Here is a 72,089-nt window from a genome sequence, read left to right on the forward strand (position 1 = left end):
AGAACCACGAGCCTCCTAGGTTTTGTATTGAAGTCAATGTACCCAGAAGAGGATAGAAACTAGCCGTCCTCCGGCTACACCATGGTGCTACCCTACAAAGTACTCTGAGGAGCCTCCAAATATCATCAGTATTCCTGCTTAGTCTTGTCAATTCTGCCTTGTTTAATCCCTGGAGGAATAGTGAGAGGGAATACAATGAGACAGCAAGGTTTACTATTCCAAAGTATAATGAAATAAATTGCATTCTATCAGCGCCTCCTCATTTCTGTATTTTGGGTCATGGGTGAGAATATGAGAAGTAATCTCTAGAGTCACTGAGTATACTAAACATTAAGAACACCTGCACTTAACATAGACTAAACCGGTGAATCCTGGTGAAAACTATGACCCCTTATTGATGTCACTTGTTAAGTCCACTTCAGTCAGTGTAGATGAAAGGGAGGAGACGGGTTACAGACAGATTTTTAAGCCTTTAGACAATTGAATGGGCACCGGGGTATGATAGTAGGTGCGAGGCTCACCGGTTTGAGCTTACGACAACTTGTGGAGTCCATGCCCCAACGAATTGAGGCTGTTCTGCAAGTGTTTGGCATACTCAGTGTACATTTGGTCAGTTAATAGTACATAACATAACATAACATACTTAACTGAAAATACACTTAACTTAATACCCAATAATACTTAATATACACAACTTGTTGCTGCTTATGACTCGTTCAGGGAAGTGGACTGGAGATAGGTGGCTGCTGTCACATTTCTCATCCATTTACTCCTGAACTTGAATGAACTTTCGCTCTGCCAGTGGTAACTGTTGCTGTCCTTCTGACTACATTTACAACTTGCCAGACAAGGCAGAGTTAGAGATGTGCAACATCTACATTGTCTGCAGGTAAGTGTGTATATAGTTAAAATAACTACTCGTGGAGGATTGTAATTTTTTGTCTTGTACTTTTTTGATTTTCATGTATGTTCTGTGTTTTGTTTACTTTCTTGCTGACATCTGTAATGGTGTGTTGTCTTTTCAAACTTCAATAGTAAGAATCTAGTTAGAGTTCTCAGGTTTTTATTGAATTGGCTAGCTTTAGTTTGGCTAGCTTTAGCTTCACATTCCAGCTCAAGCTTCATCCATGATATGCAGGAATCAATATATCTCCATATGCATCAGAGTCACGTCTTTTGTGGGCATTTTAAAGGTTGTTTCTAGCAAAAGGCATCACGGATTTAACATTGTTATAGAATGCGTTATATTATCTGGATATTTTTATTTATTTATTTCAAAATATAAAGTTAACAATAGGTATAATTTTTGCCATTTTCTTTAACAAAGGGTATGGCATACCCCCACTCAATTTGAGCCCTGTTTTTAACCGAACACACCAAGCCCTTCCCAGGCATGGAGGTATTTAAGGAGTGACAGTATTGGAGTATTTGGCTATACCGACAAAATCTATGGATAGCATAATTGCGTCTGTCAAACAGGTAGACCTACCTTTTATTTTTTTTATAGGAAGAAATAGGCTTCAACAAAGCCCTCTTGTTGTTAGTTAAGTCGAATTAAAATGAAGTTATTGTTGAAATTAATTAATTTCAGAACCATTTGCTGTCAACCTCCATTGGATTATGCCGCAGCCGCTCCAAAACTGGTGTCTGCCCGCTTGCCTTTTTAGTTGACTTTCTCCCGCACTCTCTCTCTCTCTCCTCATTATTAAGTTAATGATTGAAAATGTGTCTGTCTCATAACATTGTAATACATTTGGTCTCCAGTCTATGGGCTACAGAAAAAACACAAAGGCTACTACTCTTTCTGCATTAGGCTATATCATTTATGTTAAATTAATTTGATGGAGCGTTAGTGGATCGCCGCAGCGCTGCGTCTTTCCAACAGCACCCTGGATATGCGCGCTGGGCATGGACAAGCTAAATATTTTGTGCCCCTGCCTTTGGCAAAGTATGCCCTGGTTTTCATGGGGTGGCATCAGCTCTCACCTAAATAGCACTCATGCCACTGGTTGAGAGAAGTTTTCATTGTTTTTAGGGAGAATAATTAGTTATTATGTGTTGTTGGAGGTGCGTCTTTGTGAGTTTAGCTCTATGCGGCTGCCTCTTTATTGTGGCATGAACACAACCAGTCATGATGTTTTAATCTGATTGTCAAACAATCACTTGAAAGGGCTCCTTTACTGGCTACCCGCCTAACACCTGCATTCAAGTCCATTGCTCATTTTTCATGCCTCTGACATAAATTTTTTACATTTTACATTTTAGTCATTTAGCAGACGCTCGTATCCAGAGCGATTTACAGTAGTGAATGCATACATTTCATTTCACACATTATTTAAAAATATATATTTTGTACTGACCCCCCATGGGAATTGAACCCAGAACCCTGACGTTGCACACACCATGCTGGCTTTGCAAATACCATGCTCTACCAACTGAGCCACAGGGAAGCAATACCAAACACTACCGCTTTACTTTTCACTGCTTCTTATTTTACAACCTTAACACCTTTAAGACAAGCTAGTAACCACACACATCTTTAGGAAATGTACTTTCCCAGTTAATGGGACTTCCTTCACCAGTTTTGTACAACTTATTTCTCACTTTTTATAGTTAATTTTTGGAATGCTAATGTAGTTTATAAGGAAGGTTCAATAAGTAAGGCTGGTCTGAATGGGTGGCTCACTTTTAACTTCATTCAGTAAGGCTGGTCTGACTGGGTAGCTCACTTTTAAATTCATTCAGTAAGCACAATAAAAACAACACATTGCTTTCTCTTCTGTAGGCATAATTTGAATGTTGATTCAGAGGGGTTGGGTTAAATGCGGAAGACACATTTCAGTTGAATGCATTCAGTTGTACAACTGACTAGGTATCCCCCTTTCCGTATACAGTGCTTTTGGAAAGTATTCAGACCCCTTGACTTTTTCCACATTTTGTTACATTACAGCCTTATTCTAAAATTGATTAAATAGTCCCCCCCATCAATCTACACACAATGCCCCATAATGACAAAGCGAAAACAGGTTTTTAGAAATGTTTGCAAATCTATTACAAATAAAAAACAGAAATACCTTATTTACATAAGTATTCAGACCCTTTGTTATGAGACTCGAAATTGAGTTCAGGTGCATCCTGTTTCCATTTTACCTTTATTTAACTAGACAAGTCAGTTAAGAACAAATTCTTATTTTCAATGACAGCCTAGGAACAGTGGGTTAACTGCCTTGTTCAGGGGCAGAATGACAGATTTTTACCTTGTCAGCTCGGAGATTCAATCTTGCAACTTTTCGGTTAAGTCCAACGCTCTAACCACTAGGCTACCTGCTGCCCCATTGACATTCCTAGAGATGTTTCTACAACTTGATTGGAGTCTACTTGTGGGAAATTCAATAGATTGGATATGATTTGGAAAGGCACACACCTGTGTATGTAAGGTCCCACAGTTGACAGTGCATGTCAGAGCAAAAACCAAGCCATGAGGTTGAAGGAATTGTCTGTAGAGCTCAGAGACAGGATTGTGTCGAGACACAGATCTGGGGAAGGGTACAAAACATTTCAGCAGCATTGAAGGTCCCCAAGAACACAGTGGCCTCCATCATTCTTAAATGGAAGAAGTTTGGAACCACCTAGACTCTTTCTAGAGCTGGCCGCTCAGCCAAACTGAGCAATCGGGGTAGAATTTTTTTATTTTATCTTTATTTAACTAGGCAAGTCAGTTAAGAACAAATTCTTATTCTCAATGACAGCCTAGGAACAGTGGGTTAACTGCCTTGTTCAGGGGCAGAACGACAGATTTTTACCTTGTCAGCTCGGGGATTCAATCTAGCAACCTATTGGTTACTGGCCCACCACTCTAACCACTAGGCTACCTGCCGTCCCAAAGGGCCTTGGTGAGAAGGGCCTTGGTGAGAAGGGCCTTGGTGAGAAGGGCCTTGGTGAGAAGGGCCTTGGTCAGGGAGGTGACCAAGAACCCGATGGTCACTCTGACAGAGCTCCAGAGTTCCTCTGTGGAGATGGGAGAACTTTCCAGAAAGACAACCATCTCTTTGACACAAATTGTATTGCTTTGCCACATTTTTTGGAGGCATTGGAAGACCTCCCTGGTCTTTGAGCTTGGATCTGTGTTTGAAATTTACTGCTCGACTGAGGGACCTTACAGATAATTGTTTATGTGGTGTACAGAGATGAGGTAATGCTTCAAAAATCATGTTAAACACTATTATTTCACACAGATTGAGTCCATGCAACTTATGTAACTTGTTAAGCAAATTTGTACTCCTGAACACATTTCGGCTTGCCATAACAAAGGGGTTGAATACTTATTGACTCAAGACATTTGAGCTTTGCATTTTTAATTCATTAGTAAACATTTCAAAAAACATAATTCCACTTTGACATTATGGGCTATATTGTGTAGGCCAGTGACAAAAAATATAATACATTTTTAATTTTAGGCTTTAACACAACAAAACATGGAAAAAGTCAAAGGGTGTGAATACTTTCTGAAGGCACTCTATTTCATTTTATATATATTTCAATGACAGACCAGAGGGTATTTGATGGTCATGAAATCACTTTTTTTGTTGACTAAACCAGAACAAAGGCTAGCTTACCCCTTAATGTGTGAACATGTGAACTAAAGCATTCATTAGGCTATTATGTACATTATATACATTTTCAGGTAAAACATTTGGAAAAACAAAACATAATGTAGACTGACTATGATGTTAATTTGCCTATCATCCTTCGGCTGTTTGATTAAGACCTATAGGCTACATGTATTCTATATAAAATGTTATTATCGGTTTATTATTGATCTCTTTACAGGTGGTGAGGATTCTGTGACACCCAACAGATTCCCTGCTATTGGCAAAATGATTATCTTCAGGATTAGAAAAGTCAGTCGTGTCATCGTTCTACTCTGCATCACAACTATCGTTGTGTTTTATACTGGACAGCTATCCTCCAATTCGCTTGTGGATTTTGTTAAAAATGCCCTTCGGCCTCTGGACAGGATCCTCTCTCCAAGATATTGCGCATGTCTCAAATGTATGACACAGCCAGACGATGACCTCTGGTTTCAGAAGCGCTTCAACACATCTCTTAAACCATTTCTGACCAGAAAGTACAAGACACTCTCCAACGATACAAGAATGTGGTGGCAGGTAATAAAAACATTTTTATCAACTGTTTTTTGTTACATCTTATCTTAAAGCAATAAAAGCCATGTCTGCACACACCCAACACATATTCACATATTTAGTCATACATTATACATAGTATATATCCACACCTAACAAGAAAAAATAGATAGAATGCTAATTAAATTAACCATTAAAATAAAATAAAACAAATTAGAAAAATACAACACTATCCACCATCCCATTCGAGTGACCTTTGCATTGATTATTCTAAACTTTATAACAGTAATTGATTATTATCTGTAAAGAACAACTGATTAGCCTATTAACGTTCCCATTGGTCAAGGAGAGTCCCAAACACTCAGTGTCACTACACATTGAAATATCAAAACCTGTTTATTGTTTTCTAAAGTTAATGGAATAGTGTGACATTTTGACAATCAAGCCCTTTTTTTAATTTACTAAAGTCAGCTAGCGTTAGCGCACTGACGAAGTCTATGGGATCAGCTAGGTGATTGCACTAATGCTAGCTGATCCAGTAGACTTCCAGTCATTGCGCTAATGCTAGCTGACTTAGTGTGAACTTGAGTCACATGACTTGAACTCAAGTCTGACTCTAGTCACAAATTTGATGACTTGAGACTAGACTCGATATAAAATAAAATAAAACTTGAGACTCGACATGGAGCCTCAAGATGCGGGACTCTATTTTGACTTGAGACTGATGACTTGAAATTATCTGGACAGGTTTTGTAACATTTTGTCACTCATTTTGTGGCACAGATTCTCTGTGGATTATTTTCCATGCACTTGTAAAAAAGCAGATTAGCTAGTGAAACACCCTCTGATCAGCCCTCAACCAACAAAGGTCAGGTTAGCTAGAACAGTGAGAAGATTTTGGGGGGGTTGCAAGTGTTTTATTTGACCCTTTTTTAGGCATCTTAGTTAAGAACAAATTCTTAATTACAATGACAGCCTAGGAACAGTGGGTTAAGTGCCTTGTTCAGGGGCAGAACAACATATTTTTTACCCCGTCAGCTCTGGGATTTGATCTAGCAACCTCTCAGTTACTGGCCCAGCGCTTTAACCACTAACCTACCTGCCACCCTGAGTGTGAAGCTGAACGAATGAGAGGTTGTAAGGCTTTTTAAATGATGACCTCATGAAAGCAGCAGAGAACTGGAGTATATATATTTTAATAAACTACATATTTAATAAGCTACAAATCATTTACCATTTGTATTTATACCTTTGCTTATTTGATCTGGTCAATAACATAGGCCTACAAAATTGCACCAAATTCTTGTTTCAAAAACATCTAATCTTTGCTTCAGAACCAAAAAGTTGTGTGTCTTGACTGTTGACCAATGACCAGTCATCAGCATTGGCATGCAAAAGTGGGTGCACATATCCAGAATAGTGACCAGAAAGAGCATGTTTATTTTTCTCCGGATTTCTTGGCAAAAACAGAGTAGCCTACCTACATCCTTAAAACCTTTGACTACAGTGAAATCAGGGTCACACAGAGTATTTATTGGTAGTCTTAAACAATTTTACTTTACTTAAAACACTAAAAAACTTTCCACTGGAAATGCGGAAGGCCGACATAGGCGGAAGCGGTGGATTGAGACACAGCCCATATCTCTAGTTTAAACTGATGGATTCTGATGGGGATTTTTTATTATGTTACTTAGATTGATACATGGGTGCGTCAATAGACTCATACCCCCCCTTCCTGCAGTTCAATTACCAAATCGTCCCTCTAGTGGCTGCATGGGTGGAATGTTATTAATAATTTTCATAATTTCACAATTAATAAACATATATTTTTTAACCGCTGAAAATTCGGTCTTGGCTTTTTCTTTGCAACTCTGCCTAGAAGGCCAGCATCCCGGAGTCGCCTCATCACTGTTGACGTTGAGACTGGTGTTTTGCGGGTACTATTTAATGAAGCTGCCAGTTGAGGACTTGTAAGGGGTCTGTTTCTCAAACTAATGCACTTGTCCTCTTGCTCAGTTGTGCACCGGGGCCTCCCACTCCTCTTTCTATTCTGGTTAGAGCCAGTTTGCGATGTTCTGTGAAGGGAGTAGTACACAGTGTTGAATGAGATCTTCAGTTTCTTGACAATTTCTCGCATGCAATAGCCTTCATTTCTCAGAACAAGAATAAACTGACGAATTTCAGAAGAAAGAACTTTGTTTGTGGCCATTTTGAGCCTGTCATTTTTCCAATGATCAATTAGCCTTTTAAAGTGATAAACTTGGATTAGCTAACACCACGTGCCATTGGAACACAGGAGTGATGGTTGCTGATAATGGGCCTCTGTATGCCTATGTAGATATTCCATGAAGAAATCTGCCGTTTCCAGCTACAGTAGTAATTTAAAACATTAACAATGTCTACACTGTATTTCTGATCAATTTGATGTTATTTTAATGGACAACAAATGTGCTTTTCTGTCAAAAACAAGTACATTTCTAAGTGACCCCAAACCTTTGAACGGTAGTGTACATGTTCAGTAGGTAGAGTTATTAAAGTGACTATGCATAGATGATAACAACAGAAAGTAGCAGAGGTGTAAAAAAGGCGGGCAATGCAAATAGTCTGGGTAGCTATTTGATTAGACGTTCGGGAGTCTTATGGCTTGGGGGTAGAAGCTGTTTAGAAGCCTCTTGGACCTAGACTTGGCGCTCCGGTACCGCTTGCCGTGCTGTAGCAGAGAAAACAGTCTATGACTAGGGCCTTCCTCTGACACCGCCTGGTATCGAGGTCCTGGATGGCAGGAAGCTTGGCCCCAGTGATGTACTGGGCCGTACGCACTACCCTCTGTAGCGCCTTGCGGTCGGAGGCCGAACAGTTGCCATACCAGGCAGTGATGCAACCAGTCAGGATGCTCTTTATGGTGCAGCTGTAGAACCTTTTAAGGATCTGAGGACCCATGCCAAATATTTTCAGTCTCCTGATGGGGAATAGGTTTTGTCGTGCACTCTTCGACTGTCTTGGTGTGCTTGGACCATGTTAGTTTGTTGGTGATGTGGACAACAAGGAACTTGAAGCTCTCAACCTGCTCCACTACAGCCCCGTCGATGAGAATGGGGGCGTGCATGGTCTTATTTTTCCTGTAGTCCACAATCATAACCTTTGTCTTGATCACGTTGAGGGAGAGGTTGTTGTCCTGGCACCACACAGCCAAGTCTCCTCCCTACAGGCTGTCTCGTTGTTGTCGGTGATCAGGCCTACCACTGTTGTGTCATCGGCAAACTTAATGATGGTGTTGGAGTCGTGCCTGGCTGTGCAGTCATGAGTGAAGGAGGGGACTGAGCATGCACCCCTGAGGGGCCCCTGTGTTGAGGATCAGCATGGCACCTGGGGGCGGCCCATCAGGAAGTCCAGGATCCAGTTGCAGAGGGAGGTGTTTAGTCCCATGGTCCTTAGCTTATTGATGAGCTTTGAGGGCACTATGGTGTTGAACGCTGAGCTGTAGTCAATTAATATCATTCTCACATAGGTGTTCCATTTGTCCAGGTGAGAAATGGCAGTGTGGAGTGCAATAGAGATTGCATCATCTGTGGATCTGTTAGGGCGGTATGCAAATTGGAGTGGGTCTTGGGTTTCTGGGATAATGGTGTTAATGTGAGCCATGACCAGCCTTTCAAAGCACTTCATGGCTACAGACGTGCTATGGTGCTATGGGTCAGTAGTCATTTAGAAAAGTTACCTTAGTGTTCTTGGGCACAGGGACTATGGTTATCTGCTTAAAACATGTTGGTATTACAGACCCGGACAGGGAGAGGTTGAAAATGTTAGTGAAGACACTTGCTAGTTGGTCAGCGTATGCTCGCAGTACAAGTCCTGGTAATCCGTCTGGTCCTGCGGCCTTGTGAAAGTTGACCTGTTTAAAGGTCTTACATCGGCTAAGGAGAGTGTGATCACACAGTCTTCTGGAACAGCTGGTGCTCGCATTCATTTTTCAGTGTTATTTGCCTCGAAGCGAGCATAGAAGTAGTTTAGCTCATCTGATAGGCTTGTGTTACTGGGTAGCTCTCGGCTGTGCTTCCCATTGTAGTCTGTAATGGTTTGCAAGCCTTGCCATATCCGACGAGTGTCAGAGCCGGTGTAGTATGATTTGATCTTAGTCCAGCATTGACACTTTGCCTGTTTGATGGTTCATCGGAGGGCATAGCGGTATTTCTTATAAGCTTCCGGGTTAGAGTCCCGCTCCTTGAAAGTAGAAGCTCTAGCCTTTAACTCAGTGCGGATGTTGCCTGTAATCCATGGCTTCTGGTTGGGGTATGTACGTACGGTCAATGTGGGGACAACGTCAACGATGCACTTATTGATGAAGCTAATGACTGATGTGGTGTACTCCTCAATGCCATCGGAGGAATCCCGGAACATATTCCAGTCTGTGCTAGCAAAACAGTCCTGTAGCTTAGCATCTGCTTCATCTGACCACTTTTTTATTGATTGAGTCACTGTTGCTTCCTGCTTTAATTTTAACATGCTGATAGAAATTTGGTTAGACAAATTTAAGTTTCCCTGCATTAAAGTCCCTTGCCGCTAGGAGCACCGCCTCTGGGTGAGCATTTTCCTGTTTGCTTATGGCGGAATACAGTGTGGTCTTAGTGCCAGCTTCAGTCTGTGGTGGTATGTAGACAGCTACGAAAAATACAGATGAAAACTCTCTAGGTAGATAGTGTGGTCTACAGCTTATCATGAAATACTCTACCTCAGGCGAGCAAAACCTTGAGACTTCCTTAGATATCGTGCACCAGCTGTTATTTACAAAAATACATAGTCCGCCGCCCCTTGTCTTAGCAGAAGCCTCTGTTCTGTCCTGCCGATACAGCGTATAACCAGCCAGCTGTATGTCGTCGCTCTGCCACGACTCCGTGAAGCATAAGATATTACAGTTTTGAATGTCCCGTTGGTAGTTTAATCTTCAGCGTAGGTCATCGATTTTATTTTCCAAAGATTGCACGTTTGCTAGCAGAATGGAAGGCAGTGGGGGTTTATTCGATTGCCTACAAATTCTCAGAAGACATCCCTTCCTCTGGCCCATTTTTCTCCGCCTTCTCTTCACACAAATGACGGGGATCTGGGTCTGTTCCCGAGAAAGCAGTATGTCATTCACGTCGGGCTCGTCGGACTCGTTAAAGGAAAAAAGGATTCTGCCAGTTCGTGGTGAGTAATCACAGTTCTGTTGTCCAGAAGCTCTTTTCGGTCATAAGAGACGGTAGCAGCAACATTATGTACAAAATAAGTAAAAAACTAAGTTACAAACAAGGCAAAGAAAAGAACAAAAACACAATCGGTTCGGGACATGTAAAACATCAGCCTTCTTCTCCGGCACCACCTTAGACATCTTAGTACGAAGGTAGTGATGTGTCCAAAAAAACTAAAACATTTCCTGAGCTTTCTTATATCTGCTAGATATAGGACAGGCACGTCAACATTTTATTCCGTCTGATTTATTTTTTGACTGTCTTTTTTGCCATTTATGAATGCGTTATTCAATGTGCTTCTATTGTAAAGGCCAAATTCAATATTTTAGCAAAGTAGAAAAATCTGCTGTTCTGCCCTTGAGCAACTCAGTAAATCCTCCAAAACAACTGCTCCATGGGCTCAATGTGACATTATATCTCAAGTTGATATTGACTGTTAACAGAAATTACGTTCAGTTCAAAATGTAGGTGTAAATTGCATTTATTTTTGTATCTTGCGCTTTGAAAATGCATCACCGTTTATGGCTGTAATGACACTGGTTGAATCAACGTTGTTGAACCAATGTGGAATAGACGTTGAATTTACATTTGTGCCCAGTGCGTAGCGATTGTGCACGTGTGCATGCGCGGGGGTCACACACTTTTTAACGATTGTGGGTCAAATGTTTGAAAACCACTGGGTTAGCGAACAGATTTCTGATTTGATGTTCAGCTATACGATCGGGTGCAGCGTAAATGTCAAATTGTATGGAGAGAGGATTGACATCAATAAAAATGCAGTTCCAAAACATTTTTGTGATCAAGAATATGAAATGTTTACTTTGCAAGTTTATTAGCAATGGGGCAATAAGCAACAATGACTAGCATAGGCTCTACTGGTCATTTGGTAGATTTTTATTACTTGTCTTGAGACCTTTGACTCAACTTGTCCTTAGAATGCACATCTTGGACATGACTCGAGACTCGACCCGTTCTACTTGGGACTCAACTTGAGATTTGGACCTTGTTAGTTGAGACTTACTCGTGACTTGAATAATATTGACTTGGTCCCACCTCTGGCAATCGAGAAACAACCATAAACTTCCATCAAACTGCACACAGAGACATAAAACGACTTGTTCATCTGACTCTGGGGAAGTTTGCCAAAATCTCACACTATCCCCTTTAAGAATCTCCAATAGTTTACTGTAGTTACATTTTTGTATATGAGGGAGTTTTATTCAGAAGGAACTCTTTTATTTGATGTTTAGGCTGCAATATAAGCATGGTCACTGACAACTGATTAACGGTTTGCTATAGTAGTCGTCAATAACCTCAGTGTAAAGAGCAGGTGGCTCTGGAGTCTTACCTTTAGTGTGTGGGGTTTCCTCAGATGTTATGGTGTGTCATTTGCAGAAGGCTGCTTTTAGTGTCAGCCTGTCCATTGTTGTGTATTTATTGTGTATTCATTGTTGTTTTATGTATTGGCTGGTGCAATTAAATAACCAGAAATTGCAGAAAGACCGTAACAAAGCCATCTTTAGCGAGGTGGTGGAGAAGTTGTTCCAGGTCATCCCTGATGCTGACCTTTACATGGACGCGGGCCCTGAGCGCTGTAGGACCTGTGCTGTGGTGGGGAACTCTGGGAACCTCAAGGGCTCCCACTACGGAGCCCTCATCGACTCCAGTGATGTCATCATAAGGTAAGCCAACTGAGAGGGTGTGGATGATCGAGGGCACACTTGTCACAAAGCCTGTTTTAGCATGGGCAGCGCAACACAGTCTGTTTCAGCATGGGCAGCGCAACACAGTCTGTTTCAGCATGGGCAGCGCAACACAGTCTGTTTCAGCATGGGCAGCGCAACACAGTCTGTTTTAGCATGGGCAGCGCAACACAGCCTGTTTCAGCATGGGCAGCGCAACACAGTCTGTTTTAGCATGGGCAGCGAAACACAGTCTGTTTCAGCATGGGCAGCGCAACACAGCCTGTTTCAGCATGGGCAGAGCAACACAGTCTATTTCAGCATGGGCAGCGCAACATAGCCTGTTTCAGCATGGGCAGCGCAACACAGCCTGTTTTAGCATGGGCAGTGCAACACAGCCTGTTTCAGCATGGGCAGCGCAACATAGCCTGTTTCAGCATGGGCAGCGCAACACAGCCTGTTTCAGCATGGGCAGCGCAACACAGCCTGTTTCAGCATGGGCAGCGCAACACAGCCTGTTTCAGCATGGGCAGCGCAACACAGTGTTTCAGCATGGGCAGCGCAACACAGTCTTTTTCAGCATGGGTAGCGCAACACAGTCTGTTTTAGCATGGGCAGCGCAACACAGTCTGTTTCAGCATGGGCAGCGCAACACAGCCTGTTTCAGCATGGGCAGCGCAACACAGTCTGTTTTAGCATGGGCAGCGAAACACAGTCTGTTTCAGCATGGGCAGCGCAACACAGCCTGTTTCAGCATGGGCAGAGCAACACAGTCTGTTTCAGCATGGGCAGCGCAACACAGTCTGTTTCAGCATGGGCAGCGTAACACAGTCTGTTTTAGCATGGGCAGCGCAACACAGCCTGTTTCAGCATGGGCAGGTCAACACAGTCTGTTTCAGCATGGGCAGCGCAACACAGCCTGTTTCAGCATGGGCAGTGCAACACAGCCTGTTTCAGCGTGGGCAGCGCAACACAGCCTGTTTCAGCATGGGCAGCGCAACACAGTCTGTTTCAGCATGGGCAGTGCAATTGAGGATTTTCACCATTTTGAAGTAGTCTGGGTGGGACTTCCTATAGGTTAAGGAAGGATCAAAGAATTCCAAGGAATTAAGGGCTATGTCCCATTTGTCCCTCCTACCTCAAAGTGTGCACTTGTTCACTTGCACATGGTTGTTCAATGCTTTTAGATTTGTGGGAAGTAGTGAACGAGTGCACACTCCAGGAAGAAAGTAGCAAAAATGTGGCATAGCTGCATGTGGCAGTTAATCACTAACCTTGGCTTTATACCTGTATCCAGACAACACTCCAGGTGGTATTATATGCACCCTTTCAGTTTGTTTACCAAGTAGAATAAGAAGAAATCAATGATTTGAACATATATATATATATATATATATAGCCCTGCCCATGGTGTCACAGAAGACAGTATGGCAAAGATGTGCCTTTATCCAACTTAATGATTTAATGTCCTATATGTATGCCTGGTTTGGTTTGGTGTGTTCATTTTTTATCTTGGCGGTATGAATGACTATGTGTTTTGAATTAAAGTGTTTTGGAATATGGCAGTCATGATATGGATCCCAGCTATTTACTGTGTTATCCAGAATGAACAAGGCTCGTACCTCTGGCTATGAGCGGGATGTTGGCAGCCGGACCACACATCACATCATATACCCAGAGAGTGCCATAGACCTGGACAACACCACTAGTCTGGTGTTTTTCCCTTTCAAGACTCTGGACCTTCAGTGGCTACCCGGTGCCATTACCACTGGATCTCACATCACTTTGTGAGTAACCATTCTCCTTTGATTAGTCCATCAGTCTGTTACACCATGCATTTTTCAAAGATTACATAGCAACTCTGGATGAAATGTAGGTCTTATTTTACTCAACAGCTCATATTTACGTCTTAGACCGAAGATAAAGGCCAACAAAGATTTGGTGAGTCCCATTGTTGATCATGATAATTTATTATGGTTGTAATACATCTACAGTCAATGATAAATGCATGATATTTTTATATCTTGGATAGTAGGTAATTGAGGATGTTTGTTAGTTAGGTATGGGCTAATCTCGGTTAACCCTAAAATCGTGCGTAATTTGGTCAGATGCTCGATAACACATTTACGAAGTCTCGTAAACGGAAACTCTCAGCCCTTTCTGATATTTTCACTTGTGTTTATCATCCGTGTTGGCGCACGCAAAGCAGTGAAAGAGTGTCACCATGGAATTGTGCAGAGTATGTTTACATGCACACAATACTACCATTATTGTGAAAACTGAGATGAAATATGCGTTATAAAGGTTTTGTATAATTTCATCCAGTAGTTTTGAAAGTAGCACTCAAGAGCTAAAACGGCTCTCTGAAAATTGTACACAACTTCCTATGATACACTGTATGTTAATTTTTTTACAATATGTACAATATGTTACCAATTTGTAAGTACTTAAGATCCCGTTCAATCTCTTTAATATAATAGTTCAATTAAAAAGTTGACCTGCTTTACCAGAAGAACATTGTCTCTTACGATCCAGTTTACATGGAGATGTCTGATAATTAGGCTAGGCCTACTTGATGAGACTTAGATAAATTGTAGCGATCCTCGCTATATGGGCCATTTTACAATTCCAACCAAGTGGGTTATTGGCGCAATGCGTAAGGTGTTTGCCTTTCATGGAAGCAACCTGGGTTTGCTTCCCTGCCTCACTGTTTGCTACATTGGTGTCAGAAGGGGAATAGTGAGGCCATTGGGAACACATGGTCTGAATGAAGTGGCTGAGTCATCGAAGCACAGGGACATTCCTTCCTGTTCGGAGGGGGCAGTGTAGCAATACTATATGATCCATGCTACAATTCCCACCAAGTGGGTTAACCCTATTGGGGCGATGCCTAAGGGTTTTATGTCTAGGGTGGTTTGCTTTTCATGCCAGCGCTCGGGGCCTATTCATTTTCAGTATGGACATCTTGAAACTGTTTTTAAGATGCATAGTTTCAGATTTTCCAAACTCACTTTACTCACTTGTGCAGGAGCTTGCAGGAATGTGTAGTCTTGCGTGATGTCTACTTTGATGCTAATTAGCATTTTTGAATCTGAGAGTAAATAGAGCCGAATATATTGATAAAAGTCACCTTGTCTGAGAGAGATTTACATGGTTTTCAAAATGTCACGCCAGGGTAAGCCTACACAAAACACAGCCCTTATTTTAAGTGTTTCTAAAATTCCCAATGGGAAAAATGAATGGTGGAAAAACGATTGGAACCATTTCCTTGCTTGACCACTAGGTTTTATGGGTATTATGACACCTCCACTGTGGGGCTCTATGGTGTTGGTGGTATGCCCATTACTAAAATGGAGTGAGGATTTTTGAACGTAGTCCAGTTTAATTGTACAAACTCAACACAATTCAAGCACCTGGGATGATGTCATTGACACTCCTTTTGTTTTGGGAGGGACCCTTCCTCCATGTTCGTTTTATGAAAATGCTAAAGAGGCCCATCAGTACCGATGTAGGATCTTCATTTGATTTCATTTAACTTTGATTTTATTTATTTTGATTTAACCTTTATTTTTCAGGCAAGTCAATTAAGAACAAATTATTATTTACAATGACGGCCTAGCAAGAGACAAAAGGCCTCCTGTAGGGGTACGTGCAATGCCGTCGCGTGTATACACAAATAAAAATGTGATTCACATTTATTTTCTTTAAAAAATAAAATATTCTTCACATTTTCAAATAGTCCATTTATACATTTGGGTAAGTTTTTATTCCGCCTGAGTAGCCTCGTTTCACTGCCAAAAATAAAATTAAACCATCTAGTGTTCAGCGAAATACAACACAATGTCAAATACAGGTAGCCTAGTCAAATAACTAACATCCAATCACATAAACCATTACTCTCTCGCAGAAATTCCACTAACGGTCCGTATGTAGCCAAACGTAGCTACTGCTCATGTTGGTATCTGTACTGATGGCGCAAAAGCTATGACAGGGAGACATAGTGGAGTGGTAATGTGTGTGCAAGCAGTTGTTCCCCACGCCACCTGGGTAGACTGTAGCATCCACTGAGAGGCTCTTGCTGCCAAGGAAATGCCTGACAGCTTGAAAGATGTTTTAGACACTACAGTGAAAATAGTTAACTTTGTTAAAGCAAGGCCCCTGAAATCGTGTATTTTCTGCACTATGCAATGATATGGGCAGCGACCATGTAACGCTTTTACAACATACAGAAGTGCACAGGTTATCAAGGGGCAAAGTATTGACACGTGTGTTTTAAATTGAGAGACGAGCTTAAGCTTTCTTACTGACCATCATTTTCACTTATCTGACCGCTTGCATGATGACGAGTTTCTCACATGACTGGCCTATCTGGGTGATGTTTTTTCTCGCCTGAATGATCTGAATCTAGGATTACACAGACCTTCCGCAACTATATTCAATGTGCAGGACAAATTTGAGGCTATGATTAAGAAGTTGGAGCTCTTCTCTGTCTCCATTAACAAGGACAACACACAGGTCTTTCCATCATTGTATGATTTTTTTGTGTGCAAATGAACTCATGTTTACGAACAATGTCAAATGTGATATAGCGAAGCACCTGAGTGAGCTGGGTGCGCAATAACGCAGATACTTTCCCGAAACGGGTGACTCAAACAACTGGATTCGTTATCCCTTTCATGCCCTGCCTCCAGTCCACTTACCGATATCTGAAGAAGAGAGCCTCATCGAAATTGCAACAAGCGGTTCTGTGAAAATTGAATTTAATCAGAAGCCACTGCCAGATTTCGATGAGCCTCCTGCCTTGGCAAATCGCTCTGTTAAGACACTGTTGCCCTTTGCAACCACGTGCCTATGTGACAGAACTAAATACTGGCACAGACTGTGTGGAAAATGATTTAAGACTGAGACTCTCTCCAATTCAAGAACATTGCAGAGTAATATGCATCCGTTCAAACACACCCTTCTCATTAACCTGTGGTGAGTTATTCACAATTTACAATGATCAAATACGGTTTTATATGTAAGGTGGTTAAATAAAGAGCAAAATGATTGATTATTACTATATTATTATTTGACCCCTGGTCCTATAAGAGCTCTTTGTCACTTCCCACGTTGTGACAAACTCACACTCATTCTTATGTTTAATAAATGTGTCGTATAGTGTGTGTGTGGCAGGCTTACAATGATGGCAAAAAAACAATATTTGAGAGTGCGCTGACCCTGGTGCTAGAGGGGGTATGCAGCTGGAGGTTGAATGTTTGAAGGGGTATGGGACTATAAAAACTTTGTGAACCGCTGTATTAGAGGCTAAAAAACATGTAAAACGTATCAACCCCTCCAAAAAAGTCAATTCATTATTATCCACATGATAATTCACATTTCCTGTTGCGATGTACCGGCAGGATAGAACAGCGGCATCTGGTAAGACAAGGGGCGGTGGTCTATGTATTTTTGGAAACAACAGCCGGTGCACGATATCTAAGGAAGCCTCAAGCTATTGCTCGCCTGAGGTAGAGTTTCTCATGAAAAGCTGCAGGCCACACTACCTACCGCGTGAGTTTTCATCTATATTCTTTGTAGCTGTTTACATACCATCACAGTCAGAGGCTGGCACTAAGATAGCATTGAATGAGCTGTATTCCATCATAATCAAACAAGAAAACTTTGGCGCTCCTAGTAGCCGGGGACTTTAATGCAGGGAAACTTAAATCAGTTTTACCAAATTTCTATCAGCATGTTAAATGTGCATTCAGTGGGAAAAGACCTCTGGACAACCTATACTCCACACACAGAGATGCATACAAAGCTCTCCCTCACCCTCCATTTGGCAAATCTGACCATAATTCCATCCTCCTGATTCCTGCTTACAAGCAAAAATTAAAGCAGGAAGCACCAGTGACTAGATAAATAAAAAAGTGGTCAGTTGAAGCAGATGCTAAGCTACAGGACTGTTCGGCTAGCACAGACTGGAACATGTTAGAGGATTCCTCCAATGGCATTGAGGAGTACACCACATCTGTCATTGGCTTCATCAATAAGTGCATCGATGACGTTGTCCCCACATCAACCATACGTACATACCCCAACCAGAAGCCATGGATTACAGGCAGCATCCGCACTGAGCTTAAGGCTAGAGCTGCAGCTTTCAATGAATGGGACTCTAACCTGGAAGCTTATAAGAAATGCCCTCCGACAAACCATCAAACAGGCAAAGCATCAATACAGGACTAAGATCGAGTCGTACTACACCGGCTCTGACGCTCGTTGGATGTGGCAGGGCCTGCAAACCATTACAGAATACAAAGGGAAGCACAGCCAAGAGCTGCCCAGTGACAAGAGCCTACCGGACGAGCAAAACTACTTCTATGCACACTTCAAGGCAAATAACACTGAAACATGCATGAGAGCACCAGCTGTTCCGGAAGACAGTGTGATCACGCTGTCTGCAGCCGATGTGAGTAAGACCTTTAGACAGGTCAACATTCACAAGGCCGCAGGGCCAGACGGATTACCAGGACATGCACTGCGGGCATGTGCTGACCAACTAGCAAGTGTCTTCACTGACATTTTCAACCTCTCCCTGTCCGAGTCTGTCATACCAAAATGTTTTAAGCAGACCACCATAGTGCCTGTGCCCAAGAACACTAAGGTTATCTGCCTAAATGACTACCGACCCGTTGCACTCAAGTCTGTAGCCATGAAGTGCTTTGAAAGGCTGGTCATGGCTCTCATCAACACCATTATCCCAGAAACCCAAGACCCACTCCAATTTACATACTGCCCCAACAGATCCACAGATGATGCAGTCTCTATTGCACTCCACACTGCCCTTTCCCATCTGGACAAATGGAACACCTATGTGAGAATGCTATTCATTGACTACAGCTCAGCGTTCAACACCACAGTGCCCTCAAAGCGCATCAATAAGCTAAGGACCCTGGAACTTAACACCTCCCTCTGCAACTGGATCCTGGACTTCCTGACGGGCCGCCAACAACAACACATCCGCCACGCTGATCCTCAACACAGGGGCCCTTCAGGGGTGCATGCTCAGCCCCCTCCTGTACTCCCTGTTCACTCATGACTGCACGGCCAGGCACGACTCCAACACCATCATTAAATTTGCTGATGACACAACAGTGGTCAGTCTGTTACATCTGGAGTATTCTCTTGTCTTATCCAGTGTCCTGTGTGAATGTAAATATGCTCTCTCTAATTCTCTCTTTCTTTCTCTCTTTCTCTCGGAGGACCTGAGCCCTAGGACTACCTGGCATGATGACTCCTTGCTGTCCCCAGTCCACCTGGCCATGCTGTAGTCAATGAATAGCATTCTCACATAGGTGTTCCATTTGTCCAGATGGGAAAGGGCAGTGTGGAGTGCAATAGAGACTGCATCATCTGTGGATCTGTTGGGGCAGTATGTAAATTGGAGTGGGTCTTGGGTTTCTGCTGCTGCTCCAGTTTCAACTGTTCTGCCTGCGGCTACGGAACCCTGACCTGTTCACCGGACGTGCTTGTTGCACCCTCGACAATTACTATGATTATTATTATTTGACCATGCTGGTCATTTACGAACATTTTAACATCTTGACCATGTTCTGTTATAATATCCACCCGGCACAGCCAGAAGAGGACTGGCCACCCCTCATAGCCTGGTTCCTCTCTAGGTTTCTTCCTAGGTTTTTGGCCTTTCTCAGGAGTGGGTCTTGGGTTTCTGCTGCTGCTCCAGTTTCAACTGTTCTGCCTGCGGCTACGGAACCCTGACCTGTTCACCGGACGTGCTTGTTGCACCCTCGACAATTACTATGATTATTATTATTTGACCATGCTGGTCATTTACGAACATTTTAACATCTTGACCATGTTCTGTTATAATATCCACCCGGCACAGCCAGAAGAGGACTGGCCACCCCTCATAGCCTGGTTCCTCTCTAGGTTTCTTCCTAGGTTTTTGGCCTTTCTCAGGAGTTTTTCCTAGGGAGTTTTTCCCAGCCACCGTGCTTCTTTCACATGCATTGCTTGCTGTTTGGGGTTTTAGGCTGGGTTTCTGTACAGCACTTTGAGATTTCAGCTGATGTACGAAGGGCTATATAAATAAATTTGATTTGATTTTGATTTGATTTGATTTGGTAGGCCTGATCACCGACAACAACGAGACAGCCTATAGGGAGGAGGTCAGAGACTTGGCCGTGTGGTGCCAGGACAACAACATCTCGCTCAACCTAATCAAGACAAAGGAGATGATTGTGGACTACAGGAAAAAGAGGACCGAGCACGCCCCCATTCTGATCAACGCGGCTGCAGTGGAGCAGGTTGAGACCTTCAAGTTCCTTGGTGTCTACATCACCAACAAACTAACATGGTCCAAGCACACTGTCACGTCCTGACCATAGAAAGCTTTTATTTTCTATGGTAGAGTAGGTCAGGGCGTGACAGGGGGTTTTGCCTAGTTTAAAACCTCTTACATCTAGATGTTCCGCTAGCGGAACGCCTCGCCAATATCCAATGATAGAGCGTGGCGCAAATGACAAACACCTCAAAAATCCAAAAACTTCAATTTTTCAAACATATGACTATTTTACACCATTTTAAAGACAAGACTCTCCTTTATCTAACCACATTGTCCGATTTCAAAAAGGCTTTACAACGAAAGCAAAACATTAGATTATGTCAGGAGAGTACCCAGCCAGAAATAATCACATACCCATTTTTCAAGCTTGCATATAATGTCACAAAAAACAAAACCACAGCTAAATGCAGCACTAACCTTGGATGATCTTCATCAGATGACACTCCTAGGACATTATGTTATACAATACATGCATGTTTTGTTCAATCAAGTTCATATTTATATCAAAAAACAGCTTTTTACATTAGCATGTGACGTTCAGAACTAGCATACCCACCGAAAACTTCCGGTGAATTTACTAAATTACTCACGATAAACGTTCACAAAAAACATAACAATTATTTTAAGAATTATAGATACAGAAGTCCTTTATGCAATCGCGGTGTCCGATTTTAAAATAGCTTTTCGGTGGAAGCACATTTTGCAATATTCTGAGTAGATAGCCCGGCCATCATGGCTAGCTATTTTGACACCCACCAAGTTTGGCACTCACCAAACTCAGATTTACTATAAGAAAAATTGGATTACCTTTGCTGTTCTTTGTCAGAATGCACTCCCAGGACTTCTACTTCAACACCCAATGTTGTTTTGGTTCCAAATAATCCATAGTTATATCCAAATAGCTCAGTTTTGTTCTTGCGTTCAAGACACTATCCGAAGGGTGACGCACCAGCGCATATCGTGACAAAAAAAAATAAAATCCATTACCGTACTTCGAAGCATGTCAGACGCTGTTTAAAATCAATTTTTATGCGATTTTTCTCGTAAAATAGCGATAATATTCCGACCGGGAGACCTTGTTTTCGTTCAAACACTGAAAATAGAAAATGGAGTCTTCACATGCACGCGCGCACCCGTGTCATTGTTCTCAGAACGACCACTTTCCAAAAGCCCTACTGTTTTTCGCCCAGGGACTGCAGAGTCATCGTTCCCCGTTCTGGCACCTTCTGAGAGCCTATGGGAGCCTTAGAAAATTCCAGTTTCTGGGCAGGAGTAATAACCAGATTAAATCGGGTACGTTTTTTATCCGGCCGTGAAAATACTGCCCCCTATCCTAAACAGGTAAAATGTTCTGTGTTGTGTGGGTCTAGTCTCTGTATTTCTATGTTTTTTTTGTTGGGATGATCTCCATTTAGAGGCAGCTGGTCATCGTTGTCTCTAATTGGGGATCATATTTAAGTTGTTTTTCCCACTAGGTTTTGTGGGAGATTATTTTGAGTTAGTGTATGTTGCACCTCTTCGTCAATGGTGCAGGTTCTACACCTGCACCATTGAGAGTATCCTGACTGGTTGCATCACTGCCTGGTATGGCAACTGCTCGGCCTCCGACCGCAAGGCACTACAGAGGGTAGTGCGATTGTCCCAGTACATCACTGGGGCCAAGCTTCCTGCCATCCAGGATCTCTATACCAGGCGGTGTCAGAGGAAGGCCCTAAAAATTGTCAAAGACTTCAGCCACCCCAGTCATAGACTATTCTTTTTGCTACCACACGGCAAGCGGTACCGAAGCGCCAAGTCTAGGTCCAATAGGCTTCTAAACAGCTTCTACCCCCCAAGACATAAGACTCCTGAACATCTAGTCAAATGGCTACCCAGACTATTTGCATTGCATTTTCTAATTAAATCATGCTGTTTATGTATAATATATTCCATGCAGGTTTTGGTTCTGAATCCTGTGTTCATGAAATATGTTCATGAAGTCTGGCTTGACTATTCCGGCAAATACCCCTCCACCGGATTCATGGCTTTGATATTAGCCCTACACATTTGTGACGAGGTAAGACGTTATACATATCAACACACATCAAGTTCAAGTTGTGTCATATGCGCAGGATACACATGGTGTACACAGTCCAATGAAATGCTTACTAGCAGGTTCCCTCTCAATAATGCAACAACAATAAGAAACAAGTAAAAATTAAGCTCAATGGAACAGAATAAACATTTTCATAAGTATAAATACAGGAAGACTCAATAATTTACAGTACAATATTTACACGAGTGTCGGGGAAAGAGTATTTGGAGAGCAAAGTGTTTAAATTGTGCAGTGTTTAGCAATACCAAAACATGCTCTGCTAGGAATGGTACTTTCTCAGCTCACTACAAGACAGACTGTATGCTACACCACGCAATGCATATATAACGCTAACACCCAAATCATGTAGGCCTATAGGCTGCATACACAATATATCACATTGCCATACATAAAACTTCTGTAAACACTGTTATTAAACTAATTCTCTAAACACTTAATTCCAATGCAGGTGAATGTGTATGGATTTGGGAAAGACAGAAATGGGAACTGGCACCACTACTGGGAAACACTAACCAATAAAAAGCTCAAGACTGGACCACACCCTGGAGACTATGAGTACAATGTCACTAGAAAGCTCTCGGAAATACACAAACTTGAGATATATAAGGGATGGTGATAATCATTAATCCAGACTGTTAATGGGATTTGCTTCAGAAGTCCCTTTTTTTATTATTGAACAATTTACTTCTGACTTTTTAGTCTGTCGACCACTACATTACATCTTAGAAACACCATTCACACTTTTAAAACGTGTAGATCGGTCTGGATAAACTTGCTTTTGATAATATTTATACTTTTTAAACTTTTTGACCTTCTAAAAAAACAAATCTACTTTTATGGGATTTCTTCAAAATTCCAAAGCTACCATTGTTAAAAACTCCCATGACTTCTAACATTCTAATCACAATAATGTAACACAAATCAGCTAAGTTGAGAGCTTTACCAACAAGTTAGATAAAAACTTAGGCTGCTTCTCTGCTATTCAAATCTGGAATCAGATTCGAAATATCTTCCACCAATCATACTATACAGCTCTTTTAAGCCCGGTTCAGATACAACAGCCAACATAAGGAAAGACGAGAAGAGTCGAAACGAGCCAGTTGTAGAATTTTGTGTTGTGGGTACAAAATGTTTTTGTTACAGACTAATGCTATGTAAATGCTTGAGTTGAATAGTCCTAGTCACTGGTCATTTTCCACACCTGTTCAGTAACCTCTTTACAAACCACACAGAGGAGTGATTTATTAATTGCTCATTATCTTTCGGGCACTAAAGCCTAGCCAGGTGGAAACATAGTTTCCTCTGGTTAGGCTTTAAAGATCCCATGTCTCCTCTATTTTAGACATTCAGAAATTCAGAAATTATTCAGACCCCTTGACTTTTTTCACATTTTGTTATGTTACAGTCTTATTCTAAAATTGATTAAATAGTTTTTTCCCCCTCACCAATCTAATGACAAAGCAAAAACAGGTTTTTAGAAATGTAAAAACTGAAATATCACATGTACAGAAGTATTCAGACCCTTTACTCAGTACTTTGTTGAAGCACCTTTGACGGTGATTACAGCTTCGCGTCTTCTTGGGTATGATGCTACAAGCTTGGCACACCTGTATTTGGGGAGTTTCTCCCATTCTTCTCTGCATATCCTCTCAAGCTCTGCCAGGTTGGACGGGAGCATCGCTGCACAGCTATTTTCAGGTCTCTCCAGAGATGTTAGATCGGCTTCAAGTCCGGGCTCTGGTTGGGCCACTCAAGGACATTCAGAGACTTGTCCCAAAATCACTCCTGTGTTGTCTTGGCTGTGTGCTTATGGTCATTGTCCTGTTGGAAGGTGAACCTTCACCCCAGTCTGAGGAGCAGGTTATCATCAAGGATCTGGCCACCCCTCATAGCCTGGTTCCTCTCTAGGTTTCTTCCTAGGTTTTTGGCCTTTCTAGGGAGTTTTTCCTAGGGAGTTTTTCCTAGCCACCATGCTTCTTTCACATGCATTGCTTGCTGTTTGGGGTTTTAGGCTGGGTTTCTGTACAGCACTTTGAGATATCAGCTGATGTACGAAGGGCTATATAAATACATTTGATTTGATTTGATCTCTCTGTACTTTGCTCTGTTCATCTTTCCCTCAATCCTAACTCGTCTCCAAGTCCCTGCCGCGGAAAAACATCCCCACATCTTGATGTTACCACCACCATGCTTCACTGTAGGGATAGTTCCAGGTTTCCTCCAGACGTGACGCTTGGCATTCAGGCTAAAGAGTTCAATCTTGGTCTCATCAGATCAGAGAATCTTGTTTCTCATGGTCTGAGAGTCCTTTAGGTGCCTTTTGGCAAACTCCAAGTGGGCTGTCTTGTGCCTTTTACTGAGGAGTAGCTTCCATCTGGCCTCTCTACCATAAAGGCCTGATAGGTGGAGTGCTGCAGAGATGGTTGTCCTTCTGGAAGGTTCTCCCATCTCCACAGAGGAACTCAGAGTGACCATCGGGTTCTTGGTCACCTCCCTGACCATGGCCATTCTCCCCCGATTTCTCAGTTTGGCCTGGCGGCCAGCTCTAGGTAAAGGCTTTGTGGTTCCAGTTTTCTCCATTTAAGAATGATGGAGGCCACTGTGTTCTTGGGGACCTTCAATGATGCAGACATTTTTTGTACCCTTCCCCAGATCTGTCTTGGAGCTCTACGGACAATTCCTTCGACCTTATGGTTTGTTTTTTTGCTTTGACATGCACTGTCAACTGTGGGACCTTATATAGACAGGTGTGTGCCTTTCCAAAATCATGCCCAATCAATTGAATTTACCACAGGTGGACTCCAATCAAGTTGTAGAAACATCTCAAGGATGATCAATGGAAACAGGATGCACCGGAGTTCAATTTCAAGTCTCATAGCAAAGGGTCTGAATACTTATGTAAATAAGGCAGTTCTGTTTTCAATTTGCCAAAATGTCTAAAAACCTGTTTTCCCTTTGTCATTATGGGGTATTGAGTGTAGATTGATTAGGGAAGAAATAAGGTCTGAATACTTTCAGAATGCACTGTATAGTCTGTGAGAATTGGTTAGAACCTGTTCTTATTTGTATTATTTTTCTAAGGAAATGGAGACAATTATCCCTCATTTATTTTGTAAGGTTGCCTCCCCCATGGAGGGGTAAGCAGCTCTTTGTGTAGATGAAGTATATAAAAGGACTGTGTGATTGTAAAATCTTTGAGACCCTCTCCGGTATATCCTGAAAGTTCCTTTCCGGTATATCCTGAGAGTTCCTTTCGGGGTAAATACTGAGAATTCCTTTCCGGTGTGACCACTGTTATAGTGGGTTAGTTTAGTGGGTTGGTGACCACTGTTATAGTGGGTTAGTTTAGTGGTTTGGTGACCACTGTTATAGTGGGTTAGTTTAGTGGCTTGGTGACCACTGTTATAGTGGGTTAGTTTAGTGGGTTGGTGACCACTGTTATAGTGGGTTAGTTTAGTGGCTTGGTGACCACTGTTATAGTGGGTTAGTTTAGTGGGTTGGTGACCACTGTTATAGTGGGTTAGTTTAGTGGCTTGGTGACCACTGTTGTAGTGGGTTAGTTTAGTGGCTTGGTGACCACTGTTATAGTGGGTTAGTTTAGTGGCTTGGTGACCACTGTTATAGTGGGTTAGTTTAGTGGCTTGGTGACCACTGTTATAGTGGGTTAGTTTAGTGGGTTGGTGACCACTGTTATAGTGGGTTAGTTTAGTGGGTTGGTGACCACTGTTATAGTGGGTTAGTTTAGTGGGTTGGTGTGAGCTCAGTCTAATGTGCTCCCCCAGTGCTATAATTTGATTGGTAGAAGATATTTGATTTGAGATTTGAAAAGCAGAGAAGTAGACCAAGATTTCATTCACTCTAAGTTTTTGTCCACGTTTTTGGGAAAGTGGTCAAAATGTCAGTTGTTTTTAAAAGTTTAGATAAACTGTTGTTGATGCAGTTACTAAAACAACTATCGTTTGATTGGTAGAATATATTTATTGTTCTGATTTCAGATTTGAATAGCAGAGAAGTAGACTAAAATGTTTGTCCAAGTTGTTCGAAAGGTGCTCAAAGGAGCTTTTTTTGTGTCAGAAGTTACATTGTTTACAGTGAATAGAATGTTGGAAGTCATGGGAGTTTATAACGGTGCAGCAGGTAGCCTAGTGGTTAGAGTGTTGGGACAGTAACTGAAAGGTTGCTAGATCGAATCCCTGAGCTGACAAGGTAAAAATCTGTCTTTCTGCCCCTGAACAAGGCTGTCATTCCTAGCCTGTCATTATCAATAAGGAGGTGTTCTTAACTAACTTGCCCAGTTTAATAAAGGAAAAATCAAATCACAGTGGGAGCATTAGAATTTTTAAGAAATCCCATACAAGTGGATGAGTTTTATAGTTTTAAAAGTACAAATGTTATCAAAAAAGTTGTATACAAGCAACCTATTCGAGACCAGACCAATAAATAACGGTACGTTTTATGATTACATGTCCATGCACTGGTACCAAAGATAAATTACTATCCTAGCATGAGTATTCCATCTGCTTAGCTGTACTGTTATAGATTCGGCCCTAATTTATGTGCACTTTGTCACCACCGGCCGCATGGGGAATGGCTCAAGACAATGCCCAAGGACCAGTAGGCCCTTCCCCCCTCTGAGGGGCCAAAATGCATCTCTCTCAACAGTATCCAGAGGTCTGACTACTGGAATGTGTAATATAATAATCATACAGCAGCCATGTCTGGTATCTATCTGAAACTTGTCCTCTGAGGAGAACTTTCATGCCATCTATATGGATGTATGATCTCTGTAGCAACTTGTATCTGCACAGCATGAACGCTCTCTCCTAAATTACTCGATGCAAAAGGGTTTTATTGTCTATTTACATTGGTTTCATCCCCCACACAAGCCGTTAGATGCTGTGACAACTTGTGGAGATGGGGCCTGAGTGATCAGGTTACTGTAAAGTTGGTATTGTTTTATTGGTCAATGGTGGTTGGTTTTGGTTTGAAAATGTTATTGGAAAACGGTACGTACCTTCAGATTTTATAAATGGAATGAAGGTCTGTTGTTCTCTGTCTTATCCTGTATGACATTTTCTAGGCATCTGACCTAGTAGGCATCTCTTTGTTCATGCTTTATCTTGTAAGTTAACCTTGGGATTTACAAAGTTATTAAATAACACTTGCTTTGATATTCGCTTCTCATGACCCGTTCTTGATCTCAGTCAACTAAACGCATAATATTTGATTGCACATCGTTTTACTATAATGTTAAATAGAGTCAGATATACTTTGTAATACACTTAGTTAACATATGAATTGCATTATGGGTAGCATGTGAGGTATATACAATATACACAGATAAAATCCCACTACGCAGTTCTACAGCCCTGTCAAATCCCTGGAGGAATTGTGGGAGGCAATACAGGGAGACAGCAAGGTTTACTTTACCAAAGTAAAATGCAATCAATAGCTTTCTTTCAGCGCAGAGATGGGGCCTCCTCATTTCTGTCTTTTGGGTCATGGCCATGGGTGAGAACAGGAGAAGTAAACTCTACAGTCACTGAGGGTGGAAGTATAGTATATATGTGGTCAGTTAATAATACAACATAACATACTTAACTGAAAATAAACATACAAATACTTAACATACATAACTTGTTGCTGCTTATGACTCAGTCAGGGCTGTGGACTGGCTGCTGTCTTATCCATTTACTCCTGAACCTGAATGAATTTAGGCTCTGCCAAAGTGCAACTTTGCAGGTTTAGAGAAGGGCCACGTGTACATTTTCTGCAGTTATCTTGTCTCCTGATAAGGTGTGCGTAGACAGCAGATGATAAAACACTGGGCGGTGGCCAGGTTCAGAGAATTGTAGTGAGTTTAGGAAGAGGCTGGGTGTAATTAAGTGAGTCTGTTCTTCCCCTTCTCTTTTCCTGTATTTCAGACTCATTGTTGTAAAACATGTCAAACATTCTATATACCAGGTTCACATGGGGTTTTTCAGTATATTTCTCATCAAGAGAACTTAGTGTTCAACCAAAATTCAGACAATAGACACTTCGGTAAATTAAATGTTTGTGCCCTTTAAAGTGCATCCTTTCTAACCATGAAGAACCTACTAAACCCAAATAGCAATACCCCACACAATAAATCAGGCATGGTATTAACACCATTAACAAATATTCATAAGTATAGATGAGTGGCGTGTGTGTGTATGCAGGTGACTGTGTGGTAAAACGTAGTACAATAACAAACAATAGCCAGGCCTTACATAATTTGGATGCTCCCTTAACAGCCAGATCCAGGTACCTTTATACTTTATAGTACTGCAGAGTCTCACTAACTGCTCTCCCAAGGCACCTGCCTCAGGAAGCTTTTCAAAGGGAGAGATACAGAATCATTGTTAAACTCATCAGAAAACTTGGTAGTGGACATTCCATCAGTCCTGGAAGAGAAAATAAACATGTACTTAGTTATCACTATGCTACATCTTAATCAGTCCTCACCATTCTCAATCTCAATCAGTCCTCACCATTCTCAATCTCAATCAGTCCTCACCATTCTCAATCTCAATCAGTCCTCACCATTCTCAATCTCAATCAGTCCTCACCATTCTCAATCTCAATCAGTCCTCACCATTCTCAATCTCAATCAGTCCTCACCATTCTCAATCTCAATCAGTCCTCACCATTCTCAATCTCAATCAGTCCTCACCATTCTCAATCTCAATCAGTCCTCACCATTCTCAATCTCAATCAGTCCTCACCATTCTCAATCTCAATCAGTCCTCACCATTCTCAATCTCAATCAGTCCTCACCATTCTCAATCTTAATCAGTCCTCACCATTCTCAATCTCAATCAGTCCTCACCATTCTCAATCTCAATCAGTCCTCACCATTCTCAATCTCAATCAGTCCTCACCATTCTCAATCTTAATCAATCCTAAAAATGCAACATTCAGTATTACTATGCCTATATATACCATCCTCCCTTATTGAAACAAGCTTACTGCATTTTGGGCAGGAAGCCTTGATAAAACCACGTGTATATAATCATACTGGAGACACATCAGGTGATACTGGGTCCCTTTAAGCAAAATAGGCACCTTCAAAAGTAAACAATCCCAAAGCCCCTTTCTTGTAATCATATCATCTAGACCTGTTGCATTTACGTATGCCTTGTGTTCTGTACTTTCTGACCCTGGGACATGAACTCGTCAAAATAGAAAAGCTGTTGTTGAACAAATCTGCTAGCACCTTCAAACAGTTGGCGCTGGCTTATCAGCGCTTTCTTTTTTTTCACAGCCCTGGTAAAAAAACATTTATTTGGATCTACTTCAATAGTGGATAGTGTAATGTAACAGATTATTGGTTTAGATGACGTTACCTTCTTACTTAAATCACTGGTGTTATTCACACTGTCGAATTGAGAAATAATAATTGGAAATAGTCAAAAATGTATTTTATTCAATTATTCAGACCTCTGTTCCAAAGTTTCCCACGGCGTCCCTTACAGCCTGAGTTCAGTGAGTACCACTCTTATCTGTGGGTCCACAGCTTATCTTTAACCTAAACACCAGATGGCAGCCTCTAATCAGTCCCATGGCTCAATCCCTCTGTTCGTCACGTGACCTTGTATTGAAACCTTAGTTTCTTCAAATTACTTGGATATTGCATTACTAGACTGCTATCTGAAAGCCACTAATAACATATTACCATTCACATACTGTCAACACTTGTTCAATGTGACATCAACTGACAGACCATGAGTACCATGAATCTTTCCATTTGACTTTTGTTATCACTGTCTTTGTTACTTTCACTAGTCTCCACATCTGTTTCCTTCAACTAGGACCTTTTACTTTCTTCCCAATAAGAAAACCCTCTCAACCACTACTGCTAATACACATGGGTCACTCTCAAACAATGCTCTGCTTTAACCACTACTGCTAATACACACGTATCACTCTAAAAGAAATGTTCTGCTTTTACCACTACTGCTAATACACATGGGTCACTCTCAAACAATGTTCTGCTTTAACCACTACTGCTAATACACATGGGTCACTCTCAAACAATGTTCTGCTTTAACCACTACTGCTAATACACACGTATCACTCTAAAAGAAATGTTCTGCTTTTACCACTACTGCTAATACACATGGGTCACTCTAAAAGAAATGCTCTGCTTTTACCACTACTGCTAATACACATGGGTCACTCTCAAACAATGTTCTGCTTTAACCACTATTGCTAATACACACGTATCACTCTCAAACAATGTTCTGCTTTAACCACTACTGCTAATACACATGGGTCACTCTCAAACAATGTTCTGCTTTAACCACTACTGCTAATACACACGTATCACTCTCAAACAATGTTCTGCTTTAACCACTACTGCTAATACACATGGGTCACTCTCAAACAATGTTCTGCTTTTACCACTACTGCTAATACGCATGGTTCACTCTCAAACAATGCTCTGCTTTAACCACTACTGCTAATACACATGGGTCACTCTCAAACAATGCTCTGCTTTAACCACGACTGTAAGATTTAAAAACAAACAAAACAAACATGATAATGTCTGTTCACCGGGATGCCATTGTCCACTTTAACTTTCACCTTATTTGAAAGCATTGTTTGCATTTTAGTCTACCCTAATGATGTTACTCTAAATATATATGACCAATTTCCATTGGATGTTCACTTTCTGCTTCACACTCATTAAATGTCTATTTTGAGATTAACATGTAATGCGCCAAAATTATAAAATACATTGGCCAATTCAGAAGGGGAGAGATTCACTTTGGAGGGAACTTCCCTTTAAGGTACTGTAACTCTAGAGACAGTTTCTTTCTAGGATCGACATTCATTATATCTTGGCTTGCACTGTCTATCAGCCTGCTGTCATTGGAGTGCTCTGTCCATAATGAGTCTGGCACCTGAGACAGAATAGACTGAGAGACAGAGACAGTTTCTACTCCATCTCGGGGAGTGGTTACATTTTGCCTACTACTCACGAATTGGTTCAGAATTTCATTGTTGGGGATAAAGAAAAACTCCATCAGGACTACAATAAATTGTAGCCTTAAGTTTAGTGTACAATTCTCAACCTAGCAAGTTAAATGGTTGAGTGGGTGAATACAGAAAACCATGTTCAACATTCATTGGTCCTATTGAACAAGGCATTGGTTTTGCTTCAAAATGTATTACTGGGTAGGGTATTCATTTAATTATTGAGGAAGGCTCTGATTTAACATGGCATTTCTATATTTCGTTGGGATCTGTTTTAAAACCATAGAAAATGTGCCAATCTTTGTCTGACACTCTAGTTCCCAGACCCTTTAGACAGTCATTTAACCGTATCATTATCACATGATCCGTAAGGGGACCACTGAACATTTCTCAGAAACCTTTTCACACCACTTATCATCCCTCTTTATCCAACTACGTCTCTCAGCCCACACAATTATATCTGTCCATGTTTCAATCAAATCTCTCTTTATCCAACTACGTCTCTCAGCCCACACAATTATATCTGTCCATGGGTCAATCAAATCCCTCTTTATCCAACTACGTCTCTCAGCCCACACAATTATATCTGTCCATGTTTCAATCAAATCTCTCTTTATCCAACTACGTCTCTCAGCCCACACAATTATATCTGTCCATGTTTCAATCAAATCTCTCTTTATCCAACTACGTCTCTCAGCCCACACAATTATATCTGTCCATGTTTCAATCAAATCTCTCTTTATCCAACTACGTCTCTGAGCCCACACAATTATATCTGTCCATGGGTCAATCAAATCTCTCTTTATCCAACTACGTCTCTCAGCCCACACAATTATATCAACTTCATTAACCGTACCTTCAATGCAGGCCTACCGATTCCTGCTGTAAAGCAGTCTAAACTATCTGATTCCTACTAATAAATACAGTATCACAATTACAGTCAACCTTTCCCCTATTACCAACCTAACAATTACAGTCAACCTTTCCCCTGTTACCAACCTAACAATTACAGTCAACCTTTCCCCTATTACCAACCTAACAATTACAGTCAACCTTTCCCCTGTTACCAACCTAACAATTACAGTCAACCTTTCCCCTATTACCAACCTAACAATTACAGTCAACCTTTCCCCTATTACCAACCTAACAATTACAGTCAACCTTTCCCCTATTACCAACCTAACAATTACAGTCAACCTTTCCCCTGTTACCAACCTAACAATTACAGTCAACCTTTCCCCTGTTACCAACCTAACAATTACAGTCAACCTTTCCCCTGTTACCAACCTAACAATTACAGTCAACCTTTCCCCTATTACCAACCTAACAATTACAGTCAACCTTTCCCCTATTACCAACCTAACAATTACAGTCAACCTTTCCCCTATTACCAACCTAACAATTACAGTCAACCTTTCCCCTATTACCAACCTAACAATTACAGTCAACCTTTCCCCTATTACCAACCTAACAATTACAGTCAACCTTTCCCCTATTACCAACCTAACAATTACAGTCAACCTTTCCCCTATTACCAACCTAACAATTACAGTCAACCTTTCCCCTATTACCAACCTAACAATTACAGTCAACCTTTCCCCTGTTACCAACCTAACAATTACAGTCAACCTTTCCCCTGTTACCAACCTAACAATTACAGTCAACCTTTCGCCTATTACCAACCTAACAATTACAGTCAACCTTTCCCATATTACCAACCTAACAATTACAGTCAACCTTTCCCCTATTACCAACCTAACAATTACAGTCAACCTTTCCCCTGTTACCAACCTAACAATTACAGTCAACCTTTCCCCTATTACCAACCTAACAATTACAGTCAACCTTTCCCCTATTACCAACCTAACAATTACAGTCAACCTTTCCCCTATTACGAACCTAACAATTACAGTCAACCTTTCCCCTGTTACCAACCTAACAATTACAGTCAACCTTTCCCCTGTTACCAACCTAACAATTACAGTCAACCTTTCCCCTGTTACCAACCTAACAATTACAGTCAACATTTCCCCTATTACCAACCTAACAATTACAGTCAACCTTTCCCCTATTACCAACCTAACAATTACAGTCAACCTTTCCCCTATTACCAACCTAACAATTACAGTCAACCTTTCCCCTATTACCAACCTAACAATTACAGTCAACCTTTCCCCTATTACCAACCTAACAATTACAGTCAACCTTTCCCCTATTACCAACCTAACAATTACAGTCAACCTTTCCCCTATTACCAACCTAACAATTACAGTCAACTTCCTGTAATTATCTTCAACCTTCTCACTTACTTTTACCAACTTCATTAAACAAATCTCTTCCTTAACCCTCTCATGTGTGCAAACCGATTATATATAGATAGAGATATATATATATATATAATATATATATATAATATATATATATATATATATATTAATAATAATAATAATCTAGTTGTAGACTATCCGATTCCTACTGGCAGGCTACCTGATTCCTGCTATCACATGATTGTAGGTAAACCGATTCCCATTACTGGAAACACCAGTTTGCTCCCATTGATCAATGTTAACCAGACAGATTCATTATTATAGGAAAATAGTTCTGCCAAATTGAACCCCAAAATATTGTGGATGATTAGGACAAGAGATCTTTCACTATTAAGGCTCTGCTGGAAAGCAGACAGTCGCTCACAGATATTTTTTTATTAAAGTCTCTTACCTTTTTAAGTTGTGGCCAGAGGGATGTCTGAGTCCAAGTCTAGAGAAACGGATCAAAAAGTCAGGACGCTCTCATCTGGTTCACGGCAATAAATGTTGTGGAAAATTAGATCAAAGGGGCAGAGACTATTTAATTGTATAATATAAACATATTTAATCAAGCAGCTGCAGGGGAGATCTACAGTGCAGCCTTATTCAAACATTTATTAAATAGTTTTTTCCCCCTTCAAATCTACACACAATACCCCATAAAAACATGTTCTTAGGAATTCTTGAAAATGTATAAATAATTAAAAACAGAAATATCACATTTACACAAGTATTCAGACTCTTTACTCAGTACTTTGTTGAAGCACCTTTGGCAGCGATTACAGCCTTGAGTCTCCTTGGGTATGATGCTACAAGCTTGGCATAACTGTATTTGGGGAGTTTCTCTCATTCCTCTCTGCAGATCCTCTCAAGCTCTGTCAGATTGGATTGGGAGTGTTGCTGCATAGTTATTTTTTGGTCTTTCCAGAGATGTTTGATCGGGTTCTAGTCCAGGCTCTGCCAGAGCCACTCAAGGACATTCAGAGACTTGTCCCAAAGCCACTCCTGCGTTGTCTTGGTTGTGTGCTTATGGTCATTGTCCTGTTGGAAGGTGAACCTTCGCCCCACTCTGCGGTCCTGAGCGCTCTGGAGCAGGCTTTCATCAAGGATCTCTCTGTACTTTTCTCCGTTCATCTTTGCCTCGATCCTGACTAGTCTCCCAGTCTCTGCCAGTGAAAGACATCCCCACAGCATGATGTTGCCACCACCATGCTTCACCATAGGGGTGGTGCCAGGTTTCCTCCAGACGAGACGCTTGGCATTCAGGCTAAAGAGTTCAATCTTGGTTTCATCAGATCAAAGTATCTTATTTCTCAAGGTCTGAAAGTCTTTAGGTGCCTTTTGTCAAACTCCAAATGGGCTGTCATGTACCTTTTACTGAAGAGTGGCTTCCGTCTGGCCACTACCATAAAGGACAGATTGGTGGAGTCCTGCAGAGATGGTTGTCCTTCTGGAAGGTTCACCCATCTCCACAGAGAACTCTGGAGCTTTGTCAGAGTGACCATCGGGTTCTTGGTCACCTCCCTGATCAAGGGCTTTGGCCGTGTGGCCAGCTCTAGGAAGAGTCTTAGTGGTTCCAAACTTCTTCCATTTAAGAATGATAGAGGCCACTGTGCTCTTGGGGACCTTCAATGCTCCAGAAATGTTGTGGTACCCTTCCCCAGATCTGTGCCTCCACAAGGTCCTGTCTCTGAGCTCTACGGACAATTCCTTCGACCTCTTGTCTTTACTTTATCTTGGCCAGGTCGCAGTTGTAAATGAGAACTTGTTCTCAACTGGCCTACCTGGTTAAATAATGGTGAAATAAAAAATGTATAAAAAAGGTACACAAAGGTATAAATATTTAATCTCTTCCTTTGCATATGTGGTTATTATTCTACTCACTGGATATTATTTTATTGAGCTCTGCCCCCAACCAGAGGTACGTGTAGTCTGGCTGTGAGTTATCACATCCCACAGCTGGTTAGACTGGAGGATGTTACGGTGCTGGTGGAAAGCTATGGCTGGCAACAACATCTGACTCCGTACTTCAGTCCGCTGCCACAGTTCAAGCAGTACCAGCACTTCAGGTGAATATCATTTTCATTGCATTGTATGAGGTTATTCTTCTTATTTAAACCTGGGAGGGGAATTGATGTGCAAGGTTGTAATGTCTTCATTTGTTTGAGTTATTTCCTGTTTTACAGCTTCGATGCTCTGGAGCCTTGTGTTGTTGTCACCAAGGAGCGTTCGGAATCAGTCGGGACCAGGTTTCAGCTGCTGCGCAACGCTGACATCCTTCCTCCAATAGATGGTCCGCCTGTACAAGCACCACCTGGACTGGACACAGCTAGACAAAGTTATGTTTTTGAGAAGATCCGCGAGTTTTGCGACAAAGAGGCTATGGACATCACATGCTCTGCACCAAAGTCAGGTGTAGGACAAAAGAAGGCTGCTACAATTTTTTTTTAATCCTCCTGCTCAGCAACTTTACCCTGATTGTATGTATATGAAACACTTATCTCCCTTTCTAGCTTTAAGCACCATCTGTCAGAGCAGCTCCCAGATCACTGCACCTGTACATAGCCCATCTATAATTTAGCCCAAACAACTACCGCTTCCCCTACTGTAGTTATTTATTTTGCACCCCAGTATTTCTACTTTGCACATTCATCCACTGTAAATCTACCATTCCAGTGTTTTACTTGCTATATTGTATTTACTTCGCCACCATGTTTATTTATTTTTTTTGCTCCTTTGCACCCCAGTATTTCTACTTTGCACATTCATCCACTGCAAATCTACCATTCCAGTGTTTTACTTGTTATATTGTATTTACTTCGCCACCATGGCCTATTTATTGCCTTTACCTCCCTTATCTCACCTCATTTGCTCACATTGTATATAGACGTATTTTTCTACTGTATTATTGAATGTAGGTTTGTTTTACTCCATGTGTAACTCTGTGTTGTTGTCTGTGTCGTACTGCTTGGCCAGGTCGCAGTTGTAAATGAGAACTTGTTCTCAACTGGCCTACCTGGTTAAATAAAGGTGAAAAAAATAAATATTACTACCTCGTCTGACACTGATATCGTTATTGATATTGTTCTTGTACATACTGTATATTATTTTATTTATATTGACACTATCTGTTTCTGATATTTCTACTATGCAAGTAACCATTTGGCTGTACCGTTATAAAAGTAGTAGCCTACAATAAGGAAAAGATCCAGGTAAACAGTGTTCAGATAAAAATATTTTAAACATATTAGATGATGCTTACCCAGACACAATTGATGGGTCATGTGAAAGAAATGTCATCACCCCCATCCATATATTGACAAGTGGATGTGGGTTATGGCATTTATTTCATATGACCCATCAATTGTGTCTGGGTAAGCGTCATCTAATATGTATAAAATATTTTTATCTGAACACTCTGTTTACCTGGATGTTTTCCTTATTGTAGGCTACTACTTTTACCACTTTTAGTCTTGTGTTGTAGCACTCAAGTCTGGTCTCGATACCACATATTGAGTGTCTCAGTCTTGTCTCGGTGTCAGATACATTTTTACTCTGTCTTGACTCATAATTATCAGCTCCCATTCAGTCAGCCCATGAAACCGCTTTGCCAGGCCAAATATTCACACTCATTTCATGACACAATATCTTGTTGCCTATCGAAGCCTGGGCTTCCTACTTCACTTGTAATATCACTGTCCTTACTTTCGTTAAAAAAATATCCTCAAACTGCAGCTAACATTTTTACTGTGTTCTAAATCTTGGTTAACCCAGAACAAAAATCTTCTGTAATTGGTCAGATTACAGTGTCCGCTAAATTAAAAGTAGTGGTTGTTATTAAAGGGCCAATCTGGGATTGGTACATCTATAATATATATCCATTGATTTTTGAAGTAGACAACGTATAAATATCTCATGAGCTTAGTTCAACGGTCTGTCCCCATCACAACCTAAAATATAAGGCTTTACACCATTGTTTCTAAACAGTATAATTGCAAACAAATTGCAAACTATCTGTCTATGAATTTGTGAATGCATACATTTCTTAAAGTTTTGTTGTCATTCAACGAGAGACGACTCGTTTTCACGCACATTTTTTCATTGAAAAATACTGCACCAAACATAAAAAAATAAAAAAATAATTGAAGATTTCAAACATACAATATACTTGCAGTGAAGCCGCTCAACAACTACATCGCATTAGTCATCTAACAGACTCCCATCCAGAGCGACACACAGAAGCAACCAGGGTCAACACCTTGCTCAAGGGCACGTCGACAGATCTCCTACAAGGTCTAAAACGGGGACCCGAACCAGCGATCCATCAGCCACCAGCCCAACCTCCCAACCGCCAGCCCTCCAAGATCCCCCCCACAGTTCTCCAAGAGCTGCCCCTTAACCATCCGAGACCCCCCATCCCCGCAGTCCACCAAACATCTTAGATAGATGTAAAATTGTGCGACTAAGATCTCTTCGGAAAAAACGCCAAAATGAATGACAGATTTATTGAGTTCTCTCAGGTTAATTCTGACTATTTTGAGGAAGGCTGGCTACGGCGTCACAAGATGGACAAACAGTACTACTGCCGCTTTTTTCTAGTTTTTCAAACAAAGGTCTTTTGAGGGAGTATGCGAGGCAAAGACGTTCACTTCTGCTAGGAGCAAACCCAGCCTAGTATGTAATGTTCTGCTAGGAGCAAACCCAACCTAGTATGTAATGTTCTGCTAGGAGCAAACCCAGCCTAGTATGTAGAGTTCTGCTAGGGAGCAAACCCAACCTAGTATGTAGAGTTCTGCTAGGAGCAAACCCAGCCTAGTATGTAGAGTTCTGCTAGGAGCAAACCCAACCTAGTATGTAGAGTTCTGCTAGGAGCAAACCCAACCTAGTATGTAGAGTTCTGCTAGGAGCAGACCCAGCCTAGTATGTAGAGTTCTGCTAGGAGCAAACCCAACCTAGTATGTAGAGTTCTGCTAGGAGCAAACCCAGCCTAGTATGTAGAGTTCTGCTAGGAGCAAACCCAGCCTAGTATGTAGAGTTCTGCTAGGAGCAAACCCAGCCTAGTATGTAGAGTTCTGCTAGGAGCAAACCCAGCCTAGTATGTAGAGTTCTGCTAGGAGCAAACCCAACCTAGTATGTAGAGTTCTGCTAGGAGCAAACCCAACCTAGTATGTAATGTTCTGCTAGGAGCAAACCCAGCCTAGTATGTAGAGTTCTGCTAGGAGCAGACCCAGCCTAGTATGTAGAGTTCTGCTAGGAGCAAACCCAACCTAGTATGTAGTGTTCTGCTAGGAGCAAACCCAACCTAGTATGTAGAGTTCTGCTAGGAGCAAACCCAACCTAGTATGTAGAGTTCTGCTAGGAGCAAACCCAACCTAGTATGTAGAGTTCTGCTAGGAGCAAACCCAGCCTAGTATGTAGAGTTCTGCTAGGAGCAAACCCAACCTAGTATGTAATGTTCTGCTAGGAGCAAACCCAGCCTAGTATGTAGAGTTCTGCTAGGAGCAAACCCAACCTAGTATGTAATGTTCTGCTAGGAGCAAACCCAACCTAGTATGTAGTGTTCTGCTAGGAGCAAACCCAACCTAGTATGTAATGTTCTGCTAGGAGCAAACCCAACCTAGTATGTAGAGTTCTGCTAGGAGCAAACCCAGCCTAGTATGTAGAGTTCTGCTAGGAGCAAACCCAACCTAGTATGTAGAGTTCTGCTAGGGAGCAAACCCAACCTAGTATGTAGAGTTCTGCTAGGAGCAAACCCAACCTAGTATGTAATGTTCTGCTAGGAGCAAACCCAACCTAGTATGTAATGTTCTGCTAGGAGCAAACCCAGCCTAGTATGTAGAGTTCTGCTAGGAGCAAACCCAACCTAGTATGTAGAGTTCTGCTAGGAGCAAACCCAACCTAGTATGTAGAGTTCTGCTAGGAGCAAACCCAGCCTAGTATGTAGAGTTCTGCTAGGAGCAAACCCAACCTAGTATGTAGAGTTCTGCTAGGAGCAAACCCAGCCTAGTATGTAGAGTTCTGCTAGGAGCAAACCCAGCCTAGTATGTAGAGTTCTGCTAGGAGCAAACCCAACCTAGTATGTAGAGTTCTGCTAGGAGCAAACCCATCCTAGTATGTAGAGTTCTGCTAGGAGCAAACCCAACCTAGTATGTAGAGTTCTGCTAGGAGCAAACCCAACCTAGTATGTAGAGTTCTGCTAGGAGCAAACCCATCCTAGTATGTAGAGTTCTGCTAGGAGCAAACCCAACCTAGTATGTAGAGTTCTGCTAGGTCCCACCCGGTACTGGATGGGTGTATGTTATTTCTTATTCACTTCCTCAGGGCTCCTGAGAGGCGCAGTGGTCTAGAGGCCTCACTACAGTCCCTGGTTTGAATCCAGGCTGTATCACATCCGGCCGTGATTGGGAGTCCCATAGGGCGGCACACAACTGTCCGGGGTAGGCCGTCATTGTAAATAAGAATGTGTTCTTAACTGACTTGCCTAGTTAAATAAAGGTTACATTCCTCTTTCTTGTAAAATATGTGACCCCCTTCACCTGACTTGTTAACACTTCTCATCAATGTTTACTTATCCATGCTACATGGCACTGTCAGTGTCCGTAAATAAATAACCCACATGGAATGTTCCTTAGTCAATCTGCTTAGCTTTTAGTTCCATAGCTCTCAATTAAATCAAATTTCAAATCAAATGTATTTATATAGCCCTTCTTACATCAGCTGATATCACAAAGTGCTGTACAGAAACCCAGCCTAAAACCCCAAACAGCAAGCAATGCAGGTGTAGAAGCACGGTGGCTAGGAAAAACTCCCTAGAAAGGCCAAAACCTAGGAAGAAACCTAGAGAGGAACCAGGCTATGAGGGGTGGCCAGTCCTCTTCTGGCTGTGCCGGGTGGAGATTATAACAGCACATGGCCTAGATGTTCAAATGTTCATAAATGACCAGCATTGTCAAATAATAATAATCATAGCAGTTGTTGAGGGTGCAACAAGTCAGTAACACAAGAGTAAGTGTCAGTTGGCTTTTTCATAGAAGAATTAGAGCTATGGAATGAAATCCTAGAGGAAAACCTGATTCAGTCTCCTTTCCACCAGACACAGGGTGAGGAATTCACCTTTCAGCAGGACAATAACCTAAAACACAAGGCCAAATCTACACTGGAGTTGCTGAGCAAGAAGACAGAATGTTCCTGCTAGACAAATAGTTGTCTAGCAATAATGATCAACAACCAATTTGACAGAGCTTGAAGAATTTTGAAAATAATAATGGGCAAATAATGCACCATCAAGGTGTGGAAAGCTCTTAGAGACATACCCAGAAAGACTCACAGCTGTAATCCCTGCCAAAGGTGCTTCTACAAAGTATTGGTTCAGGGGTGTGAATACTTATGCAAATTAGATCTTTTTGTATTTAATTTTCAATCAATTTGAAAATTATGGGGTATTGTGTGTAGATCAGTGAGAAAATAAATCTATTTAATCCATTTTGAATTCAGTCTGTAACAACTAAATGTGGAATAAGTCAAGGGGTATGAATAGTTTCTGAAGGCACTGCAGAAAGTTTGAACACCAGGCGGGCTGTGGCATTCTGGATAAATTGCAGGGGTTTGATGGCACAAGCGGGTAGCCCAGCCATCAGAGAGTTGCAGTAGTCTAGACGGGAGATGGCAAGCGCCTGGATTAGGACCTGTGCCACTTCCTGTGTGTGGAAAGGTCATACTCTACAAATGTTGTAGAGCAGGTCACCAACCTTTTCTGAGTCAAGATCACTTTGAGTCAAAATGAAATCAGAGATCTACCGCTCAGATTTAAAAAAAATGACTTTAAAAATCTTAATCCTATGCAACATTAACCAATTGAAAACAGTTCTATACCAATGAGGTTTGTGCAGTGGCTATAGGCCCAATATATTATCAATGCAAATCAAAGTGTATTTGTCATGTGCGCCGCATACAGCAGGTGTAGACCTTACAGTGAAATGGTTACTTACAAGCCCTTAACCAACAGTGCAATTTTTAAGTAAAAAATAGGTGAACAATAGATAAGTAAAGAAATAAAAACAACAGTAAAAAGACAGTGTAAAATAAGAGTAGCAAGTCCATGTTAGGGCATATTGGCTATTCTTGAATTGCCCTGCCAATCTTGTTCTTCTCAGACCTATGGGGGGTGATTCATGCCAGAATTAAGCCTCATGAAGCTACTGATACCTCTTACAGAGTCACCTAACATCTTCCTAGCGCAATAAAATACTGGCATGAATTAACATGGACTGTCAAATTGAGACAAGTTTTTTTCTAAAGCGCCAAACTGCTGTTGTGTACACGGCAAGACTTACGTGTTAGTTTAAGTGTCCATTTAGTTTATTATTAAAGATCTCACCATGAACGCCTTACAAACGTCTACATGAACATGGTTTTGTAAAAAAAAATGTAATTGCCAGAGTAATCTAATCAATTTCATTTGTCGATTTAGCTAAAATAGGCATTTCACCTCAATACAAAAATGATTAGCCTAGTTGATTTGCAGCCAGCCACCATTACTGTGTAGATATGCCTATTTCTGAAATCAATATGGACACAAGGGCTGCTTTGTTGGAAGAAGCCCTATTCAGGTCTCCAGTGCCGCATTCAAAACAAGTCAGAGCTCGCCAATCTCTGACTTCCGACTTCAGTGCTTTCAAGACAACTGGGAATTCTGAAAAATGTCATCCAACTCAGAATTCCAATGCAGACATTTGGGCATCTTTCTCTGACCTGAAAATCACTGATGTAATGATTTGACCAAATGTTTTCCTCAGAGTTCCCAGTGTACCACATGTTTACCGGTTTAACAGACACAATCACTGTCACCATGCAATCCTTAGGCTATACATTTCTGTGGAGATGTCTTATGGTTAAAAGCAGGGCTCGAATTGAGGGGGTATGTGAGGATATAGGCCTAACCCTTGTTATAGAGACGGGCAAAAAGCATATGCTACCCCTTGTTTGCTTGGCCTTAGAAAAAATAACAGCCAAGATTATATAAAGCGATCTGGGCTATATCAATGATTAACTCTACAATTTTTTCTGCATAGTCTACTAGCTTATTGAAGGTCTTGCTCACAGGAAAAGGTGGTTGTTTTATTAAATGCTCCGCAATTTAGAATATTAGTGGCAGGCTATGCCTACGGCAAAAGACCTAAAAGATACTATCGATATGGGTCTATCCAAGTAAAATAGAGCCAAGCAACCAGCATAGCAACGGACGCTTTGGTTCATTACGTAACCCGGTCAGAATTTTGCAAGTTCTAGCAACAGCTCTAGCAATGGAAGCTAGAACTCATCAAATTCCATTGTGACGCAGGGGGGTGACACTTTTTGGCTGGGGGACATTATTTAGCATGTCTTACAAAATAATGTCCCCCAGCCAAAAAGTGTCCCCCCCCCCCCCACGTCACAATGGGATTCAATAAACTATTAGCATCCATTGCTATATCAACGGTGTGATGACCTTATGATTCTAATTTTGGAGATCATTACTGCCTAAATTACGTTCTTTTCATCATCGCTATGCAAACAAGGCTGATTTCTGTGAAAATTGCAATGTTTAAACAACTTTTGTGGTTGCAATATTGGAGATAGTTTGGTGAGCTCTGACATGCCCACTCAGACACTCTTGACACCCATTCCAAATGGGAACTACAAATGTGGCTCATGCGCACAGTGCAATAGCACTATAAAACATCCTAGGGGTATTATCTCATGCAAGACCAATGGAGTAATCTCTCTCATCACCTGATCATGTGGGAAAGCCTATGTAGGACAAACAAAAATACAATTATAACAACGCATAGTTGAACACCGCAGCTCAATCAGGTGTAAGAACATTGACTATCCAGTAGCAGCTCACTTTGTTGAAGCTAACCATCCAATCTCCTCCCTCAAATACACAGGCATTGAGCATGTTGCTCTACCAAGGAGAGGAGGTAACATCGAGATCCTACTACTACAAAGGGAGGCTTACTGGATATCCTATCTAAAAACATTGACCCCTAGTGGTCTGAAATATTGACATTGATCTCAAGCCCTTCTTATGAAAAATTCTCTATTTTATGAACAAGTCTTATAAATTGATATATTCTTTCTACAGCTTATTAGCGTACACCTAATATGTTCCCCCTGTTGATGATGCTCATTATACATTAAGGTTGAACCAATAGATTACATGTAACAAATATGAAATGAAATAGGAAACAAGTAAATATGTGAAATTGAATTAAACAATAATGTATATTGATGCTAATATTATGTACAATATTTAATTATGTTTGCATATGATAACAATAGCCTAATATATTTAATATGCCATAAACTATAGTTTTTTTTAACAGTTTCACTAATTCATCCTAATTAACTTAATCATTATGACACACCCCTCACTATTGTCATTGGTTGCACTAATTGCACTGTTTGTCTACATAACCTGGTTCAAGTATTCATGACATTACCCTGAAGAAGGCACAGTGATGCTGAGACGTTGGTAAATACCCAATAAATTACTGGGAATTTATATATGGAGTGTGCCACTCTCTTTTTATAGTTTATTCGCCGTTAGTCAGCACCTCCACACAAAATAATTTTTCTGCTATTAAAATGAAAACATTACTTCAAACTACTTTTGGGTACCATGTTAACATTACAACATGAAATCCATGTCTTAAACGTTTCTACACACGCAAACACACAGGTTACAGGTTGATCAGGTATGTAAAAATACAGTTATTGAATGATTTAATTTAAATGTTTGATTAGGCATGTAATAATGTTAATGGCAGACAGAAAATAAAGAATACCTGTCTAATTTGTTATGTCAGTGGGGTTGATGCGGGAGATGAGAGATGGTCCCTGGAAAAGAGAGAGGTGAGTTGTGAGAGAAACTCCAGGATGGTGTCATGACCACTGGAGTTGTACACTTTAACACTACCTACCTGGAAGCAGAGGTTGCTTAACGTGACCCAGTGGTTAGCCTTGAGATGGACTATTTAGAGAAACCCCTGGACCAGTGTTGGTACTGCTGACAGTAATATTATGTTCACCTTAACAGATTGTGACCCCAGCTAGAAGTAAAAGAGTAGCGAGGTTTCCCAGGTCTCACCTTACTTTCGCAGTCATTTGGCCTGAAACGCACCTGATTTGGTGGACGTTTTTTTATAAATACAAAAATAGCAATACATAAACAACACTAAGTCAATCACAAATGTTTAATACTATTGTATATACAATTGCATTGTTTACCTCAGTAAACAGCTGCAGCTCCCGTCCATACAGAAGGCAATAGGGTTAGTACTCTGGAAGCCTGGACACTGCTTTATGTGCAAAGAGAAAGACCTTCAGGTTGTCCTCCCACCATTCCTGGTACTAGCCAAGGGATTTGTCTTCAGGGTCTGGTTGGTCCGTCCATCTCAACCTGGAGTCACCCTACATCTACACAATCACATTATATATAACTCACTGTACTATTCGGAGGCAGGAGGCCTATGAGAAACAATGCTACAACCATTACATTATTAACCACTAACATGTAAGCTAACATTGACTGAACCCAACTAGCCTAGAGGTAGCTAGCGCTTAACTAAGCTATAGGTTGGACTACTGCAATGCTCTACTTTCCGGCTACCTGGATAAAGCACTAAATAAACTTCAGTTAGTGCTAAATACGGCTGCTAGAATCCTGACTAGAACCAAAAAATTTGATCATATTACTCCAGTGCTAGCCTCCCTACACTGGCTTCCTGTTAAGGCAAGGGCTGATTTCAAGGTTTTACTGCTAACCTACAAAGCATTACATGGGCTTGCTCCTACCTATCTTTCCGATTTGGTCCTGCCGTACATACCTACACGTATGCTACGGTCACAAGACGCGGGCCTCCTAATTGTCCCTAGAATTTCTAAGCAAACAGCTGGAGGCAGGGCTTTCTCCTATAGAGCTCCATTTTTATGGAATAGTCTGCCTACCCATGTGAGAGACGAAGACTCAGTCTCAACCTTTAAGTCTTTACTAAAGACACATCTCTTCAGTAGGTCCTATGATTAAGTGTAGTCTGGCCCAGAGGTGTGAAGGTGAACGGAAAGGCTGGAGCAACGAACCGCCCTTGCTGTCTCTGCCCAGCCGGTTTCCCCTCTTTCCACTGGGATTCTCTGCCTCTACCCCTATTACAGGGGCTGAGTCACTGGCTTACTGGTGTTCTTCCATGCAGTCCCTGGGAGGGGTGCGTCACTTGAGTGGGTTGAGTCACTGACGTGGTCTTCCTGTCTGGGTTGGCCACAGTGTCTCCTGACCCCTCCGGTCTCAGCCTCCAGTATTTATGCTGCAGCAGTTTATGTGTCGGGGGGCTAGGGTCAGTCTGTCACATCTGGAGTATTTCTCTTGTCTTTTCCGGTGTCCTGTGTGAATTTAAATATGCTCTCTCTAATTCTCTCTTTCTCTTTTTCTTTCTTTCTCTCGGAGGACCTGAGCCCTAGGACCATGCCTCAGGACTACCTGGCTTGATGACTCCTTGCTGTCCCCAGTTCACCTGGCCGTGCTGCTGCTCCAGTTCCAACTGTTCTGCCTGCAGCTATGGAACCCTGACCTGTTCACCGGACGTGCTACCTGTCCCAGACCTGCTGGAACCCTGACACATCTCCCTCGCTAGCTTACCCATTCAGTAGGCTGTTTACCCATTCAGTAAGCTGTTTACCCATTCAGTAGGCTGTTTACCCATTCAGTAGGCTGTTTACCCATTCAGTAAGCTTTTTACCCATTCAGTAGGCTGTTTACCCATTCAGTAGGCTGTTTACCCATTCAGTAGGCTCAGTTTTCCTGATGACGACATCCATGTTTTCCATGCGGTTCAGTTCCTTTTCAAGTCCTTCCTTTTAGTGCTACAGGCAATTTTCTGGGTGAGTGAACCACTGGTGTGAGATCTGGGTATATTTGTATGTGATGAACTCCTGGAAAACATTTAAGTCCTGTGAATAAATCTTCATATTCAAAATGTCCATCGCTGTCCTTTGTTCAAGCTTGAATATTCTCTGTATTAAACCCATTTGCAGACAAGCTGATCTTCCAAGTATTGCAGGTACATCTTGTTCTATCACTTTACAGTTTTTCTCAGTCGCTTTGGTGCATTTCTTAGATCAAAACTGCCATTCTTGATACTACTTGTACAAATTCCAAATCATCTAGTCACTTGTGCACATCATTAAAGCAATTTCTTATTCCTTTGAACAAATTGCAATTGCTTTTGTACATATTGCAATTGATAATGTACAAGTGTCAGCTTTTTTCCACATTTTCAATTTCTCATGTCATGTTGATCAAAATATAGTAGATGGTTCTCTGTTGAATAGTCTTACCCCTCAAAACATCTAGGCATTAGTTGCTTGCATTAGCCATTACATGCAAAATTGTTGAACTATTTGTCATAAACTGTCAAGCATAGTTTTACACATTTCTATTAGACCTTTTGTACAAAAACATGAATTGATGAATGGTGCAGGTGAAATTGACCCTCACTCATGAAGGAATGTAAAGTGTTAGTTCAACCAACAATCAACCAGTTGTCTAAATTGCTCAAAGGTGCATCTCATGAAGAATCAATTGGCAAGCATATATAGACAGACCACAACACAGAGTTGCAATTTTCCAATAATGGATGGACCAGGAAACGAACAGGGTCAACAGCCAAGAGGAGGAGGAGGAGGAGGAGGAGCAAGGATGCGTGGTGGAAGGCAAAACAGAGGAAGAGGCAGAAGAGGACATAGGCGCATATCTGATGACATAAGGGCCACTATTGTAGACCATGTTGTCAATCATGGCCTTACAATGGCTGAGGCGGGTCGAAGGGTGCAGCCGAATATTGGGAGATCAACCGTGTCCTCAATAGTTCAAACGTTTCGAAGAGAGAACAGGTATGTCCACCAATGTACAGTTACTGTATATAAGCAGTAAACTGTATACTTCCTACAATGCTTCATATTACAGTAGTTCACTTGTATTTCACAGCATACAGAAATATACTCTATGCAGATACATACTGCACCTTCCATGCACCCACCTGTATGTTTTACAGTAAAATGTGTGTTCGCATAGTTTTTGTCTGTGAAAGTGTGCGATGCATCACTGCATTTTTCCCCACATAGGACTGCAAAATTACCTCAAACCGGTGGCAGAGGACACCTTTTCACACCTCAACAGGAGGAGGCTATTTGCTCCATGGTCCGAGCAAACAATGCCATGAGACTCAGGGAAATACAAAGGACCATTATAGAAGACAACGATGTCTTTGAAAACATCCATACAGTTAGCATCTCAACCATCGATAGGGTGCTGCATAGAAACCAGATGAGTATGAAACAGCTGTGCCGTGTACCATTCCAAAGGAATGAGGACAGAGTTAAGGAGCTACGGTACCAGTATGTACAGGTAAAACATATATCTATGTAACTACTTTACAGCAACATTTTATAGTGATACATAGTACAGTAAGCATAAACTGCACACATTTCCATTGCTGTGGAAGGAACATGCAATATATGTACATTTTATGTCACTCTTCCTTACCAAAACAAATTCAACTGTGTGTTCTGGGATATAGCGTATAATGGAGTTGGAATCAAGTGAACACTCTCACAACTTTGTATACGTGGATGAGGCTGGCTTCAACCTGACCAAATGCAGAAGGCGGGGTGGGAATATCATCGGTCACAGAGCTACTGTGGATTTGCCAGGCCAACCTGACCAAATGCAGAAGGCGGGGTGGGAATATCATCGGTCACAGAGCTACTGTGGATTTGCCAGGCCAACGGGGAGGAAATATCACCATGTGTGCTGCTATTTCGGAGCATGGTGTCCTAATCCATATCCCCCTTATAGGGCCATACAACACCCAGCATCTACTCAACTTTTTAGAGACTCTCTACAGGGCTCTCATCCCTGATGATGAGAGGGGTCTGTTTAGAGAGGATTTGCCAAAGTATGTGGTCATTTGTGATAATGTGAGTTTCCATCGATCAAACATCATAAGGCAATGGTTTGTGACCCACCCGAGGATGCTCATAGAATTCCTCCCACCTTATTCACCATTCCTTAACCCAATTGAGGAGTTCTTTTCAGCATGGAGGTGGAAGGTGTACGATCGTCAGCCACACACACACAGATGACCCTGCTGGCTGCAATGGATGCAGCATGTGAGGACATCACAGTAGACTGCAGAGGATGGATAAGGCATTCCAAAAGATTCTTTCCACATTGCATTGGAAGGGAAAATATCCGGTGTGATGTGAATGAGAATATGTGGGCCGACAGACAGGAACGTCTGGATGTGTAGAGACAGCACTAGAACAGTGCTGCGGGCAAAGTTGTGCCTTAGGGGTGGTTTCCTGTGTTTCTTTCTAATTTCGTTTTTTTTCCTTTGTGCCCCTTGGGTTGTCCAGTCTCTTTCAATCAATAACCCACATACAGTAATATGTAAATAGTACTGTTGAAATTGATATATGCCATAGAAGTGCAGCCTTGTGCATTTTCAATACAGTAACTGTCATCCAAACTGTAGCCTAAGTTTACATCAGGTAATACTGTCAAAGTACACAGTTCCATTGACAACATGCCTAAACATTTTGACGACCTTGTTCGTGAACAATGACTCAATGACTTATCATTCTGATGACACTGACATGATCATTGGCATGAATATTTACTTTTGAGAGATGCACTAAGGATTTTTAGTGACTGACTAGCTTTAGAAACACATCTATTGTATATTGCAGTTTGTACAAATTGTTCTGAGAAGTGCACTTATTATTTTGCACATGTTAGGGATGATGTGAAAAATGCACCAAAGCGACTGAGAAACTGTAAATTCCAGTTCAAACACCTTCTCTTTGTATTGACATTTGAGTGTTTTCTTGCCTTTTTGCTCCATCTGGTGGCCAGAATACATCACTAGCTTGCAGTGGATGTTTGCATGGAATCGTGAAAGTCTCTCATGGACAAGACATTACGCTCAGCTCCGGTATCCAGTTCAACAGTAAGTTTCTGGTTGTTTATTTATAGTGTTTCTGTCCACTGCTCTTTCTCAGTATTTTTCTCATTGATATCCACTAGCTGTGCTACACACTCTACTTCACTGTTTCAGTTCAGTTGTCCCAATGAACATGTCCTCATTTCCAGTTGTCATCTCCCTGTCAATGCTGTGAATCCAAGTTCATCAGATGTCATTGGTCAAGTGCAAGTACAGCTGATCACATGTAGTAATTACTAACAGCGCCACCCTCAGGCACTCCAGGTAAGTACATGTACATACATGACAGTTAGCATCAAGCTAGCAAACTGTTAAACATTATTTTTGTAGAAATATTAACACATTTTATCGTAACATCACATATTTACATATATTACCTTTACTAAAGTGCGCCTTTGTTGATAGAAAATAAAACAAATAGGATCTAAAACTTCGAAAAAAAGTACAGAAAGTTTGGAAGCCATCTTAATCCCCTCTCTTACATGTGAACCATTAGCAACCTAGCCAACCTACATTACTTTGCTTAATATAAGCACTTTAAAATGATTTATACTTTTACTTTTGATACTTAAGTATATTTTTGCTATTCAATCAATCAATCACATTTATTTATAAAGCCCTTTTCACATCAGCCGATGTCACAAAGTGCTATACAGAAACCAAGCCTAAAACCCCAAACAGCAAGCAATGCAGATGTAGAAGCAATTACATTTACTTTTGATACTTAAGTATATTTAAAACCAAATACTTTTAGACTTTTACTCAAGTAGTATTTTACTGTGTGACTTTCTCGTTTACTTGTGTAAAAGTAAAGATACCTTAATAGAAAATGACTCAAGTATGACAATTGGGTACTTTGGAAAAACTGTACAGGAAAAACTGTACTTTTCTAACATTTATGGTTGAGATTTAATTAATGTAAATTTAATAAACTATGCACCTTATGACTTTCATTAACATGCAGGCATCTCACAGACGTTAACGGCTCGTGTAGCATGCTGTAAATTTCCACGTGCTGCATAGGCCGCCCAGAGTGGCTCGCTTGTAGGCGTACTGGCAGCATATAGCAGCACGTTCGAATGTGCGTCAAGAACTCAGCATAGCAAGTTTGTATGAAGGTCTGGTTATTTAATGGGTAAATAGTTTAATCCATTATCCATTTCATGAATTTATTCACTGGTAAATAGTAATATGCTCTAAAACGCTCTGGTGACAAACAAACTTTGCTGACATGTTTCCAATCGTCCACATGGCTGGGAGAACCTATTCAAGTAAGTAAATACATTTCAAAAATGTAAAAAATATATATGTTTTATTAGCTAATTAGCTACAGTGCAGGCTAACTCAAATGAGCTGCTAACGTACACTACCGTTCAAAAGTTTGGGGTCACTTAGAAATGTCCTTGTTTTTTAAAGAAAAGCACCTTTTTTGTCCATTAAAATAACAAGAAATTGATCAGAAATACAGTTTAGACATTGTTAATGTTGTAGCTGGAAAGTGCAGATTTTTATGGAATATCTACGTAGGCGTACAGAGGCCCATTATCAGCAACCATCACTCTTCTGTTCCAATGGCACGTTGTGTTAGCTAATCCAAGTTGATCAAGTTGAAAAGGCTAATTGATCATTAGAAAACCCTTTTGCAATTATGTTAGCACAGCTGAAAACTGTTGTACTGATTAAAAAAGCAATAAAACTGGCCTTCATTAGACTAGTTGAGTATCTGTAGCATCAGCATTTGTGGGTTCGATTACAGGCTCAAAATGGGAAAAAACGAAGTACTTTCTTCGGAAACTCGTCAGTCTGTTCTTGTTCTGAGAAATGAAGGCTATTCCATGTGAGAAATTGCCAAGAAACTGAAGATCGACCTAAGTGTATGTAAACTTTTGACTTCAACTGTACCAGAAAGGAATTCTCTGTATATACCAGAAAGGAATTCTCTGTATATACCAGAAAGGAACGCTCAGGACATACCGGACAGGAACTCTCAGGACATACCGGACAGGAACTCTCAGGACATACCGGACAGGAACTCTCAGGACATACCGGACAGGAACTCTCAGGACATACCGGACAGCAACTCTCAGGACATACCGGACAGCAACTCTCAGGACATACCGGACAGCAACTCTCAGGACATACCGGACAGCAACTCTCAGGACATACCGGACAGCAACTCTCAGGACATACCGGACAGCAACTCTCAGGACATACCGGACAGCAACTCTCAGGACATACCGGACAGCAACTCTCAGGACATACCGGACAGCAACTCTCAGGACATACCGGACAGCAACTCTCAGGACATACCGGACAGCAACTCTCAGGACATACCGGACAGCAACTCTCAGGACATACCGGACAGCAACTCTCAGGACATACCGGACAGCAACTCTCAGGACATACCGGACAGCAACTCTCAGGACATACCGGACAGGAACTCTCAGGACATACCGGACAGCAACAAAGAGAATCTCAAAGATTTTACAACCACACATTATTTTTATATACTTCATCTACACAAACAGCTGCTGACCCCTCCAAGGGGGAGGCAACCTTACAAAAGAGAGAGAAAAATAATAAAAATCAGAACAGGTTCCAATTCATCCCAAAGGTGTTCGATGGGGTTGAGGTCAGGGCTCTGTGCAGGCCAGTCAAGTTCTTCCACACCGATCTCGACAAACCATTTCTGTATGGACCTCGCTTTGTGCACGGGTTGCAATGTCATGCTGAAACAGGAAATGGCCTTCCCCAAACTGTTGCCACAAAGTTGGAAGCACAGAATTGTCTAGAATGTCATTGTATGCTGTAGCGTTAAGATTTCCCTTCACTGGAACTAAGGGGCCTAGCCCGAACCATGAACCACAGCTCCAGAACATTACTCCACCAAACTTTACAGTTGGCACTATGCATTCAGGAAGGTAGCGTTCTCATGGCAGCCATCAAACCCAGATTTGTCTGTCGGAATGCCAGATGGTGAAGCGTGATTCATTACTCCAGAGAATGCATTTCCACTACTCCAGAGTCCAATGGCGATGAGCGTTACACCACTCCAGCTGATGTTTGGCATTGCGCATGGTGATCTTAGGCTTGTGTGCGGCTGTTCAGTCATGGAAATCCATTTCACGAAGCTGCTGACGAACAGTTCTTGTGCTGATGTTGCCTCCAGAGGCAGTTTGGAACTCGGTACTGAGTGTTGTAACTGAGGACAGACACATTTTTTACACGCTTCAGCGGTCCCGTTCTGTGAGCTTGTGTGGCCTACCACTTTGCGGCTGAGCCATTGTTTCTCCTAGACGTTTACACTTCACAATAACAGCACTTACAGTTGCCCGGGGCAGCTCTAGCAGGGCAGATAGTTGACAAACTGACTTGTTGGAAATGTGGCATCTTATGACAGTGCCACGTTGAAAGTCACTGAGCTGAAATAGCCAAATCCACTAATTTGAAGGGGTGTCCACATACGTTTTGTTAACAGTATATAGTGTATTTTACAAGCCAATTCATCAGGCAATGAGAACACATAATGGTGTTGGAGTGTTCAGTGTCAGGTGGGACTCACTGGTGTGAAAGGCTGTCTCAGGCCATGTGATAAACAACAGATTGAGTGTAAGAACCAGCCCATTTTGTGCAGACACATAGAAATATGTTAAAATGTGGTCTCACATGTGAGGTACATATTGACTGCATCCTAAATGTCACCCTATGCCCTGTTTAGTGCACTACTTTAACCCATAGGGCTCTGGTCAGGAGTTGTGCGCTATAGGCAAATCGGCTGCATTTGTTGCAAAACTTAAAAGGTTATTTACTCTTTCAGGTTTTCAGAATCTGTTATCTGTGCATATTTTGCTATTTATTTTTCTTAAAATAGCTGCTTTTTGGTCCTTCTTTAACACCTGAATGAACTGGCATCAGGCAGAGGCTACCTTCTCTTTGATCTAATGTTACTGTTTGAGTGATGTAATTGGAGAGAAAAAATATTTCGCGTTATTGTATGTTACTGTATGTAAAACTCTATTTTATTATCCTATTCATCAGGCAATGGGAACACAAAATGGTGTTTGGAGTGTTTGGTGGGAATCTGGTGTGAAGGGCTTTCTCAGGCCATGATAAATGAGAGTCAGAGTGAAAGAAGAACTAGCCCATTTTGTGCAGACACACACAAATATGCTAAAATGGGTCTCACATGTGAGGTACATATGGGCTGACAAGAATCAGCCAGCGAGTGGTTTGGGTGTGTGAGTGATATGAAACTCTACGGCCAGGTCAACACCAAATAAAGTGGACAGTGTGTTTGACAAATCACATAATAAGGACTCATTCTGTGTTCAACAACATGATTTTTGAATGATTACCCCATCTCTGTACCCCACACATACAGTTATCTGTAAGGTCAATCAATCACTAGCATAACGCAGTTTCTTTGGACCCCCGGGGTAATTACTTGTTCACTAATTGAAGTTGGAAATTCAAACATTGCAGATTTCTCTTGAATCTGCATGATATGAGCCGTCTTCGTGCTCTCTCCCAGCTTGGAATGAAAGTTGGTGTGTGTAAAACCAGTCTATTAATGCCAAATAATACTGTCAGTCTACCCTCAAAACACTAGGGATTGTTTCATTATGCAGTGTATTGTAAATGCAGTGCCTTCGGAAAGTATTCAGAGCCCTTGACCTTTTCCATATTTTGTTACATTATAGTCTTATTCTAAAATGTATTAAATAAATAAAAATCCTCAGCAATCTACAAACAATACCCCATAATGACAAAGTGAAAAAAAGTTTTTTTAAAATATTTGCAAATGTATTAAAAATAAAAACAGAAATACCTTATTTAGGTAAGTATCCAGACCCTTTGATATGAGACTATAAATTGAGCTCAGGTGCATCCTGTTTCCATTGATCATCCTTGAGATTTTTCTCCAGCTTGATTGTGGTAAATTACATTGATTGGACATGCTTTGGAAAGGTACACATGTGTCTTTATAAGGTTCCATAGTTGACAGTACATGTCAGAGCAAAAACCAATTCATGAGGTTGAAGGAATTGTCCGTAGAGCTCCGAGACAGGATTGTGTCAAAGGACAGATCTGGGGAAGGGTACCAAAACGTTTCTGTAGCATATCTTTACCTATCCAAGTCTGCTGTCCCCACATGCTTCAAGATGGCCACCATTGTTCCTGTACCCAAGAATGCAAAGGTAACTGAACTAAATGACTATCGCCCCATAGCACTCACTTCTGTCATCATGAAGTGCTTTGAGGCTAGTCAAGGATCATATCCCCTCTACCCTACCTGTTACACTAGAGACACACTTCAATTTGCTTACCACCCCAATAGGTCACCAGACGATGCAATCGTCATCTCACTGCCCTATCCCATCTGGACAAGAGGAATATACAGTGGGGGAAAAAAGTATTTGATCCCCTGCTGATTTTGTACGTTTGCCCACTGGCAAAGAAATGATCAGTCTATAATTTTAATGGTAGGTTTATTTGAACAGTGAGAGACAGAATAACAACAAACATATCGAGAAAAACGCATGTCAAAAATGTTATAAATTGATTTGCATTTTAATGGGGGAAATAAGTATTTGACCCCTCTGCAAAACATGACTTAGTACTTGGTGGCAAAACCCTTGTTGGCAATCACAGAGGTCAGACGTTTCTTGTAGTTGGCCACGTACAAAATCAGCAGGGGATCAAATACTTTTTTCCCCCACTGTATGTAAATGTAATATTTTTGTTATTATTTTTGGAATACATTTACAAACATTTCTAAAAACCTGTTTTGCTTTGTCATAATGGGGTATTGTGTGTAGATTTATGAAGGAAAAAAAACAAATGAATCAATTTTAAAGCAAGGCTGTAACGTAACAAAATGTGGAAAAAGTCAAGGGGTCTGTATACTTTCCAAATGCACTGTATGTACAGTACTTATTAACTATAGTAATGCAGCAATACAACAGGATCTGAACATAGCCTAGTAGAATGGCATTACATACACACATCAGGGATATGTATAAACAGGAGAGAGAAAGAGAGAGAGAACTAATTACTTAGACAGGCAAGATTTATGGCCCCCTCTCTCAGGACTGGTGAAGATCTTATCTGGTCGGTGTCTGGTGCCACAGTCATAAATCTTACTGCTCATGCGGGAGCGCTGAGGACAGTCTATGAAACTTCTAGAAACTCTCACCATGGCTTCCCAGTAGCGCCAACTATGAAAATGCAGATGTAAAGTGGGCATACAGATACAGGCTATAGGAATGAACCATCTCTAAACAAAAAGCTACTGCAAAACATTCATGCATTCAATGCAATACATGCACTTATAAATGACATGCACAGGGTGTATGTGAAATATACATAAGCTGCAGCAACAGATGTAACAAGGTAATTAGGCCTAAAAGTAATTGCTTGCAGTCCACCACCATAATGTAGCATTAACCTTTCCGACAATAAACCACACAACTCACTTCGTGGATGCATGCACAATATTCCTAAAGTAAACATACTGATAACAGCGGTCGCAACCAAACTTGTGTCTTCATCTGTCGACGTTCATAGCCACCATGACCTGGAGTGGGAGGGGTCAGAGTCCAAATGTGCATTCAGGCACTCTAATTGGGGCTGACAGACAGATGAGAAGGGGATAAATCATCCTAACTGGACTGTGGGGAAAGTCAGGTGCACCAGTATGGCCTTTTTAACAGCCGCCCCTGGATTTCTTATGGAAATCCACACATGTTAAAAGGCATCAATGGGGGCTTAGTCCTGAAAAGACCTAGTTCTATCTGGAAGGACAGGCAGCGCAGAGGGACAGAGCAGTGAAGGGACCAGACAAGGTGAGGTCCAGTCCTACTGTGCATCTGGCTAAACCTGAAGGGCAGCTGATTTCGAGTGTCACTCTAGAGACCAGGAGAGTGCCGGCTCTGGTGCACGTAAAGGGCTTAGGCGCCGCCCCATGCAGGAGGTTCACAGAGACGTAGGGACAGTACTGGGCCGCACCATGGAATGCCATGGGTGTGGCGGTGCAGGGACGCTGGTGCATGGTGTAGCTGGTGAAGGGATGCTCAGCTGGTGCAGGGACGCTGGGGATCATCCGTTGGGGCTGAGTACGATGCTTGAGAATTGCCACGGCTGGAGGCGGTGGCTCGCCTATTGCGGTAGAAAAATGTGGCACTCTGTCCACAACTATCATTGGCAGCTCACTGGCTACTGCTGGATTTGTTGACTCTCGCCACTGCTGAAGACGATGGATCCCATGGTGTGGCAGGTGGGGACCCCTGGGCGAGGCTCATCGGGGATCTGGAGGCAGGTGCCGGCTGAACCCCAGAGACGAGGTCAGGTGGTCTCCCACATGGAAAGGGCTGAGGCTCGTCCAAGGCAGGAGGCAGGCGGCCCCCCAGAACTGGAAACAGCAGGCGCTGTCGGACGGACCAGTAGCAGTGGTGTCAGATGGCCCGGTTGTGGCGGCGCCGGACGGGCCAGTTGTAGCTGCTGAAGTTGCGTCATCGGACGGACCCGTTGTGGTGATGTCGGACGACCCAGTTGCAGCTGCCGAAGTTGCGGCGGCGCCGGACGGACCAGTCGCACCGTCGTCGGACGGGTCATTCCCGCTGTCTCCCTCAATGGTTGATTATTTTGTCATGTTGGTATAAATGATTCGGGAGACAGGCGCAGGAATGCGTAATAGTTTTTTTTATTTCAGACAAATTACGGCATGCCGTGTAAGGGCACGGGGACGAAGACCAAACAAACACGTAACAAAAACACTGGGTTGAATCCCAAACAAAAGAGCGAGGAGTACCTCGAATAAATACGCACGCGCACAATGATTAACGCACAGGACGAGACCCATAATCAAATCAAATCAAATCAAATCAAATTTATTTATATAGCCCTTCGTACATCAGCTGAAATCTCAAAGTGCTGTACAGAAACCCAGCCTAAAACCCCAAACAGCAAGCAATGCATGTGAAAGAAGCACGGTGGCTGGGAAAAACTCCCTAGGAAAAACTCCTGAGAAAGGCCAAAAACCTAGGAAGAAACCTAGAGAGGAACCAGGCTATGAGGGGTGGCCAGTCCTCTTCTGGCTGTGCCGGGTGGATATTATAACAGAACATGGTCAAGATGTTAAAATGTTCGTAAATGACCAGCATGGTCAAATAATAATAATCATAGTAATTGTCGAGGGTGCAACAAGCACGTCCGGTGAACAGGTCAGGGTTCCGTAGCCGCAGGCAGAACAGTTGAAACTGGAGCAGCAGCATGGCCAGGTGGACTGGGGACAGCAAGGAGTCATCATGGTCCTAGGGCTCAGGTCCTCCGAGAGAAAGAAAGAAAGAGAGAAAGAGAGAATTAGAGAGAGCATATTTACATTCACACAGGACACCGGATAAGACAAGAGAATACTCCAGATGTAACAGACTGACCCTAGCCCCCCGACACATAAACTACTGCAGCATAAATACTGGAGGCTGAGACAGGAGGGATCAGAAGACACTGTGGCCCCATCCGATGATACCCCCGGACAGGGCCAAACAGGCAGGATATAACCCCACCCACTTTGCCAAAGCACAGCCCCCACACCACTAGAGGGATATCTACAACCACCAACTTACCGTCCGAAGACAAGGCCGAGTATAGCCCACAAAGATGTCCGCCACGGCACAACCCAAGGGGGGGGCGCCAACCCAGACAGGAAGACCACGTCAGTGGCTCAACCTACTCAAGTGACGCACCCCTCCCATGGACGGCATGGAAGAACACCAGTAAGTCAGTGACTCAGCCCCTGTAAAAGGGTTAGAGGCAGAGAATCCCAGTGGGAAGAGGGGAACCGACAAGGCAGAGACAGCAAGGGCGGTTCGTTGCTCCAGCCTTTCCGTTCACCTTCACACTCCTGGGCCAGACTATACTTAATCATAGGACCTACTGAAGAGATAAGTCTTCAGTAAAGACTTAAAGGTTGAGACTGAGTCTGCGTCTCTCACATGGGTAGGCAGACCATTCCATAAAAATGGAGCTCTATAGGAGAAAGCCCTACCTCCAGCCGTTTGCTTAGAAATTCTAGGGACAATTAGGAGGCCTGCGTCTTGTGACCGTAGCGTACGTGTAGGTATGTACGGCAGGACCAAATCGGAAAGATAGGTAGGAGCAAGCCCATGTAATGCTTTGTAGGTTAGCAGTAAAACCTTGAAATCAGCCCTTGCCTTAACAGGAAGCCAGTGTAGGGAGGCTAGCACCGGAGTAATATGATCAAATTTTTTGGTTCTAGTCAGGATTCTAGCAGCCGTATTTAGCACTAACTGAAGTTTGTTTAGTGCTTTATCCGGGTAGCCGGAAAGTAGAGCATTGCAGTAGTCGAGCCTAGAAGTAACAAAAGCATGGATTAATTTTTCTGCGTCATTTTTGGACAGAAAGTTTCTGATTTTTGCAATGTTACGTAGATGGAAAAAAGCTGTCCTTGAAGCAGTCTTGATATGTTCTTCAAAAGAGAGATCAGGGTCCAGAGTAACGCCGAGGTCCTTCACAGTTTTATTTGAGACGACTGTACAACCATCCAGATTAATTGTCAGATTCAACAGAAGATCTCTTTGTTTCTTGGGACCTAGGACAAGCATCTCTGTTTTGTCCGAGTTTAAAAGTAGAAAATTTGCAGCCATCCACTTCCTTATGTCTGAAACACAGGCTTCTAGCGAGGGCAATTTTGGGGCTTCACCATGTTTCATTGAAATGTACAGCTGTGTGTCGTCCGCATAGCAGTGAAATTTAACATTATGTTTTCGAATGACATCCCCAAGAGGTAAAATATATAGTGAAAACAATAGTGGTCCTAGAACGGAACCTTGAGGAACACCGAAATTTACAATTGATTTGTCAGAGGACGAACCATTCACAGAGACAAACTGATATCTTTCCGACAGATAAGATCTAAACCAGGCCAGAACTTGTCCATGTAGACCAATTTGGGTTTCCAATCTCTCCAAAAGAATGTGGTGATCGATGGTATCAAAAGCGGCACTAAGATCTAGGAGCATGAGGACAGATGCAGAGCCTCGGTCTGACGTCATTAAAAGGTCATTTACCACCTTCACAAGTGCAGTCTCAGTGCCATGATGGGGTCTAAAACCAGACTGAAGCGTTTCGTATACATTGTTTGTCTTCAGGAAGGCAGTGAGTTGCTGCGCAACAACTTTTTCTAAAATTTTTGAGAGGAATGGAAGATTCGATATAGGCCGATAGTTTTTTATAATTTCTGGGTCAAGATTCGGCTTTTTCAAGAGAGGCTTTATTACTGCCACTTTTAGTGAGCTTGGTACACATCCGGTGGATAGAGAGCCGTTTATTATGTTCAACATAGGAGGGCCAAGCACAGGAAGCAGCTCTTTCAGTAGTTTAGTTGGAATAGGGTCCAGTATGCAGCTTGAGGGTTTGGAGGCCATGATTATTTTCATCATTATGTCAAGAGATATAGTACTAAAACACTTTAGTATCTCCCTTGATCCTAGGTCCTGGCAGAGTTGTGCAGACTCTGGACAATGAAGCCCTGGAGGAATACCCAGATTTAAAGAGGAGTCCGTAATTTGCTTTCTAATGATCATGATCTTTTCCTCAAAGAAGTTCATAAATTTATTACTGCTGAAGTGAAAGCCATCCTCCATTTGCGAATGCTGCTTTTTAGTTAGCTTTGCGACAGTGTCAAAAAGAAATTTCGGATTGTTCTTATTTTCCTCAATTAAGTTGGAAAAATAGGATGATCGTGCAGCAGTGAGGGCTCTTCGATACTGCGCGGTACTGTCTTTCCAAGCTAGTCGGAAGACTTCCAGTTTAGTGTGGCGCCATTTCCGTTCCAATTTTCTGGAAGCTTGCTTCAGAGCTCGTGTATTTTCTGTATACCAGGGAGCTAGTTTCTTATGACAGATGTTTTTAATTTTTAGGGGTGCAACTGCATCTAGGGTATTGCGCAAGGTTGAATTGAGTTCCTCGGTTAGGTGGTTAACTGATTCTTGTCCTCTGACGTCCTTGGGTAGGCAGAGGGAGTCTGGGAGGGCATCAAGGAATCTTTGGGTTGTCTGAGAATTTATAGCACGACTTTTAATCTTCCTTGGTTGGGGTCTGAGCAGATTATTTGTTGCAATTGTAAACGCAATAAAATGGTGGTCCGATAATCCAGGATTATGAGGAAAAACATTAAGATCCACAACATTTATTCCATGGGACAAAACTAGGTCCAGAGTATGACTGTGGCAGTGAGTAGGTCCAGAGACATGTTGGACAAAACCCACTGAGTCGATGATGGCTCCGAAAGCCTTTTGGAGTGGGTCTGTGGACTTTTCCATGTGAATGTTAAAGTCACCAAAAATTAGAATATTATCTGCTATGACTACAAGATCCGATAGGAATTCAGGGAACTCAGTAAGGAACACTGCATATGGCCCAGGAGGCCTGTAAACAGTAGCTATAAAAAGTGATTGAGTAGGCTGCATAGATTTCATGACTAGAAGCTCAAAAGACGAAAACGTCATTGTTTTTTTTTTTGTAAATTGAAATTTGCTATCGTAAATGTTAGCAACACCTCCGCCTTTGCCGGATGCACGGGGGGTTTGGTCACTAGTGTAACCAGGGGGTGAGGCCTCATTTAACACAGTAAATTCATCAGGCTTAAGCCATGTTTCAGTCAGGCCAATCACATCAAGATTATGATCAGTGATTAGTTCATTGACTATAACTGCCTTGGAAGTGAGGGATCTAACATTAAGTAACCCAATTTTGAGATGTGAAGTATCACAATCTCTTTCAATAATGGCAGGAATGGAGGAGGTCTTTATACTAGTAAGATTACTGAAGCGAACACCGCCATTTTTAATTTTGCCCAACCAAGATCGAGGCACAGACACGGTCTCAATGGGGAAAGCTGAGCTGACTACGCTAACTGTGCTAGTGGCAGACTCCACTAAGCTGGCAGGCTGGCTAACAGCCTGTTGCCTGGCCTGCACCCTATTTCATTGTGGAGCTAGAGGAGTTAGAGCCCTGTCTATGTTCGTAGATAAGATGAGAGCACCCCTCCAGCTAGGATGGAGTCCGTCACTCCTCAGCAGGCCAGGCTTGGTCCTGTTTGTGGGTGAATCCCAGAAAGAGGGCCAGTTATCTACAAATTCTATCTTTTGGGAGGGGCAGAAAACAGTTTTCATCCAGCGATTGAGTTGTGAGACTCTGCTGTAGAGCTCATCACTCCCCCTAACTGGGAGGGGGCCAGAGACAATTAATCGATGCCGACACATCTTTCTAGCTGATTTACATGCTGAAGCTATGTTGCGCTTGGTGACCTCTGACTGTTTCATCCTAACATCGTTGGTGCCGACGTGGATAACAATATCTCTATACTCTCTACACTCGCCAGTTTTAGCTTTAGCCAGCACCGTCTTTAGATTAGCCTTAACGTCGGTAGCCCTGCCCCCTGGTAAACAGTGTATGATCGCTGGATGATTAGTTTTAAGTCTAATACTGCGGGTAATGGAGTCGCCAATGACTAGGGTTTTCAATTTGTCAGAGCTAATGGTGGGAGCCGTCGGCGTCTCAGACCCCACAACGGGAGGAGCAGAGACCAGAGAAGTCTCGGCCTCCGACTCCGACTCGCTTAATGGGGAGAACCGGTTGAAAGTTTCTGTCGGCTGAATAAGCGACACCGGTTGAGCATTCCTACAGCGTTTCCCTCCAGAAGCCATGAGAAAGATGTCCGGCTGCGGGGACCGTGCGAGGGGGTTTATACTAACGTTACTATCTGTACTTGCTGGTGGCACAGACGCTGTTTCATCCTTTCCTACACTGAAATTACCCTTGCCTAACGATTGCATCTGAAGCTGGGCTTGCAGCACAGCTATCCTTGCCGTAAGGCGATCGTTCTCCTGTATATTATGAGTACAACGACTGCAATTAGAAGGCATCATGTTAATGTTACTTAGCTTCGGCTGTTTGAAGTCCTGACGAACCATGTCCAGATAAAACCTCCGGGGTAGGAAAGTTGAAGGAAAAAAAAAAAAAAGTTGAGTGAGGGAAAAAGTAAAAATATACGGTAATGAAAAAGTAAAAACCGTCAGGTAGCAAAGTAATAACGGCAACAAAAACGCACAGCAGCGTAAACAAGTCTGCAAGTTGATCTGCGCAATCCACAAGGGCACGAAAGCCCAAAACACACAGCACCGGTACTCACACGCAGCAATGGACTTGGGAACAATAATCGACCAGACCATGGAAACCAAAGGGCACATACAAACACTAATCAGTGGGAATAGGGGACAGGTGTGCATGATGAAAGTTCATGAGGGATCCGTTACACATAACTGAGCAGGGAACTTATAGCCTAGAACTAGCTGAGGCGACAGGTCGCGGATAAGGCTGGGGGCTGCGAACTGGCTAGAGGCAGGGACTGCACACCAACAGGAGCAGATTACTCTGATCCTAGCGGGACTTGAGACCCAGGGCCTAGAACTAGGGCAGGAGGTTTGGTGTGTAGCACTGAAGGAGCTGACTGCTTGTTGATTGAGACTGGGGGCTGTGGACCAACTGAGGGCAGATGCTGCAGACCTAGTGGGGCAGAGAATCAAAAGCCTGTGGACTGGTGGCTGGCTAGAGCTGTATACAGCAAAACTAGAACGGCTGAAGGCTGGCAGCTTAGTGCTGATAATGATGGGCCTGACAGGGAAACTGACTCTGGACCTGACAGGAAAACTGATTCTGGGCCTGACAGGAGCAACAACTGAGGGCTAGGAAAGCAGTCAAGCTCTGGGACTGCTGGAGAAACTAGTACCTTTGAGCCTAGCGGGGCAGGAGCCTGATGACCCACCTGAACTAGGGACTGAGAGCTGACTAATGCTGGAGACAGCAGAACTTGTGCAGCTGGAGACTGAGGACTGAATGCAGACGAGGGCTGAGGACTGAGAGCCCAGCCCAGGTAATGTTTTGGGTTAGCGGGGCAGGGGCTCTAAACCTGGCGGGCTAGGAAACTGCCCACAAAATAAGGCAGAGGGCTGAAATCTGAGCAGGGCAGGTGAAGCGAATGTGGGGCCTAGCTGGGCAGGAAACTGCAGATCTGACGGTGAAGTGAATGTGGGGCCTAGCTGGGTAGGATACCTAGGGCCTGGCAGAGCAGCAAATTTAGGGGGTACTAGTGCAGGGAACTGTGGACCTAAAACATCGGAGGACTGGGGACTTGCCCTATGGCATGAGTCCGAGAACCTAAGTCAGAACAGTGTGAACCTGGAACTACGGCCAGAGACTGAAGGCCGGGTTACAGACAGAAACTGAGGGCCTACCAAGGGGGCAGGATAGACTGGACCTTCCAGGAAGGTAGGGAACTTTAGACTTACTTGAGAGGCAGGAAACTTAAATCCTATGAGGGAGGCAGGGAACTTTAAGCCTGAGTCTACCAGGAAGGACGGCAACACTAACCCCACCAGGAGGGAAGGGAACTCTGACCCCACTGTGGAGGAAGGAAACTCTGACTCTTACCCTACTCCTACTGTGGGGGCAGGGAACTCTGATTCTGACCCTACCGGGGAGGAAGGACACTCTAATCCTACCGTGCAGGCAGGGAACTCTGACCCTAATGTGGAGGCAGGGAACTGGATAACTAGGTCAGGAGGACATCAGAGATGGGTCACCCAGGGTGATGTCTGGCAGGTCCCCTGAGGCGAGGTCTGGAGGTAGCAGGACCCTCGGGCTGGAACTAGCACGGTGTTGGCAGGCGGGACAAGAGAGGCCCCAGGTTCATGGCTGCACTTGACATCTGCAGTAGCTGCAGGCTGTGGCTCCAACCTAGGAGCAGGTAAAAAAATCCACTGTGGGCTTGGACTCTGGGCCCAGAGCAGGGAGGGGCTCCTGGGGGAGAGCAGGTGGAATCTTTGTGGCTGAATGTTCCAGGGCAGCAGACAGTCAAACCTCAGGCACCCAAGCATCTGCCTCAACCAGCAGGGGGCCCCCACTGGGAGGAGAGGATGACTCCACAACTACAGCCAGAATGGGCCCCATGACAGTGGCTGACTGTGGAACCATGACTGGAGTGGGAGACTCCTTAAATGTGGCCAGTCGAGGAGCTGGCTGAGGCGGGGTGCAGGTCTTGGTGTCATGGACTGTGCACTCTGGAGTTGTCTTGTCATGATGGGGAGCTGGGCCACTCTGGAGAACAGAAGCGGACCAGGCGCTCTGGTGGCTTGGGTCAGGGGGACCAAGCAGGAAGTTGGTTGACGGAGCAGCTGGGCCAGCCAGGGGGGCCTGGAGCGATGAGAATCGGTGAAATAGCTGGGCCACCTCGGGACGTAGTGGGGGTCCCAATGGTCCCGTGGTGGCGAACGCTCAGGCCGGGAGGGCCTGGAGTAATGTCTCTCAGGGGAGTAGACGGGCTGGCTGTAGTGGGGCTCCCTTGGCTCCCTTGGCGGTGACGATGGCTCTAGCTGGGGAGGCCTAGAGCGGTGGTGGTCAGGAGAGTAGTGGCGGTACCGGTGCTGCTCATGACGCAGGTACTCGCATTCCCTCAGCAGCTCCCAACTGGTGAGGGTGTGGTCACTCCCTGAACACTGAGGAGGCCTGGAGCTGGGCTGGTCAACTGTAGGATGAGAGAGGTGTGTAAAGCCTCACAGCTCATCTTCCTCTGGGAAGCGATGGATTTGTGTGTGTGTGTGTTGTGGGTGGTGGCAGCAGCTCCATATGGCTTCGGATTGCAGGATAACTCGTCTGCCTCCTGGTGCGCAGAAACAACTCCTCTTTTGGCTACTGGAACATCTTCGCTGTAGCCAGGTCAGAACTGTTAGTCGCTAAATCTGGCGAAATGAAGGACCATGTATAAACAGCTAGCTGGAGCTGTTTCAGCGGTCGGTTGTGAATGCCCTTACTTGCTAGTACTTAATTCATGCTGATATAATTGGTTCTGACTCACTACAGGCTGTCCAGCAAAAACAGTACGAATGCTTCTCAGTCCAGAGTTTTATTATATCTTGGTCACCACCACATGTACATTTGAGCACTCTGATTGGTGTAAACCTAGAGGCTGTGACAGACAGCTGAGAAGGGGGGGAGAAATCCGCCTAATGGGACTCTGGGCAAAGTCACGTGCACAGGCATGCCCTTTTTTACACCCCTCGTCTCCTGAAGTCCTTTTTTACAGCCCTGGTCTCCTGATGGCCTTTTTTACACCCCTGGTCTCCTGAAGGCCTTTTTTACACCCCTGGTCTCCTGAAGGCCTTTTTTACACCCCTGGTCTCCTGAAGTCCTTTTTTACACCCCATGTTTCATAATTACCTGTTTTACAGCCCTGGTCTCCTGATGGCCTTTTTTACACCCCTGGTCTCCTGAAGTCCTTTTTTACACCCCTGGTCTCCTGAAGTCCTTTTTTACACCCCTGGTCTCCTGAAGTCCTTTTTTACACCCCATGTTTCCTGATTACCTTTTTTACACCCCTGGTCTCCTGAAGTCCTTTTTTACACCCCTGGTATTCTAGAGTTCTTTTTTACACCCCTGGTCTCCTGAAGTCTTTTTTTTGTGTGCATATGTTTTCACAATGGCCTGTAGGTAAAGGTTGCATGCCCGACTTTCTATGCTGAATATTGCCAACACAGACAGTCTTTCCTGAGACTGGCATTATACGTTCAAGACTGTTGATGGAGACTGTTGATATTGCAACCACACAACTCAAATGCTGGTTCACCAGCAGCCTAGGAAGGAAATTGCAAACCAATTTTTGGTTGAAGCCCTCAAGAACTGTTGTCCGCTAAAGATTATATTCTGTTTTCATCAGCCAATTTATTTGCTGTCCAGTATACAGACAACCTTGGACTGGCCACCCCTCATAGCCTGGTTCCTCTCTAGGTTTCTTCCTAGGTTTTGGCCTTTCTAGGGAGTTTTTCCTAGCCACCGTGCTTCTACACCTGCATTGCTTGCTGTTTGGGGTTTTAGGCTGGGTTTCTGTACAGCACTTTGAGATATCAGCTGATGTAAGAAGGGCTATATAAATACATTTGATTTGATTTGACCTGTCCCCAGAGCTTGCTATACAGTTCATCTTTCCGTAACTTGTTAAGGCCGGCAATTAAGGGGAATAAGAGGCTCAATTAAAGATGTTGCAGAACTACTGTATTTGATGCACCCCTCCCTTCTGTTTCCCTGATGTTGCTATGGCAATAAAGTGTTTTATACCATCCCTGTAACTGTCACTTCTGCGTAGAGATCATTTTCTAAACTAAAACTCATAAAGAACTACCTAAGAACCATCAGGCTCTCGATCTGATATGAGCTTTTGAACACCTGAGTAAGCTCCACTCATTGTACTGGCTCCATCATAGCCTTAAATTGACATTTTAGTCATTTAGCAGATGCTCTTATCCAGAGCAACATACAGGAGCAATTAGGGTTAAGTACCTTGCTCAAGGGCACATAGACAGACTTTTCACCTAGTTGGCTCCAGTGGTGGAAAAAGTACCCAATCGTCATACTTGAGTAAAAGTAAAGATACCTTAATAGAAAATGACTCAAGTAAAAGTGAAAGTCACCCAGTAAAATACTACTTGAGTAAAAGTATTTGGTATTAAATATTCTTAAGTGTCAAAATTAAATGTAATTGCTAAAATGTACTTAAGTATCAAAAGTAAAAGTAAATCATTTAAAATTCCTTATATTAAGCAAACCAGACTGAACAATTTTCTTGTTTTTTTAATTTACAGATAGCCAGGGGCACACTCCAACAGTCAGACATAATTTACAAATTAAGAATTTTTGTTTAGTGAGTCTGCCAGATCAGAGGCAGTAGGGATTACCAGACAGGTTCTGTTGATAAGTTTGTGAATTGGACAATTTTCTATCCTGCTAAACAATCAAAATGTAATGAGTACTTTTTGTTGTCAGGGAAAATGTATTGAGTAAAAAGTATATTATTTTCTTTAGGAATGTAGTGAAGTAAAAGTAAAAGTTGTAAAAAATATAAATAGTAAAGTACAGATGCCCCCAAAAACAACTTAAGTAGTACCTAAAAGTATTTTTACTTTGGTACTTTACACCACTGGTCGGCTCAGTGATTCGACCCAGCAATCTTTCGATTACTGGCCCATCGTCGTTCTCTGGTTGCTTTGTAACTGTAATTACAATGTAAGAAGTATTGTAATGACTCATTGTTACAATTAGCTACAATGTACTTAGAGCAGTAACTCTAACCCTAATAATAACTAACCCTAAGTACAGTTTAAGTACAGTTTAATAATAAATAGTGATGACAATACTTACACTGTAAATAAATGAGCAGTTACACTGTAATAAGGGCATATATAGAGGTCACGTCCCAAATGTCACACTATTCTCTATATAGTGCATTATAGGGCCCTTTTAGCATCATATAGGGAATAGGGTGCCATTTGGAACGCACAGGAGTGCTTGAGCAATACACTATTGAGCAATAGGTGTCATGTGATTTACAAGAAGACCCCATATGGGGATGTGTTTTACAAAAAAAGAAGAAATTAAAAACAGTTTGCAACATAATCAACTCCTGCAATAAACTTAAAAGTATTGCATTAGATTTGGTTAACTTTGGAACAATCTTTTGAAAGTTATTGGAGCAATGCATGATGGGCAATGGGATTCTACAATGCTTTTTTGTGTGTCCCCCATTCATTTGTATCAAAAAACAAACGTGTTAAACCATTATTGTTAGTCAACCAGGTTGTCACTGAAATAATTATAATATAATAGTAGCCTTACGTTTTTTTATTTATTGCCAATGTTTTCTAAACTTGATTTCGATTCATATTTTGGGATACTGATGCACTTGAAGTCAGAAAGGCCCTTTTTTTTGTAGGCAACAGTACACAATTTTCTTCATAATGCGTTATATATTTCGTGGAGCCTACATTATGCCATTTTCATCATAATGCATTTAATACAAGGCTCCACTTTTTCATGTGTATAATACAATTTATTGTTTAGTCCACTGCATTTTATTCAAGGCTATGTTGCATATTATGAGGGTTGCCAGTTTGGAGAAAAACTTTGTCTTTTTTGGGGGGTATTTTGATGAAGTTATCTGATATATTTTCATGATGAGAAGGCAATTAATCAATAAATGTGGGAAAACAAAAGACCTGCAAAAATATATGTTTGGTTAAAATGGCCATGGTGCAACTCTGCATGGTATTTGCTGCTCAGACGGGTGCATTTCCAACTACACTGAGCATACATAGAGGCTACATCCCAAATGTCACACTATTCCCTATATAGTGCATTATAGGGTCCTGGTCAAACTTTTAGCATCAGAATAGGGAATATGGTGCCATTTGGAACACACTGAGAATGTTAGAGCAATAAACTATTTTAGACCTACTGTATCAAGCACTCTGAAACAGAAGAAAGGTGTCATGTGATTTACAAGAAGACTACATATGGGGTTGTGAGATGTGTTTTACAAAAAAGAAGAAATTAAAAACTGCAGATGTAAGATAGGGGGGAAACAATTGTTTGAGGGCTATAAAATGGGAAATCAAGCCCCGGGCTACACCAATCAACAAACCTCTTTGGCACAGACACATCTTTTAATCTGAAGACCTTGACATATGTTTAATACGTACTCTTTAATATGTATTTTGAACTTTGAACTTTGTTACATCTCGGGATTTCTGTCTGATTGGTAACTGAGATTTCTAGCCATAGTTTTGGGCTCTTGCTTTTCATAACTTAGATAAGTAAACCTAACTGTTCCCTGTTTAGTCCACTTCCTCCTGATATTTTAAAATTACAAGTGACAGAATTTACCAGAATATTACAAAGTTGAAAAGTAACAGTGTTATCATTTCTGTCTTACTTCCTGCCTAAAGATCATGTGTATGCATGCAGCCCATGTTATTAAACCTCTGTATAAGCTACAGTTGAAGTTGGAGGTTTACATACACCTTAGCCAAATACATTTAAACTCAGTTTTTCACAATTCCTGACATTTAATCCTAGTAAAAGTTCTGTCTTAGGTCAGTTAGGATCACCACTTTATTTTAAGAATGTGAAATGTCAGAATAATAGTAGAGAGAGTTATTTATTTCAGCTTTTATTTCTTTCATCACATTCCCAGTGGGTCAGAAGTTTACATACACTCAATTAGTACTTGGCAGCATTGCCTTTAAATTGTTTAACTTTGGTCAAACGTTTTGGGTAGCCTTCCACAAGCTTCCCACAATAAGTTGGGTGTCCAGATCTAGATCAGTCTAGATCTTTTGGCATAATTACAGTTGAAGTCGGAAGTTTGCATACACATACGTTGGAGTCATAAAAAATATGTTATTATTGATGGTTTGTTCTGTCACATATAAAGATTGTTTCGAGGACAGCTTTTTTCCATCTACGTAACATTGTAAAAATCAGAAATTTTCTGTCCAAAATTGATGCAGAAAATGGTATCCATGCTTTTGTTACTTCTAAGACAATTGCAATGCTCTACTTTCCGGCTCCCCGGATAAAGCACTAAATAAACTTCAGTTAGTGCTAAATACAGCTGTTAGAATCCTGACTAGAACCAAAAAAATTTAGCATATTACTCCAGTGCTAGCCTCCCTACACTGGCTTCCTGTTAAGGCAAGCTGATTTCAAGGTTTTACTGCTAACCTACAAAGCATTACATGGGTTTACTCCTACCTCTCTTTCCGATTTGGTCCTGCCGTACATACCTACACGTACGCTACGGTCACAAGACACAGGCCTCCTAATTGTCCCTAATATTTCTAAGCAAACAGCTGGAGGCAGGGCTTTCTCCTATAGAGCTCCATTTTTATGGAATGGTCTGCCTATCCATGTGAGAGACGCAGACTCGGTCTCAACCTTTAAGTCTTTATTGAAGACTCATCTCTTCAGTAGGTCCTATGATTGCATGTAGTCTGGCCCAGGAGTGTGAAGGTGAACGGAAAAGGCACTGGAGCAACGAACCGCCCTTGCTGTCTCTGCCTAGCCGGTTCCCCTCTCTCCACTGGGATTCTCTGCCTCTAACCCTATTACAGGGGCTGAGTCACTGGCTTACTGGTGCTCTTCCATGCCGTCCCTAGGAGGGGTGCGTCACTTGAGTGGGTTGAGTCACTGATGTGGTCTTCCTGTCTGGGTTGGCGCCCCCCCTTGGGTTGTGCCGTGGCGGAGATCTTTGTGGGCTATACTCGGCCTTGTCTCAGGATGGTAAGTTGGTGGTTGAAGATATCCCTCTAGTGGTGTGCGGGCTGTGCTTTGGCAAAGTGGGTGGGGTTATATCCTGCCTATTTGGCCCTGTCCGGGGGTATCATCGGATGGGGCCACAGTGTGTCCTGACCCCTCCTGTCTCAACCTCCAGTATTTATGATGCAGTAGTTTATGTGTCGGGGGGCTAGGGTCAGTCTGTTATATCTGGAGTATTTCTCCTGTCTTATCCGGTGTCCTGGGTGAATTTAAGTATGCTCTCTCTAATTCTCTCTTTCTCTCGTTCTCTCTCTCCTCGGAGGACCTGAGCCCTAGGACCATGCCTCAGGACGACCTGGCATGATGACTCTTGTTGTCCCCAGTCCACCTGGCCGTGCTGCTGCTCCAGTTTCAACTGTTCTGCCTGCGGCTATGGAACCCTGACCTGTTCACTGTGATTACTCTTATTTGACCATGCTGGTCATGTATGAACATTTTAACATCTTGGCTATGTTCTGTTATAATCTCCACCTGGCACAGCCAGAAGAGGACTGGCCACTCCTCATAGCCTGGTTCCTCTCTAGGTTTCTTCCTAGGTTTTGGCCTTTCTAGGGAGTTTTTCCTAGCCACCGTGTTTCTACACCTGCATTGCTTGCTGTTTGGGGTTTTAGGCTGGGTTTCTGTACTGCACTTTGATATATCAGATATCAAGATGTAAGAAGGGCTATATAAATACATTTGATTTGATTTTTGACAAACTGAAATGTAGAATTTTAGCAACAAGGTAAAGACAGATGGATTTCTAAACTCAGAAAAAAAAAGAAACGTCCCTTTTTCAGGACCCTGTCTTTCAAATATAATTAGTAAAAATCCAAATAACTTCACAGATATTCATTGTAAAGGGTTTAAACACTGATTCCCATGCTTGTTCACTGAACAGTAAACAATTAATGAACATGCACCTATGGAACGGTAGTTAAGACACTAACAGCTTACAGACGGTAGGCAATTAAGGTCACAGTTATGAAAACTTAGGACACTAAAGAGGCCTTTCTACTGACTCTGAAAAACACCAAAAGAAA

The 72,089-nt window shown here is 42.3% G+C and overlaps 1 protein-coding gene across 2 annotated transcripts; it reads left to right on the forward strand.

Moving 5' to 3' along the window:
- Positions 1-705: 705 nt before the first annotated feature.
- Positions 706-23,796, forward strand: LOC115204573 (CMP-N-acetylneuraminate-beta-galactosamide-alpha-2,3-sialyltransferase 1-like). Of its 2 annotated transcripts, XM_029770233.1 has the most exons (7): positions 706-889; positions 4,831-5,168; positions 11,858-12,051; positions 13,656-13,838; positions 13,947-13,992; positions 22,338-22,457; positions 22,945-23,796. In XM_029770233.1, exons 2-7 carry the CDS (start codon positions 4,878-4,880, stop codon positions 23,110-23,112), a joined length of 1,002 nt encoding a protein of 333 aa, XP_029626093.1. In that variant the 5' UTR covers positions 706-889; positions 4,831-4,877; the 3' UTR covers positions 23,113-23,796. The 2 variants fall into 2 exon arrangements, with proteins under 2 accessions (XP_029626093.1, XP_029626095.1); XM_029770235.1 differs by lacking the exon at positions 706-889 and having other exon boundaries at positions 4,801-5,168.
- The last annotated feature ends 48,293 nt before the right edge of the window (positions 23,797-72,089 follow it).

Source organism: Salmo trutta, chromosome 12 (assembly GCF_901001165.1).
Source record: "Salmo trutta chromosome 12, fSalTru1.1, whole genome shotgun sequence".
Classification (NCBI taxonomy): Eukaryota; Metazoa; Chordata; class Actinopteri; order Salmoniformes; family Salmonidae; genus Salmo; species Salmo trutta.

Bases quoted from the DNA above. Each gene is read 5' to 3' on its own strand.
- LOC115204573 (XM_029770233.1), top strand. From the start codon at position 4,878: ATGATTATCTTCAGGATTAGAAAAGTCAGTCGTGTCATCGTTCTACTC. The intron at 12,052-13,655 runs GTAAGCCAACTG...TGTGTTATCCAG, and splicing joins TCCAGTGATGTCATCATAAG to AATGAACAAGGCTCGTACCT. The intron at 22,458-22,944 runs GTAAGACGTTAT...ATTCCAATGCAG, and splicing joins CCCTACACATTTGTGACGAG to GTGAATGTGTATGGATTTGG.